This window comes from Pinus tabuliformis, chromosome 3_2, assembly GCF_031772625.1.
Source record: "Pinus tabuliformis cultivar Carrire ecotype Pingquan chromosome 3_2, CPIR1, whole genome shotgun sequence".
Taxonomy (NCBI): domain Eukaryota; kingdom Viridiplantae; phylum Streptophyta; class Pinopsida; order Pinales; family Pinaceae; genus Pinus; species Pinus tabuliformis.
In genome coordinates this window covers 830,584,516-830,656,604 of record NC_142302.1, presented here as the reverse complement: position 1 = coordinate 830,656,604, position 72,089 = coordinate 830,584,516, and positions in this window count along the sequence as shown.

Genomic DNA, 72,089 nt, shown 5'->3' with positions numbered 1-72,089 from the left:
TTGGTACTCTCAATTCGGCCTGGCTCAATGGAAATCTCACAACCGTGTTCATTTTGGTTTCGCTAGCGAATATGTGACACGGAGCGTCGAGGCATGCTGATGTTTTTTGGCATCTCAACAGTATTGGTCAATTAATGAAAATCACTCAAATGATACATCTTATTCTCATTCTTTTTTAACATTTGAGTTTGAATATAAGACTTTCGGGCTCGGGGTTTTCCTTATTGCGGCAGAGTATTTTAGTTCCTATCTCTAGTTTCCTCACATAATCCAAAGAATGCACTCATGGTTGTAAACTATGTACATTTTTGCTTGTTAACATAATCTAAATATGTTTTCTTACCAAGAAAAACATTTATAGAAACAATTGTATATTTGAAATTCAGTACAAACTCTTTAAATGAAAACATGATAAAATATTCATTATTTAAAATTTCAAACATTTTTTCCTAAGTCATAAAACATATTTTTATGTCGATGAATTCATTCAATATGCAATTTTCTAAGTACTAATGATCATATAGTATGTAAAAATTGGCCTATACTCAAAATCTATCTATGAAATTTTAATCTAAGACCAACTAGATACTAGAACTCACACAAACCAATTAGTCTATATTTCAAAAATTACTTTCTTATATTTTATTATATATATTTGGTGGATGAATGGTATTACTATTTAGTTCAATATATTTTTCTTAATCTTAATAGATAAAATTTGATGTTGGTTGAGACTAAAAATACTCGTCTTAATTAACATAGTAATAATCATCAATTTAATAATTATTGATATTTAAAAAGATTTTTTTTCCTCATAAACAAAAATATATTTATATTCATATTTGAAGAACGAAATAAATATATGTTTTATTCAAGCCAGTAAGCTTAAAATAAAATTTATGAGTATTGTCTTCAAATGATTTTTGGAAAAAAAATATTGGAGAATTTAGCAACCTCCCATCGTTCTATAGTCATTAAAAGACTCAAATTATGAAAAAAGTAAAACTTGAAAATCTATAATGAGATGTAACATGGGGCCACAATCATTGAGTAGTACATCACATAGCAAGGTTATACATCATCTAAGATGACATAAATATGGTTGTTGGGCTATTCTTTAATAATAATTTTAGATTAAACATTTCGATGGATGTAGGTGGTTCAGTACCTAGTATTTTTTGTCGCTTATGTTGAAATTCTCTGTTAATAACTTTAAATGGATTCATTGTAAATCTATAAAAGGGCCATTAGTAAACTTGCATGACATAATTTTTTTTGCTAAAATCTTTTATGTCTAGTATATTCTTTTACCAATAAAACCCCTTGCTCTACTCATTCTTGATGAGCAACCTAGGTCAACCATGGTTAGAATGGTCAAACATTGTGAACCAAGGTCTTTATGGTTGAACATTGTTAACCATTGTCAATATGAATAGCCATAATCTATCATAGAAAAGTATGGCCAACCATGGAAAAATATGTCAATCCATGTTCTTCCATGATTAACCAAACATTCAACCAAGACTAACCATGGCAACTTGGTTGACCATAAGCAATCATTGTGAGATGGTTGACCATAGTCAACATTATCAAATAGTTAATATAGTCATACATTGTCATCACATTCAACACAATCAACCATAATCAACATATCCAACATAGAAAGCATGATCAACCATAATGAACCATAGTCAACTTGCTCAAGCTTAGTCAACCATGTTCGACAATTATTGAAACATCTCAACTACAATCAACCATCATTAACATAATCACCATGGCCACCACGATCATCCATGGTCAACCACTTGATCAATAAAAATCAATGTGTTCAACCATAATCATCTATTGTTAAACATTGTCAACCATGGCCATCCATGTTCACACATAATGAGTTATACTCAACCAGATTCAACCATGCTCTTGGAAGCACATCCATTCTCGAATAAGGTAACCATGTTTAAGAATGAACAAGAAATCCAACCATAGTCAAACATCTAAACAATTTTCAACCATGGTTAACATGATCATTAATGGTTAACCATAGTTAACCATCATTAATAATTGTCAATTGTTGTTACCAATGGCCTACCATGATCATCTATGGTCAATCCTCATCAACCCTTTATAGCCATGGTCAAACTGCATTAACCTTCTTAGCCATCATCAACCATCATCAAACATGGTCATCCATAGTCAACAACAACCAACCTTAATCAACCTTACTCAATCATATGTTCACCATAGTCAACCATACTCAACCACAATCAACCTTGATTAGCAATAGTCAACCACTATACACCATAGGAATCTTGGAAAGTAATAGTCACATAAGAATAAATATGGCCATATCTCTTTCAATAGTGATCTCCATGGCTTACATGGTCACCCATATGTAACATGTCGACCATGGGCATTTTGGTCACATAACAATTGATGACAAAATTAATGATAATATTGAATAAATATTAATGATAAAATTAATATTTTGAAACATTATTCTAACATAAAATAGAAATATCGAGATTTTGAATGATACATAGATTGCATGAAAAAAATCCTAATAGTAAACAAAAATTATCCAGCCATGTCTTATTTGGACATCTATATTCATGTTTTCTCTTCTGACTTATTAGTTCAAAAACCTAGAGCAACGCCTACGCATGTATGTGGCTGAGAGAGATTTTGTTTGTGGGCCTCAAACGGCAACTAATTTCTTAATGGATTGAACAGCTTTTGAATCATCAAACCGGCTTCCTCCAACATCTTTGATGATATGATCTGCTGATGCGTTACTTTGCAGTATTCATGGATGTGTAATAATCCCTCATTAACCCTGCCTTGCGATTGACGACTACTTGCTGCTCCTTTTTTGATTCTTGATTGCAACATCCAGGAGTTGGAACATGGCCGTTGCATTGCGGCGATGGAGTGCATGTAGCAAGCTGTCCTGCTGCCGACTTCTGAACGGATGAATGGAAATAAAATGGATGTGAAGGGGTTGGAACATGGCGATTAGGTTGAGGAGCAGCAACCACATGTACGGGGCTGCGATCAAGTCGAGAAGGACCATCTCCTCCAAGTGATTTCCATCTCCCTGTTGCCGTGGTTTTAATGGAAGAAGGAACATTGCTGCTTAAACGAAGTCCTGGCGGAGTTGGAACATTTTGGTGAGGTTGAGGCGCCGGAGAAGCAGTAACCACAAGTACGGGGGTTTCGTTAAACAATAACGTAGTCATGAGTAGGGCGATAGCAGCAACCGCAAGAGCAGACACGGTAGCTTTCATTTTCATGAGCATTGGCATCATCGTCGTTGATCAAGGAAACCTCTTGTATACTTAATCAATTGGAAAGGCGATAAGTATTGGGGATAAATGGAATTTTTGGAAAGGTGATTTGTTGCTGAGTTGTATTAGCAGATGGAATATTTCATGCATACATACAATACAACATTCAGATGGAAGTACCGTCTGTAAATATATGAGGGAGAGGGGACGGAGCGAAGGCAAACCCGGGTTTTTACTTGTAGACAGACCGTGCAATTTTCTGATGAAGGTATCGGCTATAAATATACGAAGGAGAGGGGCGGAGGTGACGCTCAACCGGGTTCTTAAGACAAATTCGGGTTTGTATTGTTGTAATGTATTGAATTCAAATTAATTGTAATATTGACAATAGATTCTTCGTCCGTCGAGCACACGGAAGAGAACAGACACCATTGTAATTGTATTATTGACCCTGAAGGATTCTTCGTCCGTAGAGCACACGGGACTTAAGCTTAAACCGCGTCGTCCTTCGATGGTTCAATCTTTGTGTCTTAACTGTGTGAATCCCGGGAGACCGTTCATCTCCATTTTTGAATTGACTTTAGTTCATGAGATGATAAAGCTATCACATACAGAAACTGCGGGTTCGTAATTGAGGCGTTTATGATCTTAATCCGTCGAGGTAACGAGGATGTATACGATTGCGAAGAAAGGTATTTAACCTTGGACATACTTTTATTCACTAATCTCGGTTCATCTTATTACGCGATTTACTATTTAACAGAGGCCAGAAGAGTTGGCAAACATTTTCGTTTATCTTTAATCCGTCATTTTGTATTTAAGACAAACTCTAGCAACATTTCCCACAGTTGGTCAACATTATCTATACACGCGAGACATCGTGGGCTGGTAAAAGGCAAAAGGAATAGACTCTAGCAACAGTTTTTATATTTTCTTAATAAAGTTTTAAAAAATTAATAATATAAGTAAAAATGAATTATAATAAAATTTTTAGTATTTAAAAATTAATAGTAAAAATAAAAGTGGTTAATCGTATAGATTTTTATTATTATTATGGTGTAAACTAAGTATTGCGGTACTTTTCTTGGGAGTTCATATTTTTTTTTATATTTAGAATGTTCACATATATTGTTAAAAGAACTTTTTTATTATTATAATAATAATATATATACCAAATATGTAAATTTGTATAATCAAGTTTTTTAATTAAAATATTAGATTTATTATCATTTTAACTTTAACATTTACACAAACCATTGCATACATATGTGAAATTCGATATAAATTCCTTAAATTCAAATATTATAAAATCTCCAATATTTAAAATTTCAAATACTTTTGTAATAACTTAAAATCCTTTGATTTCCATTATTGTTGGCCCAGTGTAAAGCATTAATGATTTTCATTATTGTGGCCCGGTCTAAAGCATTGTATCCGCAGCTTGATGTCGCTGCAAGGTGGACATACTTTCTGATCAGAGATTTTGATAAATTGTATTGTGCTTCAATTGGCCAATAAAGTTTGGTACAACAAATAATGATTCAGAGAAGCAGATTTATTTAGAGATTTTTTTTCTTAAGAATGTCTTGTGAGATTTTTTTTTTCTTAAGAATGTCTTTTCAAAAATTTCCGCGGAAATGCCTTCTTAAGTTGGGATCTCAAAGCACTGTTGGCTGGATGCATACATTCTAAGGGATTTTAAACATTCTACATTGTATAATAGTATTATTTCCACCTTAGTAAATAGGGGATTCTCATATATGTCGAGGATTAACTGGATATGCAAGAAGCCATTTGGTAATGAGATTTTTGTTTAAATGTTGATAATCATATAGATTGAAAAAAATTAATCCAAAACATCTTTTGGGAGGATAACATTAATACTAATAATTTTTCTTTTTTTTTTCTTTTATAATTTTCTCTGTCAAAATGACATGTGTGTAACGCAGAATAGTTAAATCTAACACAGAGGTGAATGGTATTAGTGTGGAAGTTGATCTAAGTTCTTGAGATTAGTTAAAATAACCTCTAAGATAAATAAATCTATGATGAAAGTCACTTGTGATGCCGATATAGAAATGTAAATGCAAGATAAATCCTTATCACACTTGAAAACTATTAAAGTAAATTGATTATATATAAATATATAATTTAAAATTAATGAAATAATATTTATAAATTTTATTATATAATAATATTATTTGATATTTTTAAATCTTAAAAAATATTATTAAATATAATAAATGAAAATGTCTTTTCTTATCAACATAAAAAATGGTGAAATTTTGGAAAAACATATGTATTTAACATTTTACCCACTCGAATTGGATTTTTTTGCTCTGCAACAAACCCCAATGGCTAGGCGACCATGAGGTAGACAGTGCGGAGAAACCAAGACGGACAATGGAGAATCAAGCTAGACAAAAAAGGCACGCACTGAACTGAGAGTAACAGTAATGAAGGATGAGGTCAAGAGGGGAGAGATCCCCTCCTACCGATATGCAGCGGCAGCCGAAAGACAGAACAGTCATTTGGTAGCAGGAAAGCAGAATGCAGGCCCTGTTCTTGGGGCGACCTGGCAGGCAAGCCGAAGGGGAAAATGTCTGCCTTGTGCAGAGGAGAAACCATGGTTTGTAATCCCGCCAAACAAACTAGAACGGTACAGAAGCTACATGAAAGATCATGCCCTGATCTGCAAGTTCATTGGAGTCTGGCCATCCAAAAAATACCTCACCATATGGATCCAGCAAAAATGGCAACCCCTAGGTCACATCGAGCTAAAGCTAAGAGCAAAAGGCTTCTTTACAGTAATCTTCTCAAACCTGCAAGACAAAGAACTAGTGTTTGAAAATGGCCCTTATTTCCATTATAATGCTCGTTTATTCATGAGATAGTGGGAAGAATGTTGTAACCTGCTCAAAACTCCGACTACCTATATTCCATTAACCATAACATCTTAGAATAAAATAAAATGTGTCTTCAACCCAAAACAATTCTTGAACAAGTACAAGCTATCTCTCTGCTTCACAAGAAAGCCTTTGATGAATAAAATATGTTCTTCTCAACCTGGAGCTCAACCTGCACAAGTATTTTCTATCCTCTGCCTGAGTGATTGTGTTTGCCCAATACTTAGACAAATTCATATCCTTCCAAGCCCTACTTACTTCCACAATCCTTAACAGAATTAGCCAATATTTAATTGGGAAAATCCCTCACCACAACTGTGCGATCCATCATATGCCATCTACTAATTGTATGCACCATCTCTACAACTTAGGAAATAATAAAATTTATGGTACATTGTCCCTGAACTCTAATCTCAAATGGGTATTCCTTTGAACTGACATACATGAGTTATTTATGAGTGAATCTTCAGTTAACTGGTTGAGCAGTGAAGTTGCACTGAAGGTTTTCCCCACTACCAGACCTCCTACTAGTTCCTCCAACTAGTGGAGCCAGTTGAACTCACTATAACTCCATTAGACTGAGTTAATTTATTACAACTCAAAAGAACACAACCTAGACCCCTAAAATTTTGGAATCACTCTACATGACTCTAGATAGACTTCCAAATCAAATTTACTGATCCAACTAAGTCAACTTAAGTTAGTTAACTGTTACAAGTTGCTATGAGAATAGAATTACAATTTAATTCCTAATTTAATTCAAGGAAAAAATAAATTAGAATTTCTTGATGCTATTTTTAACATTTCTTGTTGTTATTTTGAACATTTAGGATTAATGCACCGTGGCCACTTACTAGACAATGTTCACCTACAGGTTTCTCCACTGTGGCCTATGTTGATCACCTATAGTTTTATCCCCTTTTCACCCATGTTGGTTCTAGAAATTAAGGAAAAAGAGAGAAATTATGGAAGACTCCTTTTCCAAAAGCTTCTATAATTTGTTACATCCATTTACCTCATATCAAACATTTGAGTCCTAGCCTATCCTACTTTAGATTTTCCATATGCTATCGTAAAATCACATCCTCCCATGAAAGGAGGATCCAAAACTATAGATTGGTAATTGGATAAGAACTCCCAAATTACCCCACTCCTCTATATATTTACAGCCTTCCATATGAAAGAGGTTGGATTTTGGAGAGTGATTCAACCCTTATGTTGTGGTTGTAAGAACTTACATTTCATGCATTTAGGGTTATTGGAGGTGCACATTGTGACAACGAAAGGACAAGTCAGTCTGGATGAGCTCTTCTACAGAATCAGCACATATTTATGGTTGTAAACTCCTTCAATTTACGCTAATCCAAAGAATTCTTTATTCTCCTATATGTGATGTTGTTATTTTATATATTTCAATACCATGTTGATCTATTGAATAGAGTATTTAGATGATACTACATAGATCTCGTTGATTCTTGGCTTGTGTCACCTGACTATGCATGTTCTAATTTTTGCAGTCAGAGTTGGAATTCAAGCATTGAAGCTAAAGAAGGACAAAAATCCATGACAAATTCCATGTAGGTTTCATTTTTTCATCTATTTACTTTAAGAAGTGCATTGGGTATCTCGTCTCTCTATTGTTCTATGTTAGCCACCAAACCTAAGGGAGATATTTTTGTCTGCAATAGTAAATCCCGTATAACAGTCTCAATATGAAAATCAACCATGGCCAACCATGTTTATTATAGGGTTTATGGTCATATTGTGACAAAAATTGTCTCTTGGTCCAACGTCGCATTGAGACAACCATGGTCATCCATGGTCAACCATGGTTCAATGTCACATTACGACAAATATTCTCTCAATATGAAAATCAACCATGGTCAACTGTGGCCAAGCATTGTCCAACGTTGCATTGTTCCAAAGATTTTCTCAATATGAAAATCAATTATTGTCAACCATAGTCCAACATTTCATTGTGACAAAGATTGTGTTAATATGAAAATCATCTCTTGTCAACCATGGACAAACATGTTTATTTTAGGGTTTATAATGTTTATCTTCGGGTTTATATACCTCAGATTTATAATAGGATTTTCTCAATATGAAAATCAATCATGGTCAACCATTTTCAGCCATGGTCCAGTGCCGCATTGTGACAAAGATTATTTCAATATAAAAATCAATGATGATCCAATGTTTGATTGTAACAAAGATTGTCTCGACATTACAATTAATCACGGTTAACGATGGTCACATTGTGACAAAGATTTTCTCTTGGTCCAACATCAAATTGTGACAACCATGGTCATCAATGCTCAAGCATTTTGCAATGTCGCATTGTGACAAAGATTGTCTCAATATGAAATTCAATGATGGTCAAGCATGGCCAACCATTGTCCAATGATGCATTATGAAAAAGATTGTGTTAATATGAAAATGACCATGTCAACCATGTTTATTTTAGGGCTTATATACCTTGGGTTTATAATATTTATCCATTCGATTTAATATTATTCCCTTCGGTTTATAATTACTTTGGTTTTTAATATTAATCACTTGGATTTATATATTTAATTTAGGGTTTATATACCTTTGGTTTATAATATTAATCCCTTGGGTTAAATATTATTCCCTTCAGTTTATAATACCTTGGGGGTTTAGCATTAATCCCTTGAATTTATATTATCAATCCCTTTGGTTTACAAATTGAAGTGTTCATATCACTCGGTCAAACATCACATTGTGACAACCATGGTCACCCATGGTTAACAATGGTCCAACGTCATTGTGAGAAAGATTGTCTCAATATGAAAATTAACCATGGTTTACCATGTTTATTATAGGGTTTATAATATTCATTGTTTATTATTAATAAATTATTTATTTCTAATATTATTATTTGCTTTTATTTAAATTATTTATTTTTATTTAAATATTTCAATTAATATTATTATTTAATTAATTTATTAATATTATTTTTTATTTTCATTTTTATTTATTATTATTAATTATTATTAATATTATTAATATTTATTAATTATTATTATTATTAAAAAATAAATATTAATTAACAAATAAATATTTGTTATTCATAAATAATGATTCATAATTATTATTATAGATATTATAAATGATTAACCATTAATAATAATAATAATAATAATTAATCAATAATATTTATGAATAAATAATTAATTGTTAATTTATTATTAATAATTTATTATTTATACTTAATTATTTTTAATAATTATTTAATTATTATAAATACTTCTTATTGATACTTATTATAATTAATTAATCATAATAATTTTTATTTATTATCTAATTAATCATGATTAATAATTTATTAATAATAATAATAATAATAATAATAATAATTAATATTTAAGTATTATTAAATAATAAATATTTATTATTAATAAACAAATAATTTTGTTATTAATAATAAGAAATTATTATTATTTATTTATTATTATTATTATAATATTAATAATATTAATAATAATATGTTTATTGTAATACTTTTTTTGTATTATTATTTTTATTATTATATATTTATGAAGATGGAAGATACAAATGAAATTTTTGGTGTATATCAACCACATTTAATTAATTAAATTTGGTTGTCGTAGTTTTTACTTTTAATTAATTTATATGCAAATCATATCCATTTTATTTTTTCAAATTATAGTGGACATTATTTTTCCTTTTTGACTGTATTTTATTTTTGTTTTAAGAGAGACACATGTCACTTACAACAAACATGTACTTATACATTAGGTCATACTAGATTGTAAAATGACCATGCTAGCTTAATAAGCGGACTGAGCAGAGGTAGACTAAATCTTTTAGAGAGGCCATGCAATATTCAAATGAAGTTATTAGCTATAAATATATGAAGGAGATTAGGGGCGTAGGTGAGGTAGAATTGGTTTTCAAATAGACCCGATTTTGAAGATGTTACATAATCAATCAACCCGGATATTATACTTAACTCAAATTAACTGTAATATTGACCATTAGGAGATTTTTCATCGATAGAGCACACGAGAGAGAACACACATGATTTTTTGGATGAGAACCTGATAAGGGAGTTAAGATTAAAGATCACTATGATATAAGGGACTTAACCTTAAACCGAGTTCTCTTGGGATGGTTCAATCTTTGTGTGTTAAATGTGTGAAAGCGGGAAGTACTAATGTTTGATGAGAGAAAATATGATTCATCTCTGGGGCAAATTTACTTCAATGTATGTGATGACAAAGTTGCCACATACATAAAAATATGTTGTTGGTCATATAGAAATTGTGGGCTCAAAATTGAGACGTTCATAATCTTAATCTGTAGAGGTAATGAGGATTCATACCATTGTGGAGAAAGGCATTTAATCTTGAACATACTTTTATTCACTAAACTCAGTTCATCTTATTCCATGATTTTCTATTTAGCATAGTGCAAAAGAGTTTACAAACATTTTCACTTCATCTTAATCCATCATTTTCGGTCTAAGGAAAACTCTACCAACATTTCCCACACTCAAGTCAACATTATCTATATGCAAGAAACATTATAGCCAGGTAGAAGGAAAAAATTGTAAATGTTTCTATATTTTTTTAATAATAATAGTTGCATTTATTATGATAAAACAATTAATAATATAAATGAAAAATTAAATTAAAATGTTTTTAACATTGCCTTTATCGGATTAGTCTATATTCTAATTGGGTTTGGAGAATTTTAAGTTTTGATTAAATAAATAGTTTTAGTGGGAATATTCTTCCACTAATAAACCAACTGATAGAAATTATCAAAATTTACTAATGGTTTTTCAGTTTCAATAAAAGTGTCTCATACAAATATGCAATTCAAAAGAATATTATATAATTCTCCGCCATCATTTCTATTTATTTCATTCCACTCTCTCCCTCCATCTGTTTCATTCCCCCTCGGCTAAATCCATTCCTTTCATTCCCTATCCACAAGATCTATTCGTTTCATTCTAACCTTGAGCTAAATACTAACGCGAAAGAGTTGTGCGAACTTCAACCTGTTTTTGGGTTTCCCTACAAACAACAACATCAATTACAGTTACAACCTCATATCTACACTTAAGCAATCTATTGATATTTATTACATGAATAAATATATCTATGAATCATGGGATACTCTACCTTCTGTCAAGACCCGTTCCGATTGGTTTCAGTTTTCTAGTTTGGATGTACAATATGCGATCAACCTCTCCTACGACATTATTATATATCTGTGATTGGTTTCTCCTGCTTAGTACAACTCGGTTTTGTATCCTCAATTATTTATTTTAAGCGGAGGTTTATGGTCTGTATATAAATATATTTCCCCCACTTGAATATAATCGTTTGTCTGGTTAGAGCGATGTTTGATCGCTAGATAATTAATTTTCTTTTCATATTTGAATAAAACTGTTTGCATTATTTAGGTCGTGGCGTAGTGTAATTCTTTTGAGTTTTGATATAATTTTAATATATTTTACATTTAATTTTGGAAGATCTGTAGAAATTGGTTAGAATTATAATTTTAATCTATGTAATCTCATAAATAATTATATTAAGCATATTTATTTTTGAAAATACTATATCTATTAATATAATAAAAAATATATTTTAAGAAATTAGAAGCTACAAATATACCATATACCGATATATCAACTACATTTACTAATGTGGTTGTGCTAGTAATAATAATATGAGTAAGTGGTCAAATAATTTTTTTTTATGAGAGCTAAGGATATAAATACTTTTCTAGAAAACTTATATTATTAGAGCTAAGGATATAAATACTTTTCTAGAAAACTTATATTATTTATACTGAGTATATATATATATATATATATTAAATTAATTGACATTTTATTTCAACATTTATAGAAATTGTTCCCCTAGATCCAATTTTCTAAGTACTAATGATCATATAGTATGTAAAAATTGGCCTATACTCAAAATCTATCTATGAAATTTTAATCTAAGACCAACTAGATACTAGAACTCACACAAACCAATTAGTCTATATTTCAAAAATTACTTTCTTATCTTTTATTATATATATTTGGTAGATGAATGGTATTACTATTTAGTTCAATATATTTTTCTTAATCTTAATAGATAAAATTTGATGTTGGTTGAGACTAAAAATACTCGTCTTGATTAACATAGTAATAATCATCAATTTAATAATTATTGATATTTAAAGAGATTTTTTTTTTCCTCATAAACAAAAATATATTTATATTCATATTTGAAGAACGAAATAAATATATGTTTTATTTAAGCCAGTAAGCTTAAAATAAAATTTATGAGTATTGTCTTCAAATGATTTTTGGAAAAAAAATATTGGAGAATTTAGCAACCTCCCATCGTTCTATAGTCATTAAAAGACTCAAATTATGAAAAAAGTAAAACGTTAAAATCTATAATGAGATGTAACATGGGGCCACAATCATTGAGTAGTACATCACATAGCAAGGTTATACATCATCTAAGATGACATAAATATGGTCGTTGGGCTATTCTTTAATAATAATTTTAGATTAAACATTTCGATGGATGTAGGTGGTTCAGTACCTAGTATTTTTTGTCCCTTATGTTGAAATTCTCTGTTAATAACTTTAAATGGATTCATTGTAAATGTATAAAAGAGCCATTAGTAAACTTGCATGACATAATTTTTTTTGCTAAAATCTTTTATGTCTAGTATATTCTTTTACCAATAAAACCCCTTGCTCTACTCATTCTTGATGAGCAACCTAGGTCAACCATGGTTAGAATGGTCAAACATTGTGAACCAAGGTCTTTATGGTTGAACATTGTTAACCATTGTCAATATGAATAGCCATAATCTACCATAGAAAAGTATGGCCAACCATGGAAAAATATGTCAATCCATGTTCTTCCATGATTAACCAAACATTCAACCAAGACTAACCATGGCAACTTGGTTGACCATAAGCAATCATTGTGAGATGGTTGACCATAGTCAACATTATCAAATAGTTAATATAGTCATACATTGTCATCACATTCAACACAATCAACCATAATCAACATATCCAAGATAGAAATCATGATCAACCATAATGAACCATAGTCAACTTGCTCAAGCTTAGTGATGAGCCCCAATTTTTGGTACAATTTGGGCTCATATTGGCCTACTTACCTTGCTCAACCATTCATCTTTTATCACTTATGCATTCATTTCTTAGTATATTCGTGTTGTTTGTAGGAAGAAGGGCAGGCATTATATCTATGTGGCTAATACATGATGATTTCAGGTTTTTGGCATTAAAGAGAGCAAAAGACCACGCAGAAGGAGACAAGGAGACAGAAAAGGTGGCATTGCAAGTTTATAGGGAGGTTGTCTACAGCCTTAAATGACTTCCCTCGTGATTTTCACCTTAACTCCGAGCTCCAACAGCTCTCCCCACTGAGCTTAAAGGTAGCCAACACGTTCTACAGGATCAGCAGTTTTACAGCAGTTTGACTTTCAGTTGGACAGCCAAGCTCCACAAATGGAGGAAGCCAGCTTGATCTTCATTATGTATAAATATGAAGGCCGTAGCCTTTGTTAGGAGCTTTTTGACCTTTTGAATTACTATTGTAATTTCTGAGCACGAGTTACAGCTCGGTGTTTGTTTGTTTTGTAAGCCAGTTTTGGCATGACATTAGACTTTTGATTATGAATAAAGGCAAGCAGATTTGGATCTAATTCTGAGCTTTTAAGGGAGCTATAGCTCTCAGGTTAGGGCCCAACCTGAGAGCAATAGATCTCCTCTTCTTGTAGTGTTATTTGCCTTTCTTTCCAGCACTTTGTTTCTTTGTTTGATATGCATTTCAAGAACACAGTCTGCTGATTTGATTTCGTTAATGAGATTGAGTAGGATTAGCTTATGGTTAAATCCATTTCAGTTGCTTAGATCAGAATAGGAGGTTTGTAATTCACTGGAGCTCCAAGAAAAAGGTTGATAGTGCCTTCACTGCCATCTTTGTTTAGAGATTGGGGTGCAGTCTATCCCAGCCACCAAAAAACACAGTCTTTTACTTTCATGCAAGCTGCAACACTGTCATTTTAATCGTAGATCCATCCATGCACTTTCATCTTGAACCATACTTCTTCATTTCAACTCCATGCACGACTTCTTTTCACACTTTACATTGCTGTTTATAGGTTTAATAGCACAGGTAGCACAGGTTAATGGATTCTCGTTTTTGGTGCAAGACATAAGCAATTTGTTTTATTTACACTGCTCAGTATCACTCCACTTCCTTCTTCTTCTTCTCAACCACGCCTAAAGCCACCTATTCGACCTCTGTTCAGCTCGTTTACCTTCCAACTCTTCCATTGTCCACGTAGCTCCATTTTCTTGACCTTTCGTTGCTTCCATCCTTCTATCCACCAACCAACTTCATGCACTCTTTCTCCATCTTATTTCTTTGTCCCTGAGCCATCACAGCTCCATCTCCACCTTACCTATCCACCCATACCGCTCCATCACTTCACCATCACCCAAAACTCCCACGGTAGAGCATCCTGTAGAAGTTAGCAGACTTCCTGTAGAATTCCTGAGTTTCCTGTAGGATCCCCTGCAGACATCCTGTAGGAGCCTGCAAACTTGGTTGCCGAGCATCTGAATGTTGTGGACTTCTGTGGACTGATGCTAGGGATCCCCTGGGACCTCTCCTAGCCCTCTTGACCTTTCCCAAGCTTTCTCTCCCTTCGCACCACCTCTGCACAGCCAAACCCTAATAAGAGACAAAATCATAATCACTCCAACCACTTAAGCAAAAATACAAAAACAATGTTCTTTTCAATAGAAGTAGTTTAAGTTCATGCATTTCATATCACTAGAGGTAATGGCATCATTCTTAGACATTTGCACTCCCACCATGGCATCATAGAGATTAAGCTAGTCAAATTAGGGTTTACTAGGGTTTCCATGTTTTGGTTGGTTTTCAGTTCATTTTTGCAAAGTGGATTAATTTCCTTTGAGATAGCCTTCGTCCATCATTTAGAGAGCTTCTTCTGAGAACATATAGAAGTTGGCTTGAGCCCTAGCGGACTTGTGCCAGCTGACCAAGTGACAGCTGCGACAAGAACTAGTACTTGTGCATACAGCACCATCGCTTCCAAGTTTGTTACAAACTACCGGGTTGATAAAATTAGAGATAGGAAGCTCCAGGAGTTGTAGCATTATTGCTACAATACTGGATCCCACCATATTTTTGGCGCCGTTGCCGGGGAAGCGTCAGAGTATTAGTAATTGTTGCTTTTCTTCCATTTTCTTACTCTTACCTTCTGCTCAGTAGTTTACTTCATTTCCATTCTGCAAAAGTAGTATAGACATTTCCTGCTTTCCTAGATTAGCATTTCCTGCTTTCATAGATTAGCATTTCCTGCTTTCATAGATTAGCCTTTCAATTCCGCAATTTCAATTCTGCAAGTGTAGATTAGCATTTCCATTCCTGCAATTTCATTTGAGCAAAGTAGACTAGTTCTTTCCTGCTTTCAATTCAATTCCGCATCTTTAGTCCAGTAAGATAGTTAGTTGTAGATCAATTTGTTTCAGTTTTGCAGGTACCAAGAAAAAAGCAAAAGCAATCAAAAAGAAGTTTTCTCCATTTCATGCCTCGTAGGAACCGAGATAAATCAGGCAAATTCCTACCCAACACCCCCACCACATCACTGAGTCACCCTTCTCTCTTCTTTGGTGACAGTGACCCAGAAGAACCTATAGGTGAACATCCTGAGATAGACAAAGATCCTATAGAAGAAGAAGAGTTAGAGACCACTCCATCTGAAGCTATGGCTGACAATAGAAGAGAAGATGAGAGAATAGAAGGTGCCTTCCCCATCCGAGAGACCAATGGAGAGATGAAAATGAAGAACATTAGCCCCTCCGCCTTACCTCACTTCCATGGACTGACTACTGAAGATCCTGATACCTTCCTGTTTGAGTTTGTTGTCCTCTGTAGAACCTATGACTATACTGAAGATGAGCAAAAGCTGAAACTCTTCCCTTCAACTCTTAAGGATGCAGCATTACGCTGGTTCATGGGCTTACCTGGGAATAGTATCACCACTTGGGCTCAGATGCAGCAAGCTTTCAATACCAAGTACAGGGATTACTGTAGGTCCAAGGAAACCAAGGGAGAAATCTTTCGGATGACCATGGGGAATGATGAGTCCTTAGAAGATTATGAGGAGAGGTTCCAACTTAGCTATAAGCGGGCCAGGTGCACACTTGACCCTGAATCCCTCAAGTTGGTCCTGCTCCGAGGAGTCCCTGAAGACCTCTTAGATACCCTTCACATGTTAGCTGGGGGGGACATTTACCAACTGCCTTATGAGGACATCAAGACTGTGTTTAGAAACCACTCCAGGGCAGCTCGGAAACGAGGTAGAGGAAACCTCCTCTCAACTAGTGTCCCTTTCTCCAAACATGAGCTTGCAAATCAATTAGAAGATCTCAAGAGTGAGGTGAGACAGACCATTGCCATGCAGCTGGACACATTCAGGATCCAGCAGAAGAAAGAAGAAGCTGAGAGAGCCTTGGCTGTCTTCTGCCCTAGGTGCACAAGGAGACACCCTAAGAACGAATGCCCATTGCATTCGGTCGAAGTGTGTTTCGTTTGTGAGGAGGACCATCCCACAAATCAGTGTCCAACCTTACCTAGGTTTAAAGCCATGTACCAAGGGACAGAAGCCCCCACCGAACCTCTCTATTTCATCAACCAAAGGAGGCCACAAGGATCTAGACCTTATCAGCAGGGAATGCAAGGGGCACCTCAATCTTATTACAGCCCCAACCAATCGACTCCTATGCCTTCCTGGGGTCCCCCTGCTCATCCTTCCTGGTCCATGCCTCCTCCATGGTCTTATCCACCTCAGTACCCTACTCAACCTACTTCTCATTCATATCATTCACATGCCCAGCCACAGCCTCAGTGGAATGCACCTCAGTCGGGGTGGAGGCCCCAATACAACACTCCTCCTGCCATTTTGCCTCCACCACCAGTTCAACCTCAGCCTTTGCCTCCTGCTCCTCCAAGGCAACCTCAAATGCCTGCTCAACCGAACCCAAACCCCAACAATAGACAGGCTCAGCAGGTATACATTGGGGAAACCTCATGCCCTACCTATGCTGTGGAGATCCAGGAGATCAATCTTCGATCTGGAAAGACTCTTCCAGATCGCCAACCTCCTCCCCCAGAGGATGAGGAAGATAAACAGGAAAGTGAACCAAAGGCTATTCCACCCTTTCCTGAGAGACTAACAGCCACCACACAACCCAACCCAGAGGAGGATGAGCTTCTGGGTGAGCTCAAGCAGTTGTGTGTGAAAATACCACTTCTCCAAGCCATCAAGGATGTGCCAATATACAACAAACTGGTTAAGGAAAAGTGCTTCAAACACCCAGGCAGGCGGAAGAAAGATGCTTCAACCATTAATGTCATAGGACAACTGTCTGACCTTATGCTAGGACAAGTCATCTGCCCAAAGTACTTAGATCCTGGAAGTCCTGTAGTAGATGTCCACATCAATGGCACCATCATACCTCACACCTTGATTGATCTGGGGGCTGCCATTAATGTGATGACCAGGGATACCATGCTCAAACTCAATCTTCAGGGTTCCTTGAGGAAGACCTCGACAGTACTGCAACTAGCAGATCGCTCCACCGTGACTCCCGAAGGGATTGTGGAGGATGTCTTGGTCTCTATTGACTCTTGGGAATACCCTGCAGACTTCCTGGTTCTGCAACCAAAGGCAAAGCTTACTGGATATCCTCTCATTTTGGGAAGGCCTTGGTTAGCTACTGCAGATGCTTACATAAGTTGTCGTGCAGGAAACATGACCATCAAAAATGGTCCCATGTCCAAGCAACTAGTCCTATACCCTCCTGCCCAACCCTCCTTAGAGCATGACTTACCACTCTAGTTGGAAGAAGGAGAGGAAGACGAGGTGTACTCAGCACCTCTGTGCACCATAGATACCACTAGAAGAGACCCCCCAACCGAGGATGACTTGATCGAGACCTTGATCCAGAATCCGCCTTCCAGTGCACTACCCTTAGAGAAATTGGTGGAGGATGCCCAAGCTAGCACCTTAGTGGATCTTTGTACAACCAACCCGGTTACTCCCAGAGTCAAGAATGTGGAGTTCGGCCCTGAGAGAGCATTGAAGATCAGCTCCTCCCTATCTCCTTCCCAGGAAAAGGAGCTGTGTAGCCTGTTGGCCAGCCACCTAGATGCTTTTGCTTGGAGCTATAAGGAGATGAAAGGAGTCCATCCTTCGGTCTGTACCCATCATATATACATCAAAGAGGATTGTAAACCGGTTAGGCAGCCTCAGAGGAGAATGAATCCAGCCCTTAAGGACATCGTCAAGGAAGAATTGCAAAAACTGTTGGATGCCGGATTCATCTACCCCATCTCAGATAGTGAATGGGTGTCCCCTCTGGTGTTGGTTCCCAAGAAAAATGGGAAATGGAGAATCTGTGTGGACTACCGAGAACTGAACAAAGCTACCAAGAAAGACCATTTCCCTCTACCTTTCATAGATCAAGTGTTGGATGGACTGGCAGGAAAGAAGTTCTTCTCTTTCCTGGATGGGTTTAGCGGGTACAACCAAATCCAAATCAGCCCGGAAGACCAAGATAAGACCACCTTCACTTGTCCTTGGGGTACCTTTGCCTACCGAGTTCTTCCCTTTGGGCTATGCAATGCCCTTGCTACCTTCCAGAGAGCTGTCTTGAGCATCTTCTCGGAGCTGGTCCATGATGCAGTGGAAATCTATATGGATGACTTTACTCCTTATGGGGCCAACTTCCAGGAAGCATTGTCCAATCTGGGAAAAGTCCTAACCAAATGCATTGAGATGAACTTGTCCCTTAGTCCTGAAAAATGTGAATTCCTAATGACTGAAGGGACCGTGCTAGGCCATACCATTTCTTGCCAAGGGTTACAGGTGGATCCTAACAAAATTGCTCTCATCAAGAAGGTTCCACCTCCTCAAAAGGTAAGGGATGTTCGGAGTTTCTTGGGATTAGCAGGATATTACCGGAGATTCATTAAAGACTTCAGCAAGCTAGCCTCGCCATTGTTTGGCCTGTTGGCAAAAGATGTGGAGTTTAAATGGACTGACGATTGTCAGAAGAGTTTGAATGAATTAAAGGACAAGTTGGTGTCAGCCCCAATCCTGAGAGGTCCAAACTGGGCCCTACCTTTCCACATCCACACTGATGCCTCGAACAAAGCCATAGGTGCAGCTTTAGGACAAGTTGAGCAAAAACTTCCATATGCCATTTACTTTGTTAGCAAAAACTTGTCCAAAGCTGAGCTGAATTACACTGTAACCGAGAAAGAATTCTTGGCTGTGGTCCATGCACTGAACAAGTTCCGACATTATATCACTGGCTATCAAACATTTGTACATACTGACCATGCTGCAATTAGATATTTAATGAATAAACCAGATGTGAATGCTCGTATTATTAGATGGTTACTTTTATTGCAGCAGTTTGATTTGACCATTGTTGACAAACCAGGTAGAGAAAATGTTGTTGCTGACTTTTTATCTAGATTGGATTTGTCTGCAGATGAGGATGGAACAGTGGATGACCAGATGCCCGATGAACATCTGTTTGCTATTTCAGTACTCTCTCCATGGTTTGCTGATATAGCAAACTACCTTGTTTCAGCACAGTTCCCTCCGCACCTATCTTCAAGAGAGAAGAGCAGAATCATCAGAAAAAGTGCCTCATTTACTTGGATCGGGGGCAATCTGTTCAAGCTTGGCCCGATCAGATCTTAAGGCATTGTGTAAGGGAGGAGGAAGTCTTTGATATCCTCCTCACTTGTCATGATGGGCCTTGTGGAGGACATTTTGCAGCAAAGAGAACTGCTTTCAAAATCCTGCAGGCAGGCTACTATTGGCCCACACTTCATCAAGATGTCAGAAGATATGTCAGCCAGTGTGACCAATGCCAAAGAATGGGGAAACCGACCCAAAGGGATGAGATGCCTCTCCAACCTCAAGTGACTCTTGAGCCATTTGAGAAGTGGGGTATGGACTTTGTGGGCCCAATCAACCCTCCTTCGAGGCAAAGGTCTTACATCATTGTGTGTACTGACTACTTGACAAAGTGGGCAGAGACTAAAGCAATCAAAGCAGCAACAGAAGAAAAGGTGGCCGAGTTCCTAAGAGAAAACATCTTCTATAAGTTTGGCTATCCAAGAGAGCTGGTCATCGATCAAGGGAGCCAGTTCACATCCAACCTGGTTGAAGATCTACTAGCTCATCACAAGATCAAGCATAGGACTTCCACCCCCTATCACCCTCAAGCAAATGGGCAGGTGGAAGTCACCAATCGAGCATTAGAAGGGATCTTGACTAAGGTGGTGAGCAGCAGCAGAAAGGACTGGGCAGATCGCCTGGTTGAAGCCACATGGGCTTACAACACCACTTGGAAGACCACCACCGGCTTCACACCTTATGAGCTGGTCTATGGGAAGAAAGCTTTGCTGTCCATTGAATTTGAATACAACACTTTGAGAATGGCAGCTCAGCTGGACCTAGATCTCAGCCATGCACAACAAGAGAGGTTATTGCAGCTGAATGGACTGGATGAGCACCGAATGCAGGCCCTCCTTCACTCAGAAGTGGTTCAACTTCAGAGAAAGGTGTGGCATGACCAACATCTCCATGACAAGCAATTTCAGCCGGGAGATTGGGCTTTGTTGTATGACTCCAGATACAAAGATTTCAAGGGGAAGCTGAGAACCAGATGGCTAGGGCCATATTCAGTGGAAAAATGTCATGACAATGGATCTGTTCTTATTCGGACCATTGATGAGGAAGCCATCCCCATGCTTGTCAATGGGCATCGATTGAAGATCTACAGGAAGCCCCTCTCAAGACAAGAGTTCATCAAGACTATGGAGAAGGCAGTGTTGGTCATAGAGAAGGGTTCTGCCCCTGCTTTGGGCATACCCTGAAAAATCTAAAAAAAAAGAAAAAAGAAAAAAGAAAATAAAAAATAAAGAAATAATAAAGATCCTTGGGTGAAAACCTTTCTGAGGCGCCCAAGGCAGGTGGTAGGGGTGAAAACCTCATTGAGGCGCCCCTATTGTCTTTTCAAAAAAGGGAGATTGGAAAAAGATCCTTGAGTGAAAACCTCTTTGAGGCGCTTAAGGCAGATGGCAAGGGTGAAAACCTCAATGAGGCGCCCCTGTTATCTTTTTAAAAAAAAAAGAAAAGAAAAAAACACAAAAAAAAACAAGGTCAGCAGATTCATTATGTAAAATTGCATGCAGGTGTTCTATGGAGGAGAGGAAGCCTCTCAACTCAAAGCCAAGGGTCCTCATCATGCAGTCAGGACACCTCACCAGCACCCCCTCCAAGAATACTCATTTTTTCCAAGGTATGTGCAATTTTATTACAGCTTGAGTCTTCTACAGGAAGACGCAGATTTTCTACAGGAAGATGCAGATTTTCTACAGGAAGCTCTGTATTTCTACAGGAAACTTCCTGTAGAAGCCCAGAACGGCCCAGAATTCATTTCATGAAGAGATCTAACGGCTAGGGATCGGTTTGGACGCATGCAAGCCACTGTTGTCACCCTTGCACATTGCTGTTATCTTGTTCCACCATCCTTGTCGACATGCAACAAAGTTACCTGCACCAGCAAAGCAGATCGATGAGTTCTCAAGAAAAAGCAAATTGTAAATAAAAAAACGCTAGAGATCTCACACCATATTCATCACAGTCATCCAGAAGCTCCGGGAGCGTGATCGTGAGGCCATCCATCGTCGTGCAGCATGCACCCAAGGAGGAAGAACTGTTCCAAGACATCCCGCGGGAGTCCTGTAACAGTTAAGCCTGCTAGAGTGGATACCATTCACAGCGCAGGCCATATGCAATGAAACGTGGGCGCATGCAACTAAAGCATCCCATCCATCGTCGGCAGCTTGTGAACATGGACCTCCGGGCCTGTGTAAGTTCGCCAGCAGTAGGTAAATCGACTCATCAGCGTCCAAAGAACCGAAACATCGTGTGCAGCCGCGCAGGTAAGTGTCTCGACCCTTCCTTCCATCAGATTGCATGAATGTTACTTTGATTGATTGCTAAGTGTAAAGGTGAATGGGTTGAGCGGCCGTATGGCCATTTGGCCGGCCACGTCGGCCAGTTAATGGTCTAGTTGGATGTGTGGGTGGCGGCCATGACAAAAAGAATGGGCAGCACGCACGTGAGGGAAATCTCGTCGAAAAAACGAGTTTAACCGAAGAGGCGGCGGCAGATCTGCGGGAATTGATGCGGCAGCAAGTGAACGCGCAGTTGAATGATGGGATGACGTCACCCAACGGTCCGGCGGGGACAGCTCACCCCCGCGCCACGGATTCCGCCGAATTCAAAATCTAATCGGCTAGATTGCACTCATGCATTTATCAACCACTAGTTTGAACTCGAGCGGCTATCCTGATCTTTCTGCAGTTCGATACGCCGAGCCTTTGGCTATCAGAACGGTGGTGAAGCACACCCAAGGCGCAGACCGACTGCAGTCATCCCGGAAATCGCGCGCTGCATTCTACAGGAACGCTGTCATTCTACAGGAACGCTGTCATTCTACAGGAACGCTGTCATCCTACAGGAACGCAGTTTCTACAGGAAAGCGGGTGCCTCACGTAAAAAGGTGGCAAATTAAAAAGGTAACCCTGAACTCTTCATGCAACTGGTTATTAAAGGTGGCAGAATTGTCGTCCACAGTCTGGTTATAGAAAAATGGTGAAATTGTTGTCTGCTGTGCCTATACTGTCATTCTACAGGATGTCAGGGTAATTAAACTGTGTTAAGTTCCTCAGGGATAAACTTTGTGGATTATGTGCATGACAGTAGCGTAATTCTACGCTCTACCTCAGTAGACCAAATTCCTCCCACAATCACCACCTCTGGTTAAGGAAACTGTTTTATCATGCCGGGTGGGTTTATTAGACGAGAACCCACTGATTCAACCAAGTTAAGGGAAAATCAGGAGGTGGTGGAGCTCTTCACACGAGCACAATGGATATCCTTTTGTGATAAGCTGCAGGGTTACGACGATGAAGTAGCCGAAGAATTCTTGCAGGCTCTGAGGCCGAAATCCAAGACACTGGCCACAGTAAATTTCAGGGGCCTAAGCCTCAAGCTCACCCCGCAATATATCAGCCGAATCACTGAACTTCCAATGGGTCTGCCGTGGGATAAGGAAGAACGGAAGTTGAGCCAGCAGGCCAAGAAAGAATTCTTTCCACCTGAGGAGGAATTCTCGGAGGACAAAAATGGGGTGCGAAGAACAAGTTTGTTGCCACCGTGGAATGAAGTTAGCCTGCAAATCATGAAGTATATAACCTGTGAAGGTCGTTATAGCATCGTGTACGGGTATCACTTTCGGTTGCTCACTGAATTGAGGCACCGGATTGATCTTCCTGTAGAAAAGAAACTGAGCATTCCTTATTTCCTGCTACAGTCTTTGATTGAGTGTGCTACAAAGCTAAAAGAAGGCATACCAGATCAGGTAGCCCACCATGGGTTGATCAAAATTCTTGTGGAGGATGCACTTCATTCATATAAGGTTCCCCTCTCATGGGAATCATTCAGGAATTTAACAAGAGACGGAGACATAAGGATGCTGACTGAAGAAAGTGGTTCCTCCAGTAGTGAGGAAAAAGGATCAGTGGCCGAGGGAAAGAGAGAAACAGGCTAGAAGACCCCGACCACAGTGCAGAAGAAAGAACAAAAGAAGAAGCATGAGAAAAAGGATGACAAAGAAGAAGGTGACACACCCATCTTGTCAGCAAGAGAAAAGAGGTTGAAGAGCAGAACGGACAAAGCTGAGGTGGTCCACATCAGCCCAAGTACCTCATCAGCACCCCCAACCAAACCAAAAAGCAAAACCCAGGCAGCAAAGCAAGCCAAGGTGGAGACACCTGTGTCTACAGGAAAGCAGAAACTGGCTTCTACAGGAAGCCCGAAAACAGAGAAAGGGTCTTCTACAGGAAGCCTGAAATTGGTCAAAACAGGGTCTTCTACAGGAAGCCCGAAAATTGCTAAAACAGGGTCTTCTACAGGAAGCCCTGACAAAGTGAAACCCAAGGAGAAGAAGGCTGATATTCGTGAGAGGGAGGCAGCAGCTGTGCTGGCCGCGCTCAGCACGCCACCTAAGCCCAAAGAGAAAAGGAAGAGGGAGGCCCCTCTATACTTTAAAGCTCGAAGAAGTGTCCGAATAAAGACAGGCAAACCACAGCCTCTGTCCAGCAGCCCGATTATTATTGAAGATACCCCTACTTCACCCAAGGAAAAGTCTCCCTCAAGGATCACAGTCACCTATGAGAAGGGGATCCCAAAGAAGACTAAGTGGCAAGAAAGGTTAGACCTATTGACTGAAAAAGCTCGGCTACAAGAAGCTGAAAATGTTCTACAGGAAACTCTGACCCGGCTACAGGAAACAGAAAGGAGGGAAGAAGAAGGACCCTCATCACCACCAAGGGAGGGTGAGGTAGAGCCACCTGAAGAGGTAGAAAAAGAACATATACCAGAGCCTAGCCCTTCGCCTAGCCTGAGTTCATACTACACCTTTTTAGAGGCGGGCAAAATCATACCGCAGAAATTTACTGTGCCTCTATTTTTTTGCATTAGAGGAAGAAAGAGTCCGTACCCACACATGGATGCAGATCGCCAAGTCAAAGGGTGTGGCGGACATAGGTCCCTTACAAGAGCAACTCAAAGAGGTCAGGAGTGAATTCGCCATGGCTAAGCATGTGGCTAATTGCCAACGTGTGCTTCTACAGGAAGAAAACCAGAAGCTGAGACTGCAGCTACAGGAGCTAAGGGCAGGGGCAGGTACATCCTCCAAAGACACCACAGAAGAACAAAAGGGCAAAAAGGAGCTGACCACCGGTCTTGAAGAGCCAATGACACTTCTACAGGAAGCAAGACAGCAGGCACAAATTGAAGTGCAAGCTCTAAAAGAACAGCTGCAGCAAAAGGAAGCACAATTGGCCTGCATGGCCAGCTGGGGCATGGAGGCAATACAGTGCAGACAACCTGCAAAATCCTATGGATTGTACTTAAAAGATCAATGGCTGCAGTTCCAAATAAATACCTTGGCACAAAGAGGTATTTCTCAGATCCAAAACCCACAACAATTTTCTGAATTGTGCAGTACTAGTTCGTCAGAAGACAAAGCCAAATTAGCAGAGTTCTACCTCCACAATTTGGCTTTGCCTAATGAAGTCTCCTGGGATCCCAATATTGCCTTGGGTGATATGCAATTGATGGCGTTCGCTTCATGGTTGAACCATGAGGATCAAAGAGCAGCTGAAGCAAAATCGGTCATGAACCGAGAATTGAGCGAGCCATTGTTCATTCGAGCAGAACCAGAGGATCCGGTTGCACTCATCTCAGCACACCAACAGTTGTCTACTGATCCCACAGCTTCCTTGAGATTTATGGACCAAAAGGCCCAAGCCATAGCTCATTTTGAAGACATGGAAAGATTGTTAGGAGAAAGTGCTGCCCAAGCATGTACACGCAGATGGAATACCTTGGAACACAGTTTGAAAATCAGAGAGTACCACACCCTAATTCGGATGGGGGAGCTTTGGCAAGGGTAGACCTTTACAAGAAATCGATGCAAAGCCTCCAGGCCAGCTGGATTGGACTTAAACTCAGCCCACCACTACTGCTAGGGTTGACTGAAGGCAATACAGAGGAGGATGACAGTGAACAATGGGAAGAGGTGAACAGGAAAGCAGGGTTTCATACCAGCAAGGAGGACACTACCACAGAGGCTTGGGATGTAAGGGAAGCAGTAAAAGCAATGAAGGATGAAGATTTGGACTAAGTTGCTCAAGGATGAGCAAATATTTTAGCTGGGGGGTGATGATGAGCCCCAATTTTTGGTACAATTTGGGCTCATATTGGCCTACTTACCTTGCTCAACCATTCATCTTTTATCACTTATGCATTCATTTCTTAGTATATTCGTGTTGTTTGTAGGAAGAAGGGCAGGCATTATATCTATGTGGCTAATACATGATGATTTCAGGTTTTTGGCATTAAAGAGAGCAAAAGACCACGCAGAAGGAGACAAGGAGACAGCAAAGGTGGCATTGCAAGTTTATAGGGAGGTTGTCTACAGCCTTAAATGACTTCCCTCGTGATTTTCACCTTAACTCCGAGCTCCAACAGCTCTCCCCACCGAGCTTAAAGGCAGCCAACACGTTCTACAGGATCAGCAGTTTTACAGCAGTTTGACTTTCAGTTGGACAGCCAAGCTCCACAAATGGAGGAAGCCAACTTGATCTTCATTATGTATAAATATGAAGGCCGTAGCTTTTGTTAGGAGCTTTTTGACCTTTTGAATTACTATTGTAATTTCTGAGCACGAGTTACAGCTCGGTGTTTGTTTGTTTTGTAAGCCAGTTTTGACATGACATTAGACTTTTGATTATGAATAAAGGCAAGCAGATTTGGATCTAATTCTGAGCTTTTAAGGGAGCTATAGCTCTCAGATTAGGGCCCAACCTGAGAGCAATAGATCTCCTCTTCTTGTAGTGTTATTTGCCTTTCTTTCCAGCACTTTGTTTCTTTGTTTGATATGCATTTCAAGAACACAGTCTGCTGATTTGATTTCGTTAATGAGATTGAGTAGGATTAGCTTATGGTTAAATCCCTTTCAGTTGCTTAGATCAGAATAGGAGGTTTGTAATTCACTGGAGCTCCAAGAAAAAGGTTGATAGTGCCTTCACTGCCATCTCTGTTTAGAGATTGGGGTGCAGTCTATCCCAACCACCAAAAAACGCAGTCTTTTACTTTCATGCAAGCTGCAACACAGTCATTTTAATCGTAGATCCATCCATGCACTTTGATCTTGAACCATACTTCTTCATTTCAACTCCATGCACAACTTCTTTTCACGGTTTACATTGTTGTTTATAGGTTTAATAGCACAGGTAGCACAGGTTAATGGATTCTCGTTTTTGGTGCAAGACATAAGCAATTTGTTTTATTTACACTGCTCAGTATCACTCCACTTCCTTCTTCTTCTTCTCAACCACGCCTAAAGCCACCTATTCGACCTCTGTTCAGCTCGTTTACCTTCCAACTCTTCCATTGTCCACGTAGCTCCATTTTCTTGACCTTTCGTTGCTTCCATCCTTCTATCCACCAACCAACTTCATGCACTCTTTCTCCATCTTATTTCTCTGTCCCTGAGCCATCACAGCTCCATCTCCACCTTACCTATCCACCCATACCGCTCCATCACTTCACCATCACCCAAAAATCCCACGGTAGAGCATCCTGTAGAAGTTAGCAGACTTCCTGTAGAATTCCTGAGTTTCCTGTAGGATCCCCTGCAGACATCCTGTAGGAGCCTGCAAACTTGGTTGCCGAGCATCTGAATGTTGTGGACTTCTGTGGACTGATGCTAGGGATCCCCTGGGACCTCTCCTAGCCCTCTTGACCTTTCCCAAGCTTTCTCTCCCTTCGCACCACCTCTGCACAGCCAAACCCTAATAAGAGACAAAATCATAATCACTCCAACCACTTAAGCAAAAATACAAAAATAATGTTATTTTCAATATAAGTAGTTTAAGTTCATGCATTTCATATCACTAGAGGTAATGGCATCATTCTTAGACATTTGCACTCCCACCATGGCATCATAGAGATTAAGCTAGTCAGATTAGGGTTTACTAGGGTTTCCATGTTTTGGTTGGTTTTCAGTTCATTTTTGCAAAGTAGATTAATTTCCTTTGAGATAGGCTTCGTCCATCATTTAGAGAGCTTCTTCTGAGAACATATAGAAATTGGCTTGAGCCCTAGCGGACTTGTGCCAGCTGACCAAGTGACAGCTGCGACAAGAGCTAGTACTTGTGCATACAGCACCGTTGCTTCCAAGTTTGTTACGAACTACTGGGTTGATAAAATTAGAGATAGGAAGCTCCAAGAGTTGTAGCATTATTGCTACAATACTGGAGCCCACCACTTCGTCAACCATGTTCGACAATTATTGAAACATCTCAACTACAATCAACCATCATTAACATAATCACCATGGCCACCACGATCATCCATGGACATCCATGGTCAACCACTTGATCAATAAAAATCAATGTGTTCAACCATAATCATCTATTGTTAAACATTGTCAACCATGGCCATCCATGTTCACACATAATGAGTTATAATCAACCAGATTCAACCATGCTCTTGGAAGCACATCCATTCTCGAATAAGGTAACCATGTTTAAGAATGAACAAGAAATCCAACCATAGTCAAACATCTAAACAATTTTCAACCATGGTTAACATGATCATTAATGGTTAACCATAGTTAACCATCATTAATAATTGTCAATTGTTGTTACCAATGGCCTACCATGATCATCTATGGTCAATCCTCATCAACCCTTTATAGCCATGGTCAAACTGCATTAACCTTCTTAGCCATCATCAACCATCATCAAACATGGTCATCCATAGTCAACAACAACCAACCTTAATCAACCTTACTCAATCATATGTTCACCATAGTCAACCATACTCAACCACAATCAACCTTGATTAGCAATAGTCAACCACTATACACCATAGGAATCTTGGAAAGTAATAGTCACATAAGAATAAATATGGCCATATCTCTTTCAATAGTGATCTCCATGGCTTACATGGTCACCCATATGTAACATGTCGACCATGGGCATTTTGGTCACATAACAATTGATGACAAAATTAATGATAATATTGAATAAATATTAATGATAAAATTAATATTTTGAAACATTATTCTAACATAAAATAGAAATATCGAGATTTTGAATGATACATAGATTGCATGAAAAAAATCCTAATAGTAAACAAAAATTATCCAGCCATGTCTTATTTGGACATCTATATTCATGTTTTCTCTTCTAACTTATTAGTTCAAAAACCTAGAGCAATGCCTACGCATGTATGTGGCTGAGAGAGATTTTGTTTGTGGGCCTCAAACGGCAACTAATTTCTTAATGGATTGAACAGCTTTTGAATCATCAAACCGGCTTCCTCCAACATCTTTGATGATATGATCTGCTGATGCGTTACTTTGCAGTATTCATGGATGTGTAATAATCCCTCATTAACCCTGCCTTGCGATTGACGACTACTTGTTGCTCCTTTTTTTATTCTTGATTGCAACATCCAGGAGTTGGAACATGGCCATTGCATTGTGGCGATGAAGTGCATGTAGCAAGCTGTCCTGCTGCCGACTTCTGAACGGATGAATGGAAATAAAATGGATGTGAAGGGGTTGGAACATGGCAATTAGGTTTGTTGAAATATAATTTCAACTGCAACATTTTCTTTTTTTACCTTTGCGATGCAATGAGAACGCAGATCGCATATCGCATGTGTACTTGGATCCTCCGCTTTGTTCACTTGATTTCCCCGATTGCGATGGTGCGATGCGATTCGATCGCATATCGCAGATCGCACCATATGTGTGTGCCCCAATTTTGTGTTCCAACCAAATGGGATTCTGCGATGCGATTTAAATGAAGTCAATGGTTGAAGTATAGGCCAGCATTAAATGAAATTTTACGTGAAGTAAAAGTTTTTACTTACCGCCAGTAAATGTCAGTAAAACAGTAAATGCTCTTTATTGTGGGTTGGTAAGTTTTGATGAAATTTTTAATTTTGTTTCAGCGGGAGTATGGGCACAAGTAAAGGCTAGTAAAAACATTTAATTCTTATTATTTCTTTTACGGAAGCATGGGAAGTGAAAACGTGAAGTAAGTTCCTTTTGTTGTCATATATATATATATATATATATATATATATATATATATATATGTAATGTTTTTTTTTGGTGTGTTAATGAGAGTGAAGAGGGAAGAATGCAGCAGCGCGTAAGAGTATTGTAATGCACAGCAGTGCGCATGTATAGTTCTGGATATGCAAAAAATAAAAAGGAACACACAGCAGCGTGAGAAAAATCAATGTATGTAATTCTTCACAGCAGTGTGTTAATTTAAAAAACTGAGACAGAGTATTTCTCAGGAGAGACAGAGTAGTTTTTGTGTGGAACTCAAATGTTCCTGGTGAATCCCTCTGAGAGAGAGGAAGAAATTTGTAACAGCAGTTGCTTTTATTAATGAATAGAAATGTGTGGTGTGTGAAAACTCTGTCTGCTGCAAGTAATTTTTTTTTAAAGTTTCCGTTGTGTTAAAGATCCTGTGTTTGAAACAGAGCATTGTCTCTGTGTTCTGTGATTTTGTTTTTGGGATTTTGACAGAAAAATCCCCAACAGTGGTATCAGAGCGTTGTTCTCTGGTCTTTTGAGTTTGAAATCACCTGAAATAACCAACAACTGGTATCAGAGCTAGTCTAGGCTCTTTGAAGGGTTCAAAGAAGCTGAAGAAAGGATTCTTATTGCAGCAACTTCTCCAGCAGTGTGAAGACTCCGGCAAAAGAATCCAAGGTATTTCTCAAGTTTTTTTTGTGTGTTGCTATTGAAGACAGTCTGTTATTTTAAATACAAAGTGAAGTATTTGAAGCATAGTTAAGAGTGCAAAAATGGCTGGCACCAGCACCAGCAATAGCATGGGTATGCAGCTCCCATTATTTGATGGTAAAAATTACGACTATTGGGCAATAACAATGAAAGCCTTGTTTGCTTCCCAAGATTTATGGGAAATAGTTGAAGATGGTTTTGAACAACCAGCAGATGAAAATGAGTTTAATGCATTAACTCAGGGAGAGAAGGATCTGTTAAAGAGCCACAAGAAGAAGGACTCAAAAGCCCTCTTCTTCTTGTATCAGGCAGTGCATGGAAGCGTGTTTCCAACGTTAGCAGCAGCTAAGACATCCAAAGAAGCATGGAAAACTCTTAAAGCAGCCTATCAAGGCATGGAGAGAGTGAAGACAACAAAACTACAGTTGTTGAGGAAAGATTTTGAGAATCTGTGCATGAAGGAGTCAGACAATATTGACTCATTCTTCACTCAAGTAATTGGCCTGGTCACACAAATAAGATCTCATGGAGAGATACTTGAAGAAAGGAGGATTGTGGAGAAACTATTGAGGTGCCTACCCTCAAGGTTTCATGTGATTGTCACCACCATAGAAGAGACAAAGGATCTCTCAAACTTTTCAGTTGATGAACTTCATGCATCACTGATTACACATGAACAGAGGTTGAGTAGAAATGAAAACTCATCTCTAGAGCAAGCCTTCAAGACCCAGATGTCCTTTGGAAGAGGAAGAGGTCAAGGCAGAGGAAACAAGAGAGGAAGAGGCAGAAGCCAAAACAGAGGTGGAAGGAACAGTCCAGCAAATGCTCAAGGAAGAAGCAGCGATCCAAATCAGAACCAAGGTCAAGGCAGTAGCCAACAAAGAGGACAACATCATGCTCAAGGACAAAGGTATGAAAAATCCAATGTCCAATGTTATTATTGTAAAAAATATGGGCATTATGCCAGTGAATGTAGAAAGAAGCAGCATGATGTGAGTAATAGCTCTAGTGCAAATATTACTAGAGAAAATGTCAGCCAAGATAATGTGTTGTTAGCTTGTAACATGGCTGAAACAAATAATGAAGATATATGGTTTCTAGACTCCGGTTGCAGCAACCATATGACAGGAAACATAGCTTTGTTTTATGCTTTAGATCAAAATGTGAAGTCACAAGTCACACTTGGGACTGATAGCAAAATTTCTGTTATGGGTAAAGGAGAAGTTAAAATATTTACAAAGCAAGGTGAAAAGAAGACCATAGCAGATGTCTATTATGTTCCTGGAATGAGATGTAACCTTTTGAGTATTGGACAGCTTGTTCAAAAGGGTTACAATGTTTTCTTTGTAAATGATGTATGCACCATCATGGATATTGCACAGAAAAGGAATGGTAAGAGGATTACCATTGATAGAGAAACCGAACAGCCTTTGTGAAGGTTGCATATTGGGAAAACAACACAGAGAAAGTTTTCCGAGCGGGAAAAGCATAAGGGCAAAAGCACCCTTAGAGATTGTCCACTCAAATTTATGTGGACCGATGAAAAATCAATATTTAGCAGGCAGCCAATATTTTCTAACATTTATTGATGATTTTACAAGAAAAACCTGGGTTTATTTCTTGAAGAATAAAAGTGAAGTGTTTGAAAAATTCCGAAATTTCAAAGCACTCGTGGAAAATCAAAGTGGGCTGCGCATCAAAGTTTTGAGAACAGACAGAGGAGGTGAGTATATCTCCAAAGAATTTTTATGTTTTTGCAGAGAAAATGGAATACATAAGCAGTTTACAGCAAGGTACACCCCACAGCAAAATGGAGTTGCTGAAAGGAAGAACAGAACCATTATGGATATGGCGAGGAGCATGTTGAAGGCAAAGCATTTGCCAAATGATTATTGGGCTGAAGCCGTAAACTGTGCTGTATATATCTTGAATAGGTGTCCTACAAAAGCTGTAATGAATAAAGTGCCAAAAGAAGAATGGAGTGGGAGAAAGCAAGGAGTCACCCACATGAAAATTTTTGGATGTGTGGCCTATGCACACATTCCTGATCAGCTAAGGAGGAAGTTGGACAACAAAGGGGAGAAATGTATCTTCATCGGATACAGTGAGGAATCCAAGGCTTACAGGTTGTATATCCCATCCACCAAGAAATTCTTTGTGAGCAGAGATGTTCAGTTCATTGAGGAGAAAGCTTGGGATGGAAGCATAGAGAAAACAGTTAATGTTAAAAACTGTTTGTCTCATGATGAAGATGATGAGGAGATGGTAGAAATACATCCCCAAACAGTAGCGCCAACACAAGGACAACAAGGAACACCTTTGAGGAGAAATGAAAGTGCTTCTCCAAGCACACCACAAGGAGGAGATTCAAGTGCATCTTCAAGCACTTGCACACCGAATGAAAGAGGTAAGAAATTTAGAAATCTAAGTGACATTTATAATGAAGGAATGAATTCCTTATTTGCCTTGTATTGTCATGTTGATGACCCTATTCATTTCGAAGATGCTATTAAAGATAAGAAATGGATAGAAGCTATGGATGAGGAGATGAATGCCATAGAAAGAAACAAGACATGGGATTTGGTTGAGCTACCAAAAGGTAAAGAAGTTATTGGAGTTAAATGGGTCTATAAGACCAAGTGCAATGCTGAAGGCAAAATTGAAAGACACAAGGCAAGGTTGGTTGTCAAGGGATACAAGCAGCAGTATGGGAGAGATTATGAGGAGACTTTCGCACTGGTTGCAAGAATGGAAACCGTGAGAGCAGTGCTGTCCATAGCAGCACAAAACAAATGGAAAGTCTACCAAATGGATGTGAAGTCGACATTCCTAATTGGAGTGTTAAAGGAGGAGGTTTACATTGAACAACCTCTAGGCTATGAGAAGGAAGGCCAAGAGCGCAAAGTTTGCAGATTGAAGAAAGCTCTTTATGGGCTGAAGCAAGCGCCAAGAGCGTGGTACAGTAGGATAGATTCCTATCCTCTGGAAAATGAATTTGACAAATGTGAAGGAGAACCCACCGTCTACATCAAAGAAAAGGATGGTAAGATTTTAATTGTTGTCTTGTATGTTGATGATGTAATTTTTACAGGTAATGATGACTACCTCATTGAAAACTTCAAATCAGTGATGAAAGAAGAATTTGAGATGACTGACATGGGTTTGCTGAGATACTTCTTAGGAATAGAAGTAGATCAAAATGAAAATGGAATTTTTATCTCTCAAGCAAGATATGTAAATGAAGTGTTGAGCAGATTTAATATGCAAGAATGCAAAGTAGCAAACACTCCCACGGTAATGGGATTAAAACTCAGCAAAGAGGACAGCAGCAAGGATTTTGATCCTGGCTTGTATAACAGCATAGTTGGCAACCTTATGTATTTAACTGCAACTAGGCCTGACATAATGTTTGCTGTTAGTTTAATTTCCAGATTCATGGAGAGCCCAAAAGAGGCACATTGGTAGGCAGCAAGAAGAATTCTGAGGTATGTCAAAGGTACAAAAAGATTTTGCATTTTCTATACTTTTTCAGAAAATTCAGATTTGGTTGGCTACACTGATAGCGATTGGGCTGGAAGTGGAGATGATCGGAAAAGCACATCCGGTTATGTCTTTCACATGGGTTCAGGAGCAATTTCATGGGCTTCCAAGAAACAACCCATTGTGGCATTGTCTACAGCAGAAGCAGAGTACGTGGCAGCTACAACAGCAGCATGTCAAGCTATTTGGATGAGGAGAATGTTAAGGAGCTTATGCCAAGAGCAGGCAATAGCAACGGTGATTTTTTGTGACAATAGCTCAGCTATTGCATTGTCCAATAATTCTGTGTTTCACAAGCGAACGAAACACATTGACATAAGGTTTCATTACATCAGGGAATTGGTAAGCAATGGAGAAATTGTTTTACAGCATTGCAAGACTCAGGAACAGGTTGCAGACATTCTGACAAAGCCATTGGACTAGAAAAGCTTTGAATTTTTTAGGAAACGTCTGGGTATGATTGATAACCCAGCAGTTGAAATTAAAGGGGAGTGTTGAAATATAATTTCAACTGCAACAATTTTTTTTTTTACCTTTGCGATGCGATGAGATCGCAGATCGCATATCGCATGTGTACTTGGATCCTCCGCTTTGTTCACTTGATTTCCCCGATTGTGATGGTGCGATGCGATCCGATCGCATATCGCAGATCGCACCATATGTGTGTGCCCCAATTTTGTGTTCCGACCAAATGGGATTCTGCGATGCGATTTAAATGAAGTCAATGGTTGAAGTATAGGCCAGCATTAAATGAAATTTTACATGAAGTAAAAGTTTTTACTTACCGCCAGTAAATGTCAGTAAAACAGTAAATGCTATTTACTGTGGGTTGGTAAGTTTTGATGAAATTTTTAATTTTGTTTCAGCGGGAGTATGGGCACAAGTAAAGGCTGGTAAAAACATTTAATTCTTATTATTTCTTTTACGGAAGCATGGGAAGTGAAAACGTGAAGTAAGTTCCTTTTGTTGTCATATATATATATATATATATATGTAATGTTTTTTTTTGGTGTGTTAATGAGAGTGAAGAGGGAAGAACGCAGCAGTGCATAAGAGTATTGTAATGGACAGCAGTGCGCATGTATAGTTCTGGATATGCAAAAAAAAAAAGGAACACGCAGGAGCGTGAAAAAAATCAATGTATGTAATTCTTCACAGCAGTGTGTTAATTTAAAAAACTGAGACAGAGTATTTCTCAGGAGAGACAGAGTAGTTTTTGTGTGGAACTCAAATGTTCCTCGATAATCCCTCTGAGAGAGAGGAAGAAATTTGTAACAACAGTTGCTTTTATTAATGAATAGAAATGTGTGGTGTGTGAAAACTCTGTCTGCTGCAAGTAATTTTTTTTTTAAGTTTCCGCTGTGTTAAAGATCCTGTGTTTGAAACAGAGCATTGTCTCTGTGTTCTGTGATTTTGTTTTTGGGATTTTGACAGAAAAATCCCCAATAGTGGTATCAGAGCATTGTTCTCTGGTCCTTTTGAGTTTGAAATAACCTGAAATAACCAACAAGGTTGAGGAGCAGCAACCACATGTACGGGGCTGCGATCAAGTCGAGAAGGACCATCTCCTCCAAGTGATTGCCATCTCCCTGTTGCCGTGGTTTTAATGGAAGAAGGAACATTGTTGCTTAAACGAAGTCCTGGCGGAGTTGGAACATTTTGGTGAGGTTGAGGCGCCGAAGAAGCCGTAACCACAAGTACGGGGGTTTCGTTAAACAATAACGTAGTCATGAGTAGGGCGGTAGTAGCAACAGCAAGAGCAGACACGGTAGCTTTCATTTTCATGAGCATTGGCATCATCATCGTTGATCAAGGAAGCCTCTTATATACTTAATCAATGTTTGGAAAGGTGATAAGTATTGGGGATAAATGGAGTTTTTGGAAAGGTGATTTGTTGCTGAGTTGTATTAGCAGATGGAATATTTCATGCATACATACAATACAACATTCAGATGGAAGTACCGTCTGTAAATATATGAGGGAGAGGGGACGGAGCGAAGGCAAACTCGGGTTTTTACTTGTAGACAGACCGTGCAATTTTCTGATGAAGGTATCGGATATAAATATACAAAGGAGAGGGGCGGATGTGACGCTCAACCGGGTTCTTAAGACAAATTCGGGTTTGTATTGTTGTAATGTATTGAATTCAAATTAATTGTAATATTGACAATAGATTCTTCGTCCGTCGAGCACACGGAAGAGAACAGACACCATTGTAATTGTATTATTGACCCTGAAGGATTCTTCGTCCGTAGAGCACACGAGACTTAAGCTTAAACCGCGTCGTCCTTTGATGGTTCAATCTTTGTGTCTTAACTGTGTGAATCCCGGGAGACCGTTCATCTCCATTGTTGAATTGACTTTAGTTCATGAGATGATAAAGCTATCACATACAGAAACTGTGGGTTCGTAATTGAGGCGTTTATGATCTTAATCCGTCGAGGTAACGAGGATGTATACGATTGCGAAGAAAGGTATTTAACCTTGGACATATTTTTATTCACTAATCTCGGTTCATCTTATTACGCGATTTACTATTTAACAGAGGCCAGAAGAGTTGGCAAACATTTTCGTTTATCTTTAATCCGTCATTTTGTATTTAAGACAAACTCTAGCAACATTTCCCACAGTGGGTCAACATTATCTATACACGCGAGACATCGTGGGCTGGTAAAAGGCAAAAGGAATAGACTCTAGCAACAGTTTTTATATTTTCTTAATAAAGTTTTAAAAAATTAATAATATAAGTAAAAAGGAATAATAATAATAATAATAATAATAATAAAATAATTATTATTATTATAAATAAAATAACTAAATTATATAAAAGAATTTTTAGTATTTAAAAATTAATAATAAAAATAAAAGTGGTTAATCGTATAGATTTTTATTATTATTATGGTGTAAACTAAGTATTGCTGTACTTTTATTTTCTTGGGAGTTCATATTTTTTTATATTTAGAATGTTCACATATATTGTTAAAAGAACTTTTTTATTATTATAATAATAATATATATACCAAATATGTAAACTTGTATAATCAAGTTTTTTTATTAAAATACTAGATTTATTATCATTTTAACTTTAACATTTACACAAACCATTGCATACATATGTGAAATTCTATATAAATTCCTTAAATTCAAATATTATAAAATCTCCAATATTTAAAATTTCAAATACTTTTGTACTAACTTAAAATCCTTTGATTTCCATTATTGTTGGCCCAGTGTAAAGCATTAAGGATTTTCATTATTGTGGCCCGGTCTAAAGCATTGTATCCGCAGCTTGATGTCGCTGCAAGGTGGACATACTTTCTGATCAGAGATTTTGATAAATTGTATTGTGCTTCAATTGGCCAATAAAGTTTGGTACAACAAATAATGATTCAGAGAAGCAGATTTATTTAGAGATTTTTTTCTTAAGAATGTCTTGTGAGATTTTTTTTTTCTTAAGAATGTCTTTTCAAAAATTTCCGCGGAAATGCCCTCTTAAGTTGGGATCTCAAAGCACTGTTGGCTGGATGCATACATTCTAAGGGATTTTAAACATTCTACATTGTATAATAGTATTATCTCCACCTTAGTAAATAGGGGATTCTCATATATGTCGAGGATTAACTGGATATGCAAGAAGCCATTTGGTAATGAGATTTTTGTTTAAATGTTGATAATCATATAGATTGAAAAAAATTAATCCAAAACATCTTTTGGGAGGATAACATTAATACTAATAATTTTTCTTTTTTTTTTCTTTTATAATTTTCTCTGTCAAAATGACATGTGTGTAACGCAGAAAAGTTAAATCTAACACAGAGGTGAATGGTATTGGTGTGGAAGTTGATCTAAGTTCTTGAGATTAGTTAAAATAACCTCTAAGATAAATAAATCTATGATGAAAGTCACTTGTGATGCCGATATAGAAATGTAAATGCAAGATAAATCCTTATCACACTTGAGAACTATTAAAGTAAATTGATTATATATAAATATATAATTTAAAATTAATGAAATAATATTTATAAATTTTATTATATAATAATATTATTTGATATTTTTAAATCTTAAAAAATATTATTAAATATAATAAATGAAAATGTCTTTTCTTATCAATATAAAAAATGGTGAAATTTTCGAAAAACATATGTATTTAACATTTTACCCACTCGAATTGGAATTTTTTGCTCTGCAACAAACCACAATGGCTAGGCAACCATGAGGTAAACAGTGCGGAGAAACCAAGACGGACAATGGAGAATCAAGCTAGACAAAAAAGGCAGGCACTGAACTGAGAGTAACAGTAATGAAGGATGAGGTCAAGAGGGGAGAGATCCCCTTCTACCGATATGCAACGGCAGCCGAAAGACAGGACAGTCATTTGGTAGCAGGAAAGCAGAATGCAGGCCCTGTTCTTGGGGCGACCTGGCAGGCAAGCAGAAGGGGAAAATGTCTGCCTTGTGCAGAGGAGAAACCATGGTTTTTAATCCCGCCAAACAAACTAGAATGGTACACAAGCTACATGAAAGATCATGCCCTGATCTGCAAGTTCATTGGAGTCTGGCCGTCCGAGAAATACCTCACCATATGGATCCAGCAAAAATGGCAATCCCTAGGTCACATCGAGCTGAAGCTAAGAGCAAAAGGCTTCTTTACGGTAATCTTCTCAAACCTGCAAGACAAAGAACTAGTGTTTGCAAATGGCCCTTATTTCCATTATAATGCTCGTTTATTCATGAGATAGTGGGAAGAATGTTGTAACCTGCTCAAAACTCCGACTACCTATATTCCATTAACCATAAGATCTTAGAATAAAATAAAATGTGTCTTCGACCCAAAACAATTCTTGAACAAGTACAAGCTATCTCTCTGCTTCACAAGAAAGCCTTTGATGAATAAAATATGTTCTTCTCAACCTGGAGCTTAACCTGCACAAGTATTTTCTATCCTCTGCCTGAGTGATTGTGTTTTCCCAATACTTAGACAAATTCATATCCTTCCAAGCCCTACTTACTTCCACAATCCTTAACAGAATTAGCCAATATTTAATTGGGAAAATCCCTCACCACAATTGTGCGATCCATCATATGCCATCTACTAATTGTATGCACCATCTCTACAACTTAGGAAATAATAAAATTTATGGTACATTGTCCCTGAACTCTAATCTCAAATGGGTATTCCTTTGAACTGACATACATGAGTTATTTACGAGTGAATCTTCAGTTAACTGGTTGAGCAGTGAAGTTGCACTAAAGGTTTTCCCCACTACCAGACCTCCTACTAGTTCCTCCAACTAGTGGAGCCAGTTGAACTCACTATAACTCCATTAGACTGAGTTAATTTATTACAACTCAAAAGAACACAACCTAGACCCCTAAAATTTTGGAATCACTCTACATGACTCTAGATAGACTTCCAAATCAAATCTACTGATCCAACTAAGTCAACTTAAGTTAGTTAACTATTACAAGTTGCTATGAGAATAGAATTACAATTTAATTCCTAATTTAATTCAAGGAAAAAATAAATTAGAATTTCTTGATGCTATTTTTAACATTTCTTGTTGTTATTTTGAACATTTAGGATTAATGCACCATGGCCACTTACTAGACAATGTTCACCTACAGGTTTCTCCACTGTGGCCTATGTTGATCACCTATAGTTTTATCCCCTTTTCACCCACGTTGGTTCTAGAAATTAAGGAAAAAGAGAGAAATTATGGAAGACTCCTTTTCCAAAAGCTTCTATAATTTGTTACATCCATTTACCTCATATCAAACATTTTAGTCCTAGCCTATCCTACTTTAGATTTTCCATATGCTATCGTTAAATCACATCCTCCCATGAAAGGAGGATCCAAAACTATAGATTGGTAATTGGATAAGAACTCCCAACTTACCCCGCTCCTCTATATATTTACAACCTTCCATATGCAAGAGGTTGGATTTTGGAGAGTGATTCAACCCTTATGTTGTGGTTGTAAGAACTTACATTTCATGCATTTAGGGTGATTGGAGGTGCACATTGTGACAAGGAAAGGACAAGTCAGTCTGGACGAGCTCTTCTATAGAATCAACACATATTTATGGTTGTAAACTCCTTCAATTTATGCTAATGCAAAGAATTCTTTGTTCTCCTATATGTGATGTTGTTATTTTATATATTTCAATACCATGTTGATCTATTGAATAGAGTATTTAGATGATACTACATAGATCTCGTTGATTCTTGGCTTGTGTCACCTGACTATGCATGTTCTAATTTTTGCAGTCAAAGTTGGAATTCAAGCATTGAAGCTAAAGAAGGAGAAAAATCCATGACAAATTCCATGTAGGTTTCTGTTAGGATATTCCGACACATAGGAAATAGTTAAGTTCAACTTGGTCTAGTATAGAGTTAGGTAAAGTGTGTTTCTCTACCGTTGTACATTTTGTAACTTACAATCCGACGATCACGATATGTAGTGATCCGACGGTTCATTCTCTCCTCGGTATTACCGACACTTGATCCGTGGCTTGACACCCGATTGGTCCATGAGTTCTATTTAAAGCGCATGGAGGGTCATTGTTCGGGTAATCCGTGCATGAGAGAAGCTTATGTAAATTTTCATTCTTTGATTAATAAATTGCCTGTAGTACCCACGTTGGGACAGGCCGTGGACTGTTTCCCTCTTTGAGGGTTTTAACCACGTCAAAAATACTGGTGTATTGATCTGTGATCTGGTTGTGAGCGGTGTCCTTTTGGTATTCTTTCTGAGGAAATTACCCTGTAAATTCCTACATGGTATCAGAGCTATTTGAGGGCCGCGTCCATTGGTGATCCAAATCTGAAGCCGGTAGAACTGCATGCGGTTGTCGTTTCCTAGATCTGCTATTTCTGACTGCTTTCGGGCCGAGAGGACTGCTCTGTTGCATTCGGAGCATCTGTTCCAGTGAGGAACCCCTTTCGTTTCACGCGAAAAGGTTTCCGGTAGCCCTAGCTGCGTCATTTTTCAGATCGGGAGGTATACAGTGTTTTTTGCAGTTTACTGTTATTTTCTCTCTGCTTATTTCGGTTTCGGTTTATTTAGCCTCTTTTTTTTAACTGGATCTATACCTTTCATTTCTGCGTATGCTCTTTTCCCTGCGACTCTGTGCGATCTGGGCAAATCAGAAACAGAAAGGAAGGATTTTTCTCATGCGTATGCTCTTTTCCCTGCACCTTAGTGTGATCTCGGAAAATCAGAAACATTGAGAAAAATATTTAGTTTTTCGGCTAAAGCTAACTTTGAGATTTTTTTAAAATTTCTAGTTTTTTGGCTAAAGCTAACTTCGAGCCGCAAGGTTCGTTTTTCTTTGCATATTCGTGTTGGGTTTTGTGTTTTGTGTTTTGTAGGGAAAAAGAGCTTTCTCAAGGCAAGCACGCAAACCAAGGCCCCCCCTCTCTCTCTCTCTCTCTCTCTCTCTCAAATTTTTTGTATAGATCAATTGGTTCAAAGCTATTTTAAGAGAGTAGAGGTCTTGGGTTCAAGTCTCCATTTTGTGGGGGCGGATTTTTTCATTCGCGCACTTTGCCGGCAACATCAACAATTTTTTTTTTCAAAAAGCCATAACTTCTTCATCCGGAAGCCTTTTTCAGAGCCGTTTTTTTTAAAACCGCCTATTTTTTCGAGATCTATCCATTGGAACACTTACTTTCAGCATCTTCAGCTTCAGTTTTTTTAAAAAAATGGAAAGTCCATGCCAAGTCATTCTTGACAGCACTAACTACTTCCAATGGGTAGCCTACATGGAAGATTTACTTAGAAGTAAAGGTCTCTTCAGAATAGCCACAGACCAAGAGAAGAAACCAAAAGATGAAGACAAGGCTGCAAAATGGGAAAATAGACAAGATCAAGCACGTGGTTTGATAGGGATGTCTATTTCTCCTGATCTTAGATTCCACATTGCAGAACTTGAGACTCCTCATGAAGCATTAGAAAAACTCGCTAAAGTTTTTGGGATTAAAAATGAAATTAGAGCCCATCAACTTGAAAATGAGTTGCTTACTTTGGATCCTAATAATTTTTCTTGCATTGAAGATTTCTTGTCCAAATTCAAGACCCTTAGATATCTCTTGGAAGGTGTTAAAGTTAAGAAAGAAGATGGTAACCTTATTTATTCCATCCTTACTAAGTTGGGACCAGCCTACTCTGTATTTGTTTCCACTTTCCATTCTACAAGGGAAGCTTTCATTTGTCAAGGAAAAGACTACAAGGCCCCTTCCTTTGACTCCTTTTGTGATTCCTTAATAAGAGAACAAGAAAAACTCTTACACCTTGGTCTTCTTAATCTTGGAAACTCTTCCACGAAAGCGTTAGCCGCCCAGCAGCAACCAAATTCAAAGAATCCTAAGAAGTCATATCCTCAAAAGAATGGTCCTAAACCAACTCAGCCTCAAAATGAAAGATCATTTCAGCAAAATGATAAGACCAATAAAAACAAATGGAAGAAGACTGATAGACATTGTAACTTTTGTAATCGAGATGGCCACTTAGAATCTAAATGCTTTAAGAAGATGGAAGCCTTGGAAGCCGCAATGAAGAAACATAACATCCATGTGGAGCCTACTTCAACTTCAACTTCTAGAATGGCACTTTCTGCATGTCGTTGTCAATCATCTCAGTCTGGTTATGCATTAAATGTATCTTCTTCTTCTTCTCATTCTCATGAGTGGCTCATTGATTCTGGAGCCTCTTATCACATGGCCAAAAACCAAGCCATGTTTTCTTCTTTAAATGATTGTAACACCAAAAATATATATGTTGGTGATGATAGATCTCTTAATGTTGTAGGGACTGGAACTGTTCATCTAGACAATGGTCAGTTTAATGATGTATTATGTGTTCCAACCTTATCCTGCAACCTTCTATCTGTCTATCAGATAACTCATTCAGGTGAAGGTAAAATTGTTGAATTTTCACCTCATGATGTTGTAATCAAGGATCTAAAAGATCCTAAACAGATTCTAGCTACTGGTCTTGCTGATGATTCCACAAGGTTGTATAAGTTTCACAACTTTGGGTCATTCAATCTTCCCTCAGTATTTGTTGCTCATAATGATGAAGTGAGCAAACTTTGGCATGAGCGATTTGGTCACTTAAACTATCGCTCCCTTCAGCATCTATGTAAAGAAAATATGGTGACAGGTCTTCCTATGGTATCTTGCAGAGATGGTGTTTGTTCCGGATGTGTACTCGGAAAACATCATCGGGACAGTTTTGACAAACGTGCCTCTTGGCACGCCTCAGCCCCTTTACAGCTTGTGCACAGTGATTTATGTGGTCCTCTTCCTGTTGCTTCATTCTCTGGCTGCAAGTACTTCTTAACTTTCATTGATGATTTCTCCAGACGCACTTGGGTATACTTCTTAAAACTCAAGAGCGAAGTATTTAACACATTTTTGGCCTTCAAAGCCTTTGTTGAAAAACAATCTGGACATCAAATTCTTAAGCTAAGAACTGATAATGGTGGAGAATATGTTAAAAACACATTCATCAACTTTTGCACCGAAAATGGAATTCAAATGCAACATACTGTTCCATACACTCCACAACAAAATGGTGTAGCTGAAAGGAAAAATCGCACCTTAAAGGAAATGGCTAATTGTATGCTGCAATCTAAAGGACTCAGTCTTAGTTTTTGGGCCGAAGCAATTAATTGTGCAAATTATATAATCAATCGCACTCCTACTAAGGTTCTAGAGAATATCACTCCAGAAGAAGCTTGGAGTTCCATTAAACCAGATGTAAGTCACTTTCGTGTGTTTGGAAGTGAAGCATGGGCCCATATTCCAGATGAAAAGCATAAAGCTTTAGAACCTAAGAGTGAGAAATGTACTTTTGTTGGATATTCTGAAGATGTAAAAGGTTATAGACTTATTCCATTTAAGTCCAAAAATGTTATCATTAGAAGAGATGTAAAATTTGATGAAAATAAATCGGCCTGCGAGCCTAGTCCGGCGGATGTGCCACCTCTTCCTATCTCTTCTACTTTTGAAAACATTTCTTCTTCAGATGATGAAAGCGAGGATGATAATCCTCCCCCACCTTCTCAGGATCCTCAACTTCCAAGATGGGTCCGTGCTACTCGGGATGCAGCAGGTGATCTTGCCGGTGATCCTACAGATCAGCGACGTACACGTTCTCAGTTTGAAAGAGCCTCTTCTTTACTGGCTCAAGCTCCAGTAAATCATGATCCTGACACTTTTGCAGAAGCTTCAGGCCATCCACATTGGGAAGCAGCTATGAATGAAGAATATCATTCATTGATGACAAATGATACATGGGATCTTGTTCCTCTACCAAAGGGACGCAAACTTGTTAGATGTAAATGGGTTTACAGAACCAAGTATGGACCAGATGGGAAAGTTGATAAACATAAAGCTCGTCTTGTTGCTAAGGGCTTTTCACAGGTTGAAGGCATTGACTACACTGAAACCTTCTCCCCTGTTGCCAAAATGAACTCTATCCGCCTTGTTCTTTCCCTTGCTGCCTCTTTAAAATGGGAAGTCCATCAGATGGATGTTAAATCTGCCTTCTTGCATGGGGACTTGCAGGAAGAAATCTATATGGAACAACCCATTGGCTTCATACAAACAGACTCCAGCCTTGTTTGTCGACTTAAGAAATCCCTTTATGGCCTCAAGCAAGCTCCTCGAGCTTGGTATGCCAAAATGGATAGCTTTCTTTTAGAATCTGGCTTTTCTAGGTGTCATTCTGACAATACTGTCTACACCAAGAAAGTGGGCAACTCTCTTATCATCCTTGTTCTTTATGTTGATGATCTTATTCTTACTGGTAGTGATCCCAACCTTATAAACCATGTGAAGTCCAGCCTTAAAAAGAAATTTGAAATGACAGACTTAGGACACTTACACTATTTTCTCGGTCTTCAAGTCTTGCAATCCAAGGAGGGTATTTTCCTTTCCCAGTCCAAGTATGCTTGTGATATTCTTCGTCATTTTCACATGGAAGACTGTAAGCCAGCCCCTTCTCCCTTTCAGTCTGGAGTCAAACTTTCAGTCTCTTGTACTTCTCCTGAAGTTGATGCTACCTTATACCGTCAACTTGTAGGAAAACTCTTGTATTTAACCCATACTCGTCCTGATCTTTCCTTTGTTGTTGGCCTTGTTGCTCGTTTTATGCAAAACCCCCGTGAAAGTCATTGGAAAGCAGCTAAAAGAATACTTCGTTATGTTCGAGGTACAGTACAGTTTGGGATTCATTACAGTGCCAAAGCAGCTCCTCTGTTAGTTGGTTTCACTGATTCTGATTGGGCTGGTGACCCTGATGATCGGAAGTCTACTGCCGGTTATGTCTTCACTCTTGGTTCAGGACCTATTACATGGGCTTGTAAGAAACAGGCTGCCATTTCTCTTTCGTCAGCAGAAGCAGAGTATCGTGGTGCCGTGGAAGCTAGTAAGGAAGCCTTGTGGCTTCGTCAGATCCTATCAGAGTTTGGCTTTGAGCAGCAGCATCCAACCACACTTTGGTGTGATAATCAAAGTGCCATTCAGCTATGCAAAGATCCAGTCCAGCATCAGCGCAGCAAACACATTGAACTACACATGCACTTCATCAGAAAGCTCATTCATGACCATGTTCTTGAAGTGCAATATTGTCCAACAGATGATCAGGTTGCAGACATCTTCACAAAGGCTCTCACAGAGGCGAAGTTCACTAAACTTCGATATATGCTTGGAGTTCAGGAAGTTGTCACTAAGGGGGGATAGGCTCTAGTGCCTCCTTCCTTCTCCTATTGTGTCATATTTGTAAATCCTTCAATCCTATCCCAAGTTGTTCTTAAGGGGGGATGTTAGGATATTCCGACACATAGGAAATAGTTAAGTTCAACTTGGTCTAGTATAGAGTTAGGTATAGAGTTAGGTAAAGTGTGTTTCTTTACCGTTGTACATTTTGTAACTTACAATCCGACGGTCACGATATGTAGTGATCCGACGGTTCATTCTCTCCTCGGTATTACCGACACTTGATCCGTGGCTTGACACCCGATTGGTCCATGAGTTCTATTTAAAGCGCATGGAGGGTCATTGTTCGGGTAATCCGTGCATGAGAGAAGCTTATGTAAATTTTCATTCTTTGATTAATAAATTGCCTGTAGTACCCACGTTGGGACAGGCCGTGGACTGTTTCCCTCTTTGAGGGTTTTAACCACGTCAAAAATACTGGTGTATTGATCTGTGATCTGGTTGTGAGCGGTGTCCTTTTGGTATTCTTTCTGAGGAACTTACCCTCTAAATTCCTACAGTTTCATTTTTTCATCTATTTACTTTAAGAAGTGCATTGGGTATCTCGTCTCTCTATTGTTCTATGTTAGCCACCAAACCTAAGGGAGATATTTTTGTCTGCAATAGTAAATCCCATATAACAGTCTCAATATGAAAATCAACCATGGCCAACCATGTTTATTATAGGGTTTATGGTCATATTGTGACAAAAATTGTCTCTTGGTCCAACGTCGCATTGAGACAACCATGGTCATCCATGGCCAACCATGGTTCAATGTCACATTATGACAAATATTCTCTCAATATGAAAATCAACCATGGTCAACTGTGGCCAAGCATTGTCCAACGTTGCATTGTTCCAAGGATTTTCTCAATATGGAAATCAATCATGGTCAACCATTTTCAGCCATGGTCCAGTGCCGCATTGTGACAAAGATTATCTCAATATAAAAATCAATGATGATCCAATGTTTGATTGTAACAAAGATTGTCTCGACATTACAATTAATCACGGTCAACCATGGTCACATTGTGACAAAGATTGTCTCTTGGTCCAACATCAAATTGTGACAACCATGGTCATCCATGCTCAAGCATTTTGCAATGTTGCATTGTGACAAAGATTGTCTCAATATGAAATTCAATGATGGTCAAGCATGACCAACCATTGTCCAATGATGCATTTTGAAAAAGATTGTGTTAATATGAAAATGACCATGTCAACCATGTTTATTTTAGGGCTTATATACCTTGGGTTTATAATATTTATCCATTCGATTTAATATTATTCCCTTCGGTTTATAATTACTTTGGTTTTTAATATTAATCCCTTGGATTTATATATTTAATTTAGGGTTTATATACCTTGGGTTTATAATATTAATCCCTTGGGTTAAATATTATTCCCTTCAGTTTATAATACCTTGGGGGTTTAGCATTAATCCCTTGAATTTATATTATCAATCCCTTTGGTTTACAAATTGAAGTGTTCATATCACTCGGTCAAACATCACATTGTGACAACCATGGTCACCCATGGTTAACAATGGTCCAACGTCATTGTGAGAAAGATTGTCTCAATATGAAAATTAACCATGGTTTACCATGTTTATTATAGGGTTTATAATATTCATTGTTTATTATTAATAAATTATTTATTTCTAATATTATTATTTGCTTTTATTTAAATTATTTATTTTTATTTAAATATTTCAATTAATATTATTATTTAATTAATTTATTAATATTATTTTTTATTTTCATTTTTATTTATTATTATTAATTATTATTAATATTCTTAATATATATTAATTATTATTATTATTAAAAAATAAATATTAATTAACAAATAAATATTTGTTATTCATAAATAATAATTCATAATTATTATTATAGATATTATAAATGATTAACAATTAATAATAATAATAATAATAATTAATATTTAAGTATTATTAAATAATAAATATTTATTATTAATAAACAAATAATTTTATTATTAATAATAAGAAATTATTATTATTTATTTATTATTATTATTATTATATTAATAATAGTAATAATAATATGTTTATTGTAATAGTTTTTTTGTATTATTATTTTTATTATTATATATTTATGAAGATGGTAGATACAAATGAAATTTTTGGTGTATATCAACCACATTTAATTAATTAAATTTGGTTTTCGTAGTTTTTACTTTTAATTAATTTATATGCAAATCATATCCATTTTATTTTTTCAAATTATAGTGGACATTATTTTTCCTTTTTGACTGTATTTTATTTTTGTTTTAAGAGAGACACATGTCACTTACAACAAACATGTACTTATACATTAGGTCATACTAGATTGTAAAATGACCATGCTAGCTTAATAAGCGGACTGAGGAGAGGTAGACCAAATCTTTTAGACAGGCCATGCAATATTCAAATGAAGTTATTAGCTATAAATATATGAAGGAGATGAGGGGCGTAGGTGAGGTAGAATTGGTTTTCAAATAGACCCGAGTTTGTAGATGTTACATAATCAATCAACCCGGATATTATACTTAATTCAAATTAACTGTAATATTGACCATTAGGAGATTTTTCATCGATAGAGCACACGAGAGAGAACACATATGATTTTTTGGATGAGAACCTGATAAGGGAGTTAAGATTAAAGATCACTATGATATAAGGGACTTAACCTTAAACCGAGTTCTCTTGGGATGGTTCAATCTTTGTGTGTTAAATGTGTGAAAGCGGGAAGTACTAATGTTTGATGAGAGACAATATGATTCATCTCTGGGGGAAATTTACTTCAATGTATGTGATGACAAAGTTGCCACATACATAAAAATATGTTGTTGGTCATATAGAAATTGTGGGCTCAAAATTGAGACGTTCATGATCTTAATCTGTAGAGGTAATGAGGATTCATACCATTGTGGAGAAAGGCATTTAATCTTGAACATACTTTTATTCACTAAACTCAGTTCATCTTATTCCATGATTTTCTATTTAGCATAGTGCAAAAGAGTTTACAAACATTTTCACTTCATCTTAATCCATCATTTTCGGTTTAAGGAAAACTCTACCAACATTTCCCACACTCAAGTCAACATTATCTATACGCAAGAAACATTATAGCCAGGTAGAAGGAAAAAATTGTAAATGTTTCTATATTTTTTTAATAATAATAGTTGCATTTATTATGATAAAACAATTAATAATATAAATGAAAAATTAAATTAAAATGTTTTTAACATTGCCTTTATCGGATTAGTCTATATTCTAACTGGGTTTGGAGAATTTTAAGTTTGGATTAAATAAATAGTTTTAGTGGGAATATTCTTCCACTAATAAACCAACCGATAGAAATTATCAAAATTTACTAATGGTTTTTCAGTTTCAATAAAAGTGTCTCATACAAATATGCAATTCAAAAGAATATTATATAATTCTCTGCCATCATTTCTATTTATTTCATTCCACTCTCTCCCTCCATCTGTTTCATTCCCCCTCGGCTAAATCCATTCCTTTCATTCCCTATCCGCAAGATCTATTCATTTCATTCTAACCTTGAGCTAAATACTAACGCGAAAGAGTTGTGGGAACTTCAACCTGTTTTTGGGTTTCCCTACAAACCACAACATCAATTACAGTTACAACCTCATATCTACACTTAAGCAATCTATTGATATTTATTACATGAATAAATTTATGTATGAATCGTGGGATACTCTACCTTCTGTCAAGATCCGATCCGATTGGTTTCAGTTTTCTAGTTTGGATGTACAATATGCGATCAACCTCTCCTACGACATTATTATATATCTATGATTGGTTTCTCCTGCTTAGTACAACTCGGTTTTGTATCCTCAATTATTTATTTAAAGAGGAGGTTTATGGTCTGTATATAAATATATTTCCCCCACTTGAATATAATCGTTTGTCTGGTTAGAGCGATGTTTGATCGCTAGATAATTAATTTTCTTTTCATATTTGAAGAAAACTGTTTGCATTATTTAGGTCGTGGCGTAGTGTAATTCTTTTGAGTTTTGATATAATTTTAATATATTTTACATTTAATTTTGGAAGATCTGTAGAAATTGGTTAGAATTATAATTTTAATCTGTGTAATCTCGTAAATAATTATATTAAGCATATTTATTTTTGAAAATACTATATCTATTAATATAATAAAAAATATATTTTAAGAAATTAGAAGCTACAAATATACCATATACCGATATATCAACTACATTTACTAATGTGGTTGTGCTAGTAATAATAATATGAGTAAGTGGTCAAATAATTTTTTTTTATGAGAGCTAAGGATATAAATACTTTTCTAGAAAACTTATATTATTTATACTGAGTATATATATATATATATATATATATATATATATATATATTAAATTAATTGACATTTTATTTCAACATTTATAGAAATTGTTCCCCTAGATCCGAGTGCTTGCGAGACAACCAACGCAACTCCCCGGGCTCACTGTCAGCAGCCACCACCTAGCACGTCTCCTTAACCATGTGTTATTCATGACTTTTAATTCACCTCGCTCGCACTTGGAGTCTCTATACTAAACTCCCCTTCTTTCTCGCTTATGTTATAAGGCAATAAAGGCCACGAAAATTCTCTTCTCCAACCATCATTCTCCCTTGGTTATTCTCTCCTGCACTCCCTTCGTCTCCTCTGGCACCAGCTCTGCAAATGCTACCTTGCTACCATCCAATGATGAATCATGAGAGGGGAAGAAGTCAACGTCCTGACAGAGGTAGAGGTCATGGACATCACCTCACAACCTTTGACGAAGCCATTGTTGTACTTATGTTTGATTATAACAACCAATTATCAGTAAGGAGAGAAGTTCCTTCCTTGGAGGAGGCAAAGACTTGTAGAGGTTGTCTGACACTCTAGGCTCTCCAGAACCGCCTCGCCTAGTATCTTAAGGAGAGAGCCCATGTGAAGATGAAAGTGTATGGCTCCATAAATTAGCTCTTTTCACACCAAAGCCATTCCTTCTCCTCACTCAAATTCTTGGCTATAGACCCCCTATCAAATTTCCACCGAACATACCATCCCCCACTTCATCTGCTCCCTCTCCCTCATACTACACTCCTATCGGCTCCTCATCTCTGCCTATCATTAGCGCTCTCGTGGCCCATCCCTTACCCTCCCACCCTTTCATCCCTCCAATTGATAACACCCATTCCCCGTCCCCTCCTTGCCCAAGTTTCTATGGCTATTGCATCTTGGATGGGTTCCCGATAGATGTTGGAAATGTGTAAGCCAAAGGTAGCACATAGGTTCAGCGTGGTTGTAGCATGGCAACCAGGCAGTTCTAATGTGACAAAATCTAGTGCTATAGTGTCATGATGATTCTTAGGTTGGTACTCTCAATTCGGCCTGGCTCAATGGAAATCTCACAACCGTGTTCATTTTGTTTTCGCTAGCGAATATGTGACACGGAGCGTCGAGGCATGCTGATGATTTTTGGCATCTCAACAGTATTGGTCAATTAATGAAAATCACTCAAATGATACATCTTATTCTCATTCTTTTTTAACATTTGAGTTTGAATATAAGACTTTCGGGCTCGGGGTTTTCCTTATTGCGGCAAAGTATTTTAGTTCCTATCTCTAGTTTCCTCAGATAATCCAAAGAATGCACTCATGGTTGTCAACTATGTACATTTTTGCTTGTTAACATAATCTAAATATGTTTTCTTACCAAGAAAAACATTTATAGAAACAATTGTATATTTGAAATTCAGTACAAACTCTTTAAATGAAAACATGATAAAATATTCATTATTTAAAATTTCAAACATTTTTTCCTAAGTCATAAAACATATTTTTATGTCGATGAATTCATTCAATATGCAATTTTCTAAGTACTAATGATCATATAGTATGTAAAAATTGGCCTATACTCAAAATCTATCTATGAAACTTTAATCTAAGACCAACTAGATACTAGAACTCACACAAACCAATTAGTCTATATTTCAAAAATTACTTTCTTATATTTTATTATATATATTTGGTAGATGAATGGTATTACTATTTAGTTCAATATATTTTTCTTAATCTTAATAGATAAAATTTGATGTTGGTTGAGACTAAAAATACTCGTCTTAATTAACATAGTAATAATCATCAATTTAATAATTATTGATATTTAAAAAGATTTTTTTTTTCCTCATAAACAAAAATATATTTATATTCATATTTGAAGAACGAAATAAATATATGTTTTATTCAAGCCAGTAAGCTTAAAATAAAATTTATGAGTATTGTCTTCAAATGATTTTTGGAAAGAAAATATTGGAGAATTTAGCAACCTCCCATCGTTCTATAGTCATTAAAAGACTCAAATTATGAAAAAAGTAAAACGTGAAAATCTATAATGAGATGTAACATGGGGCCACAATCATTGAGTAGTACATCACATAGCAAGGTTATACATCATCTAAGATGACATAAATATGGTTGTTGGGCTATTCTTTAATAATAATTTTAGATTAAACATTTCGATGGATGTAGGTGGTTCAGTACCTACTATTTTTTGTCCCTTATGTTGAAATTCTCTGTTAATAACTTTAAATGGATTCATTGTAAATCTATAAAAGGGCCATTAGTAAACTTGCATGACATAATTTTTTTTGCTAAAATCTTTTATGTCTAGTATATTCTTTTACCAATAAAACCCCTTGCTCTACTCATTCTTGATGAGCAACCTAGGTCAACCATGGTTAGAATGGTCAAACATTGTGAACCAAGGTCTTTATGGTTGAACATTGTTAACCATTGTCAATATGAATAGCCATAATCTATCATAGAAAAGTATGGCCAACCATGGAAAAATATGTCAATCCATGTTCTTCCATGATTAACCAAACATTCAACCAAGACTAACCATGGCAACTTGGTTGACCATAAGCAATCATAGTGAGATGGTTGACCATAGTCAACATTATCAAATAGTTAATATAGTCATACATTGTCATCACATTCAACACAATCAACCATAATCAACATATCCAACATAGAAAGCATGATCAACCATAATGAACCATAGTCAACTTGCTCAAGCTTAGTCAACCATGTTCGACAATTATTGAAACATCTCAACTACAATCAACCATCATTAACATAATCACCATGGCCACCACGATCATCCATGGACATCCATGGTCAACCACTTGATCAATAAAAATCAATGTGTTCAACCATAATCATCTATTGTTAAACATTGTCAACCATGGCCATCCATGTTCACACATAATGAGTTATAATCAACCAGATTCAACCATGCTCTTGGAAGCACATCCATTCTCGAATAAGGTAACCATGTTTAAGAATGAACAAGAAATCCAACCATAGTCAAACATCTAAACAATTTTCAACCATGGTTAACATGATCATTAATGGTTAACCATAGTTAACCATCATTAATAATTGTCAATTGTTGTTACCAATGGCCTACCATGATCATCTATGGTCAATCCTCATCAACCCTTTATAGCCATGGTCAAACTGCATTAACCTTCTTAGCCATCATCAACCATCATCAAACATGGTCATCCATAGTCAACAACAACCAACCTTAATCAACCTTACTCAATCATATGTTCACCATAGTCAACCATACTCAACCACAATCAACCTTGATTAGCAATAGTCAACCACTATACACCATAAGAATCTTGGAAAGTAATAGTTACATAAGAATAAATATGGCCATATCTCTTTCAATAGTGATCTCCATGGCTTACATGGTCACCCATATGTAACATGTCAACCATGGGCATTTTGGTCACATAACAATTGATGACAAAATTAATGATAATATTGAATAAATATTAATAATAAAATTAATATTTTGAAACATTATTCTAACATAAAATAGAAATATCGAGATTTTGAATGATACATAGATTGCATGAAAAAAATCCTAATAGTAAACAAAAATTATCCAGCCATGTCTTATTTGGACATCTATATTCATGTCTTCTCTTCTGACTTATTAGTTCAAAAACCTAGAGCAACGCCTACGCATGTATGTGGCTGAGAGAGATTTTGTTTGTGGGCCTCAAACGGCAACTAATTTCTTAATGGATTGAACAGCTTTTGAATCATCAAACCGGCTTCCTCCAACATCTTTGATGATATGATCTGCTGATGCGTTACTTTGCAGTATTCATGGATGTGTAATAATCCCTCATTAACCCTGCCTTGCGATTGACGACTACTTGCTGCTCCTTTTTTGATTCTTGATTGCAACATCCAGGAGTTGGAACATGGCCGTTGCATTGCGGCGATGGAGTGCATGTAGCAAGCTGTCCTGCTGCCGACTTCTGAACGGATGAATGGAAATAAAATGGATGTGAAGGGGTTGGAACATGGCAATTAGGTTGAGGAGCAGCAACCACATGTACGGGGCTGCGATCAAGTCGAGAAGGACCATCTCTTCCAAGTGATTTCCATCTCCCTGTTGCCGTGGTTTTAATGGAAGAAGGAACATTGCTGCTTAAACGAAGTCCTGGAGGAGTTGGAATATTTTGGTGAGGTTGAGGCGCCGGAGAAGCAGTAACCACAAGTACGGGGATTTCGTTAAACAATAACGTAGTCGTGAGTAGGGCGATAGCAGCAACCGCAAGAGCAGACACGGTAGCTTTCATTTTCATGAGCATTGGCATCATCGTCGTTGATCAAGGAAGCCTCTTGTATACTTAATCAATGTTTGGAAAGGCGATAAGTATTGGGGATAAATGGAATTTTTGGAAAGGTGATTTGTTGCTGAGTTGTATTAGCAGATGGAATATTTCATTCATACATACAATACAACATTCAGATGGAAGTACCGTCTGTAAATATACGAGGGAGAGGGGACGGAGCGAAGGCAAACCCGGGTTTTTACTTGTAGACAGACCGTGCAATTTTCTGATGAAGGTATCGGCTATAAATATACGAAGGAGAGGGGCGGAGGGTTCTTAAGACAAATTAGGGTTTGTATTGTTGTATTGTATTGAATTCAAATTAATTGTAATATTGACAATGGATTGTTCGTCCGTCGAGCACACGGAAGAGAACAGACACCATTGTAATTGTATTATTGACCCTGAAGGATTCTTCGTCCGTAGAGCACACAGGACTTAAGCTTAAACCGCGTCGTCCTTCGATGGTTCAATCTTTGTGTCTTAACTGTGTGAATCCCGGGAGACCGTTCATCTCCATTGTTGAATTGACTTTAGTTCATGAGATGATAAAGCTATCACATACAGAAACTGCGGGTTCGTAATTGAGGCGTTTATGACATACTTTGATTCACTAATCTCGGTTCATCTTATTACGCGATTTACTATTTAACAGAGGCCAGAAGAGTTGGCAAACATTTTCGTTTATCTTTAATCCGTCATTTTGTATTTAAGACAAACTCTAGCAACATTTCCCACAGTTGGTCAACATTATCTATACACGCGAGACATCGTGGGCTCGTAAAAGGCAAAAGGAATAGACTCTAGCAACAGTTTTTATATTTTCTTAATAAAGTTTTAAAAAATTAATAATATAAGTAAAAATGAATTATAATAATAATAAAATAATTATTATTATTATAAATAAAATAACTAAATTATATAAAAGAATTTTTAGTATTTAAAAATTAATAATAAAAATAAAAGTGGTTAATCGTATAGATTTTTATTATTACTATGGTGTAAACTAAGATTTTTATTATTACTATGGTGTAAACTAAGTATTGCGGTACTTTTCTTCGGAGTTCATATTTTTTATATTTAGAATGTTCACATATATTGTTAAAAGAACTTTTTTTATTATTATAATAATAATATATATACCGTAAACTTGTATAATCAAGTTTTTTTATTAAAATATTAGATTTATTATCATTTTAACTTTAACATTTACACAAACCATTGCATACATATGTGAAATTCTATATAAATTCCTTAAATTCAAATATTATAAAATCTTCAATATTTAAAATTTCAAATACTTTTGTAATAACTTAAAATCCTTTGATTTCCATTATTGTTGGCCCAGTGTAAAGCATTAAGGATTTTCATTATTGTGGCCCGGTCTAAAGCATTGTATCCGCAGCTTGATGTCGTTGCAAGGTGGACATACTTTCTGATCAGAGATTTTGATAAATTGTATTGTGCTTCAATTGGCCAATAAAGTTTGGTACAACAAATAATGATTCAGAGAAGCAGATTTATTTAGAGATTTTTTTTCTTAAGAATGTCTTGTGAGATTTTTTTTCTTGAGAATGCCTTTTCAAAAATTTCCACGCAAATGCCTTCTTAAGTTGGGATCTCAAAGCATTGTTGGCTGGATGCATACATTCTAAGGGATTTTAAACATTCTACATTGTATAATAGTATTATTTCCACCTTAGTAAATAGGGGATTCTCATATATGTCGAGGATTAACTGGATATGCAAGAAGCCATTTGGTAATGAGATTTTTGTTTAAATGTTGATAATCATATAGATTGAAAAAAATTAATCCAAAACATCGTTTGGGAGGATAACATTAATACTAATAATTTTTCTTTTTTTTTTCTTTTATAATTTTCTCTGTCAAAATGACATGTGTGTAACGCAGAATAGTTAAATCTAACACAGAGGTGAATGGTATTGGTGTGGAAGTTGATCTATGTTCTTGAGATTAGTTAAAATAACATCTAAGATAAATAAATCTATGATGAAAGTCACTTGTGATGCCGATATAGAAATGTAAATGCAAGATAAATCCTTATCACACTTGAAAACTATTAAAGTAAATTGATTATATATAAATATATAATTTAAAATTAATGAAATAATATTTATAAATTTTATTATATAATAATATTATTTGATATTTTTAAATCTTAAAAAATATTATTAAATATAATAAATGAAAATGTCTTTTCTTATCAATATAAAAAATGGTGAAATTTTGAAAAACATATGTATTTAACATTTTACCCACTCGAATTGGATTTTTTTGCTCTGCAACAAACCCCAATGGCTAGGCGACCATGAGGTAGACAATGCGGAGAAACCAAGACGGACAATGGAGACTCAAGCTAGACAAAAAAGGCAGGCACTGAACTGAGAGTAACAGTAATGAAGGATGAGGTCAAGAGGGGAGAGATCCCCTCCTACCGATATGCAGCGGTAGCCGAAAGACAGAACAGTCATTTGGTAGCAGGAAAGCAGAATGCAAGCCCTGTTCTTGGGGCGACCTGGCAGGCAAGCAGAAGGGGAAAATGTCTGCCTTGTGCAGAGGAGAAACCATGGTTTGTAATCCCGCCAAACAAACTAGAGCAATACAGAAGCTACATGAAATATCATGCCCTGATCTGCATGTTCATTGGAGTCTGGCCGTCCGAAAAATACCTCACCATATGGATCCAGCAAAAATGGCAACCCCTAGGTCACATCGAGCTGAAGTTAAGAGCAAAAGGCTTCTTTACGGTAATCTTCTCAAACCTACAAGACAAAGAACTAGTGTTTGAAAATGGCCCTTATTTCCATTATAATGCTCGTTTATCCATAAGATAGTGGGAAGAATGTTGTAACCTGCTCAAAACTCCGACTACCTATATTCCATTAACGATAAGATCTTAGAATAAAATAAAATGTGTCTTCAACCCAAAACAATTCTTGAACAAGTACAAGCTATCTCTCTGCTTCACAAGAAAGCCTTTGATGAATAAAATATGTTCTTCTCAACCTGGAGCTCAACCTGCACAAGTATTTTCTATCCTCTGCCTGAGTGATTGTGTTTGCCCAATACTTAGACAAATTCATATCCTTCCAAGCCCTACTTACTTCCACAATCCTTAATAGATTTAGCCAATATTTAATTGGGAAAATCCCTCACCACAACTGTGCGATCCATCATATGCCATCTACTAATTGTATGCACCATCTCTACAACTTAGGAAATAATAAAATTTATGGTACATTGTCTCTGAACTCTAATCTCAAATGGGTATTCCTTTGAACTGACGTACATGAGTTATTTACGAGTGAATCTTCAGTTAACTGGTTGAGCAGTGAAGTTGCACTGAAGGTTTTCCCCACTATCAGACCTCCTACTAGTTCCTCCAACTAATGGAGCCAGTTGAACTCACTATAACTCCCTTAGACCGAGTTAATTTATTACCACTCAAAAGAACACAACCTAGACCCCTAAAATTTTGGAATCACTCTACATGACTCTAGATAGACTTCCAAATCAAATTTACTTATCCAACTAAGTCAACTTAAGTTAGTTAACTGTTACAAGTTGCTATGAGAATAGAATTACAATTTAATTCCTAATTTAATTCAAGGAAAAAATAAATTAGAATTTCTTGATGCTATTTTTAACATTTCTTGTTGTTATTTTGAACATTTAGGATTAATGCACCGTGGCCACTTACCAGACAATGTTCACCTATAGGTTTCTGCACTGTGGCCTATGTTGATCACCTATAGTTTTATCCCCTTTTCACCCACGTTGGTTCTAGAAATTAAGGAAAAAGAGAGAAATTATGGAAGACTCCTTTTCCAAAAGCTTCTATAATTTGTTACATCCATTTACCTCATATCAAACATTTGAGTCCTAGCCTATCCTACTTTAGATTTTCCATATGCTATCGTTAAATCACATCCTTCCATGAAAGGAGGATCCAAAACTATAGATTGTTAATTGGATAAGAACTCCCAACTTACCCCACTCCTCTATATATTTACAACCTTCCATATGCAAGAGGTTGGATTTTGGAGAGTGATTCAATCCTTATGTTGTGGTTGTAAGAACTTACATTTCATGCATTTAGGGTGATTGGAGGTGCACATTGTGACAAGGAAATGACAAGTTAGTCTGGACGAGCTCTTCTACAGAATCAACACATATTTATGGTTGTAAACTCCTTCAATTTACGCTAATGCAAAGAATTCTTTGTTCTCCTATATGTGATGTTGTTATTTTATATATTTCAATACCATGTTGATCTATTGAATAGAGTATTTAGATGATACTACATATATCTCGTTGATTCTTGGCTTGTGTCACCTGACTATGCATGTTCTAATTTTTGCAGTCAGAGTTGGAATTCAAGCATTGAAGATAAAGAAGGAGAAAAATCCATGACAAATTCCATGTAGGTTTCATTTTTTCATCTATTTACTTTAAGAAGTGCATTGGGTATCTCATCTCTCTATTGTTCTATGTTAGCCACCAAACCTAAGGGAGATATTTTTGTCTGCAATAGTAAATCCCATATAACAGTCTCAATATGAAAATCAACCATGGCCAACCATGTTTATTATAGGGTTTATGGTCATATTGTGACAAAAATTGTCTCTTGGTCCAACGTCGCATTGAGACAACCATGGTCATCCATTGTCAACCATGGTTCAATGTCACATTACGACAAATATTCTCTCAATATGAATAGGGGATATCCTAGCGGAGGGATAGCGATTAGGGATTAGAGCCACTATCTCTTATCTTATGCCCCTAGAATAATGATATCCCCTATTGGGACTATATAATAATACCAATATTATCCCTCAAGAATAGTAGGGATTATACCACACTAGTAGTATAATACCTAGAGAATCAAAATGGAAGTATTATGGATAATATGAAGGAATATAAGATGATGTTAACAGATACATAACTTCAGGAATTTTGTGATTTTAAAGAGGATTATTTTTATGAATCTGTAAACCATGAAGAAGCTTTAGAAAACCAAAATTATTTTATGATGTAGGAGAATATGAAATAAAATCATTTTGTGGCAATAGTATAAGTATAGAGGATGAAAATATACTTCATAATTATATGCTCCAATAAATCCTAGCTATTGAATTGTTGAATGATAATCTTGTGTTAGAACAAGGAACATTGTATAATGGAGAGGAATGTATGGAAATGGAAATTGATGACAATTTCATAACTTATGGAGAAGGACAGTATAAAGAGTTGATGGCAGAATTTCCTATGAAGATTGAAAGCCATAGTTATTTTGGACTTGACAATTGTGATGGAAATTTTGTTTTATATAGGAAGGAGGAGTCATATGCGAATGACATGCTTATTGACTATGAAGAAATTTGTATTTTTCTAGGAAGTTATTAGATGAACCTGATAACATAGAGGAAAGGATTATCTTTGATGATAGTGATAGAGAAGCTGGAGAGTACAAACAAGAGTTTGTAAATGGCAGAGGTGAAGAAGAATTGGACAGAAATTTCATAATTTCAATGGTGGAAAAAAATGTACGGTAGGCAGATATTAGTGGAGTTTAGTTAAAGAGAAATTGTAAAGAGGAAGTTGAGAAATTGTGGAAGATGAAATCAGATGAGAAGAGGAACAACAAGGAAGAGAAATTAACAAGAGGAATTTGTATTAGAAAGGAAAGAGGACAACAAAAAAATAAGATTTGGAAATCTGCAAGAACAGAAGTGATAGTGGTAGAACAATTGAATTAATAGCATGATGAAAGTAATCACCAGTTACAAAGTAAATTTTGGGATACTGGATAGATAGCAGAAGAAACAGATGACCAGGATGTCATGAAATCTTTCAACTTTGGGAGTCTGATATAGAAGCATTTTGACCTAGTCAGCAATGTGATAGCATGATCACATCTTGTGACTAACAAGGGGTTGGAAGATAAGAGACTAGTTAATATTATTTATTTAAATGTGTGAGAGAGTTTATTTATTGTCAAATATGAGAAAAGGGCATAGTGGTTGATTGATCCTCCCTGTGTGGAGATCAGGCCAAACAGTTAGATTTATTTGGTTTGAATAGAATATGAGGAATTTGAAAGCTTGATTTAGCGTTTGTTTAGAAAAGAGTGGAAGTGAAGAGACCTTTTAGGAGAGAGTGAGAGATTTCTAGTTCTGAACCAGAATTGGTTCATGAATCCAATTTTGTATAAATTGTGATCCTTTTGTATAATTCGGAGTTTGGATAGGTTAGCGAGGGAGAGGCTAGAGATGATAGATAGGTTAGCTAGAGGTTGAGAGAAACCTGAGCAAAGAGATCGAGGATTTCAAGATTGAAACATGGCCTTTTTATTGATGTAATGTAGCGAGAGGGCTGAAACTCTATAAATTTGGTATATTGAATAAATGATTTTGGGTATGTGAGAATGGCCATTTCTATTGAATTCCCTCGCTTGTCTCTATATTGTTTGGTTGTAGATTAACTGAAGCATTCTTCTATGTTTTTATGCCTGATGTTGTGAATAACAGTGTTCAAAGCATAATGGGAATCCTTAGTGTTAATAGCAGTGTTTGAGCGCTTTAATAACCAGTCATTTATCCAAAGATATCAAGGACAAGTTATATAAGAAATCATGATTGAAAATAGAGTATGGCAGAGAATCATTTTTAATGCAAAGTCCATTGAAAAACAAGTGAAATCAAATAAGAAGGAATATAGGTGAGAAGATATCGTGGTCATTGGGTCTGTAAGATCAACAAACCAGATCTAATCAGGGAAAGTAGAGCACTTTATCGCATCGGCAAAGATTGTTATAAGCGGGACAGACTTAGGCCTTAAGGAGTTGATATTGTGATCACACTGATATATCGCATCAGTGGAAGTCTATGTGAATGGACAGGGCATAAACACTTGCCAAACGCCGATTGCGACATTGAGATATAATGTGGACCATTGGATCACATAGTTGATCAACAACGGGTATCAAATCATTGATCGTACTTCGGAAAGACGTTAAATATTGAAGGCCGATTTTCAGAGGTGGTAAGCAGATTATCGGGTGGCCTTAAAAGCCGTAAGTGGTTTCCAGAAGCCAGACCCGATGAGGTAATGAACTGTGGTTTAATTAAATTGAAATCCGGGCTGATCAGGACCGTCCATCGAATGGACGATTAGACGGATATCGGGTGCAAGCATGCGCAAAGGTTAATTTCCAATCCAGACCCGATGGGGTTTATACAGTGGATTTAACTCAATTTAGATTTCGGCCTTTAAGTTTTTGAACGTTTCTCTATGCCTTTCTGTGTAAAGCAAAGATTAGAGGAAAGGCGATAAGACAAATGGAAGAGGCGGACTCAAAAGATTTATAGAAGCGGGTTTATGAATTTTGAGTTCTGGTTACGAGTTCGAAGTGGCTTTTCCCGTGTAATCCATTATATTTGATAAAGATTGTATAACCGAGTTTTTAATGTAAAATTGCATCTATAACACTTCCGATAGAGTTGTGTGGATATAACCACTAAGTCCATGCCCGATAGTTGTATATGGAGGAATTTTCCTTATGAGTGGGTTTCCTGCATGAAATTATATTAGAAACCTATGTAGAGAAGTTAGCCAGCAGAAGAAGCATTGAGACCTATGCATTTAAGAGAGATGGCTTGATGGATCGTAGTGTGGTCACTGTGTTGAAGCATGGTGTCTTTATTTGTTGATGAGTATTGGAACCATCTAGTGCATAAAGACATTTGATGTCGGCTCTATGACAACACCAGAAGCTCAGCAAAGAGCGTGTACCTGTATTGAGTGAGCTTAGCGAATGAATCCATTTCTGACAATAGATAAATCTTTGAACAAAGCTTAGAGGAAGCATGGTGGATCAGGTATTCATGGAACTCTTATATGGATGCATCATTCCCTCCTCCGTCGCAGAAATTCGGTTCTCTCATATCCGCTCAGATTCGTTCACAAAAAGGAAAGGCCTTCAAGAATCTAGATACTCACTATTGATTAGAGGTTGTTGATAGATTTTCGGCCTATCTCTTCTAGCATTTCTGAAGGGTCGTTGTCAAGGATTTTCATTGAGAAGCAAAGTAGGAAAGTTTTGGTTGAAGATATGAGGCAAAATTATCACCAATCTCTTGAGACTGATCCAGTCTTTCTAAGGAAATAGAATTGGTATCCTTCTGAGGCTGTGCGCATTCATCCTAGGGCAAAATGGTGGCAAATATCCTAATACAGGCCAGGACTTCCCAAGGAAAGGCAACAGTGATCATTCTGACTTAGTGTGGATTTGTTCTGAGGCAAAAATTGTAACAATTCTAAATGGAAATTTCAGTGCTCCTAGGATCGAGTTGGAGGTGTTCTTGAGACAGGTCGGAAACAGAATTAGGGCATGATATACACAAAACCTTGGTCAATTTTCAAATCAGTTTAGTCTCTCTTGAGGTCACTCAGTCCTCTTTCTGGACTCATAATCCAATGGGCTTTTGGTCAATCCCCTAGTAGAAGTGCTTGGGAATTGCCCTGAGGCTATTCGATCAACCCTGAACCAGAACCTGCTCTAGTGTATCTACTTTTTCCAAACCGTAGCCAAGCTTACTCTTCAAATTTCTTCCTCTTTCCTCCATAAATTCGACCAATGGCTTTTCCCAAGGGGCCACCAAATCTAAAGTCTCTCCAATAAGGTGTGTGTTATTTTTTTCAAGAAGGGAGTGTGCACAAAATTTTGATTTTTGAATTCATTTCACTTTTATAAATTAAAATCATAAACATTAATTCACTTTTTAAGTTACATCATAAAGTGATTTTTTTATAAAGTGACATCAATCTTTTGAGTAATAAGGACATATTTTAATATTTCTGAGAGATAAGGAGTGTTTATTATTCTTTATGTAATGGAGGAAAAGGATTAGTGCGTCAGGTGCGTTAATTTTTATTTTGGAGAGGTACAACATTTTTTAAATTTGGAGTGACAAGTGAGGATTTTTAAAAGGAAGCTCATTGTTGTATTTTGAAGAAAGTTTTTAGCAGAGTGTACTTTAATTTTTGAAGACACGTTTATTCAATCATTTGTAAGCTTGGCATTCTCATTGTTTGAAGAATTTCATTCACGATGTTGTGAAGGTGAAGCTTGATGTAATTCATAGTCAATAAAAACATATATTTTTGTGGTTATTGTGTCCTAGATCTGCCCGAAATTGAATAAGGGGATCATAGGTACACTCTGTGTCGTGAGCGTGCTTGCATGATTTGAAGTCGAGTTTGTAAAAGACTCTCTTTATTATGTTAAAAAAAAACAAGTCATCGATCAAGCTCCTGAAATCAAAGATCCCATAATCAATTAAGTTCATAAGCACAAAGCGTCACATCATCGACTTGATAAAAGTAATCTTCTGCAACAAAATTTCACAATAGCTAATTCACGCCATCATGTTAAGGATGCTACACACTGAATCATTTCAAAGTAAAATCACAATCAACATCATCAACACTTTTTGTATCACTTGCTGATAAATATTTTTTAACTCAATTGTAAGGGTGCACTTTCGGTTGTAACCGACACCCTCATTTGATTTGTTAAAGTGCATCATTAAGTCAAGTCAATTGTTACTTGAACATTGAACTTCTCATTTATCATTTGGGTGCATTTTCGGCAGTGTTTGAAGCCCTTACTTTTTTAAAAATAAGAACATTCAGTGAGCACATTGAAGAAAGCACGAAGTGTCAGTAGTCAATCAGTAGTTCAAGCAAGTTTTTAAAAGCATTAACAAACAACAACCAGTACAATCGAGCGTGTCATTTCAGTGATCAACTGAAGCGAGCAATTTTCAAGCATGACTTCTACGATAAGCGAGCCTGACTTAAAAGTAAGTAAGGTGACATTGCGACACACATTCAACTGTCCCAAATTCTTCACAATTTAATGTTATCATCAGTTGACGACATGGTGAACATCAACAAAACCACTCTTGCTGACATTCAAGTGCATCTTCAACATGCACATGAAATGATTGAGTTCCTTCAACTAGAATCGCAACTGTAGGGAATTGAGTTGCAATTGAAGCGTGTTGCTTCCAAGTCTTTTCCAAATACAGAGCTGATCATTCGAACTCATACATCCAACCAGCTTCAAGTGTTGAAGTTGTCCCAGTTCAACTTTCTTCCAAACGCATCATCAATACATGGGAAGAAATTCAATGTAATCGAAATCGACGCGGCTTAGGATATGTTGAAGATGATGAAAACTTACATATCCCTGATTATTCAAATCCCATTCAGTTTGTCAATGATGGATTACTTGAACACATCGCCTCAACAAGTTCTCTGCAAGTTGCACACAGACATCAATGCACACAATATGAAAGTGCAGATAAACAGAAATGCATGCAAACTCAAGTTGCAGACAAACCAAAATGTTCTCGTTGTCAAAGAACCGGTCATCTGGAAGATCAGTGTTTTGATCTCCATCCTTGTCACCATTGTGGCAAACAGAATCATTCATCAGAGAAATGATGTAAACAAGACCAACCTACCAGATTAAAAATCGATTATTCATGGATTGATCCATGGGAATGGTCATCCACAGCCAGAAGATTGTACAAGTTTTACAATTAGATTCACTCACACATATTGGAGAGAACAATCAAATGATGATGGTACTCTCATGCCGTTGAATGGTGGAGTACAATAGTGAAACTCTCCTACACCTATAGGGGGGAGTTCAGATATCAAATGCAGATGATTGTCTCTCCTTTCAGCTGATAAAGGTGGGGCAATGTCAATAAAATTGACAGTGGTTGTCAAACTGAAAGTCTCGACAACATCAGCGAAGTACCCAGTGGGCATATTCAAATCAGCTAGTGGGCATCAACAAAAAAAATTGTAGGGAGCAGCTTTCATCACAGCAAAAGCAACATTGAGTTGTTTTTCGACATCTTCAGCCAGTGGGCAATCAACATCAACAAATACGCCAATGAGCATTCATTAAATTGTGTCAGTGGACACCGAATGTTGTTTTCAAGCAAACGAAAGTTGGATCCTTTTTCGGCTTGGCACGTGATGGAGTTGTCAAGCAACATTCTGAGATGAATCAGACATTCATTTGATTCATGTTCTCTTCAAATTTGAGTTTTTTAGAGCATCCCTCTTTGGTGGTTCTTCAGGCAGTGTTTTTTGAGGATCAACTTGAGAACTTGGAAGATGCTTCCTTGTTCGTTTTGGACTTATCATTGAGGGGGTGAATGTTAGCCTCATTCTCTCATTTAAAACAATTCTAAGTCCAAATAATTAAATTAATTAAAGTCAAGAAATTTTTATTTAATCCTACCTTTCTAGATTGAGTTAGTTCCTCATGGTTAGGAGTCAGTTTAGGCTTAGTTGGTTGAGAGATTCTCTCCAACTAATTAGGCTCCTAGATTAGTGTGTGGTTGAGATATTTGCTCAACCTAAGTGTCCAAGATAGACGTACTATCTTGAGACCAATTTCCTCATGTATTTATATGTATCATAAACATTATTTTAATAATGAGAATGTGAGGAATGTTGAAGGTTCTCTTCCTTTTCTGCCATGTCAGTTTCCTATATGTTTGGTATTTATTTTATGTGTGTGAGTATTTTATTTTAGTGTGATATGGCTGTGTGATGTTTCTTCAATTACTATTTGTACACAGTTGTTATTATTAATTCCAATTAGACTCAATTAAGTATCATTATTTACCTAAGTTGTCGAATCCCAACCCTCATGAGGGCTACTATGAGGACTCCACCCAGCTAAAGAAAGCAACGCCTTTTGAAAATAAAGTTTTATCCTATTACACAACCATTTTGAAAATAAGTTCTATCCCATTATATCGCTTTCCAAATTGCAACTAGTGAAACTATTAACATAGATATACGATTACAAGTGATTCATACATCATTAACTTGTAGAAAAAACTAGTCCAATGAAATCAACCCTAAAATGTTGGTCTAAGGAAAAATTGATTAAATCACATTTTAAACTTCCACCCAAAAAAGTTGATACAAGGCAAAGCTGATTAAATTACATTACAATTTTATAGATTCTCTAATCCTTTATGTCCTTATTTCCCACATATGTAATAGTAAATCTATAGTCAGTAAATACTATATCCTCTTCCTCGTATTTTAAATTATCCTTACCGTTTACCTTAGGAATGGCTATCATGTCACCCTCATGTAATTTCAGTCATCTCATGGTGCACATATTATAATTTTCATGTGAAATTATAAGGTTTTCCTCTACCCCACTCCTAATGTCTCATCCTCAAACTAACTCCCATCTTTTCTTCGTTTTGTGTGCTAATTTCTCATCATTTTAAACTAACTCCCTGTCTTTCTTTGTTTTATTTGTCAATTTTCATCATTTTAGAGCACATATTGATAATATTCCTCTAAAATGTAACTTATGTAAATTTATCTCAATTTACATCGTAAATTTTTAACATATTTGGGATGTTGGAATTCTTTTTTCATCGTAGTTTTCATGTCAAATTATATCTCATAAAATCCCATAATATACACTTTATACTCTATTTCTCAAACACTTTTTCACTCCTTTTCCTTCTCTCACATTTGAATAACACTTTCAACTCCTTTCTTTCATTTAGTTCTTTCTCAGTCATAATTACAACTCATATCAAATTGAGACTAAATTTAATTGAGAATTTCTTGGCAAAGGAATATTAATTAAAACTAAAATTATTTTTATTTTTTTCCTAAATTTTTTATGAAATGTTAAGTATATTTTAAATTAAATAATTAAAATAAAAATAAAAACCAAAGGCTAGTGAAATTTATCACCTCAATTGGGATTTAATCACAACATTATAATAAATTAGGCAAAGTTAATCATCTCCTCATAGTTGGCACTTTAGTATAATATTATAATAAATCATACTTCAGTTCAACACAATTAAAAAGATGTTAAAAATTTTAATGGCTAAAAATATAATTTAGGAGGAAGAATGAAAAAAACAAAATAAATAAATAGATTTCGTTGTGGTATTAAAAAATGAAATAATTGGTAAATATGTGGTGAATAAACACCATAATTAAAGGTAACTTATGAATTTTTTTTTTTAATAATAAAAATAGATAATAATTTGCAAAATTTATAATAAAAATACACATCACCAAAAGTAAAAATACATAAAATATTTCCACCCAAAAAAACACAAAAATCTACTAAAAATACACAGTAGCAAGAGTAAAAATACACAAGATGTTGATAGCCCAAAAAACACAAAAAATTATGTAAAGTTATAACTCTCCCTTTATAAAATTTCCTAACCTAAGCACAACCCAAAGGTCACCCTTTATAAAACTTCTTAACCTAAACACAACCCATCTTTGCGAGTTTCCTTGTTTTGATTTTTTTAGTTCGCTCGTTTTGATTTAGTTTTCATTGCTACCAAATTTCAATATTTTTATTGGTTAATCTTTTTAGTTAAATGACCAATCAATAATTGTTTGAGTAGTTGAGATTTCGTAATGAATGCACATATAATAACCTAAAGAATAGTTAGACTCTTGAAATCCAATATCTCAAATGCTATGATGGCATCACTCGCATGTCTAATTAATTCATTAGATACAACACTACATAGTTACTCACTTCGATCGGTACTGATTTTTGAATGTTGTAGTCTAACTAGGTGGAGGAGTTGCTCTGAAAGTTATGGAAATTCCGGTCATATTTAGATTAAATCTAGCAAGGAATTTTGTAAATCCAAGATATAGTTGTTAAACTTCAAAATTTTAGGTATCCTATATGTTTTTGATGGTGCTGAATCCATTTCCACTATCAAAGTCATGATTCAAACACTGTCTCTACAAGATTTTTTGAATTTTTTTAGCCTGGATTCCAACCAATTTTAGCTGCCCGGGAAATTCCTTTACCTTGGTGGATGACTCCCTGCTGAATGGTGGAATTGAATGTAAATTGGTGGATCTCATTAATTACATCAAAGAGTTCGACCCTGCTAGAGTGTCAGAGGACAGCTGTGGGAAAATATGGGTAAATAGGTGACTAGGGATAAAGATGTTTTTGAAAACAATTAAATCGTCAAAGAAATGTTCTGGAAGTTTCAAAACACATCATGTGAAATAGCCATGTAAAATTATTAAATGTATTTTACAGTCAAAAGGCCTTTTGATAGGCATTTTTCCCATCAAATTCCAACCCTGACCATCATCAACAATGGTTAATGAAGGTCAACCATAATCTTTCCTCTTAATCCCTTGTCAATCCTAGTAATCATTATCAATCGTGGTCAATTGAGGTAAAGCATGGTCTCTCTAGGTTAACAATGGTTGACATTCTTCAATGATAGTCCACCCTGTTGACTCACTTCAACCATTAATGCAACAATTTTTGTAACATTAATGTAAAATTAACATTAATAACAAAGTAACATCAACCAATGTCAACCATGGTTGATAATTGTCAAGCATGGTCAATATTAAAGTAACACTAATGTAACGATGTATAAATAGACAAAATTAATGTTAAATTATTAGATCAATGTAATATTTGTATAATATTATATTAAAGACTGACCACAACCAACCTTGGTCAACCATTTTCAAACCCGTCAAGCTCAAAAACCCTTTTCAACCATGACAAACCATGCTCAATTATTCCACCCCACAAATGTTGGTTGTCAACTAGCACAACCACATTATTAAATGTGGTTTATATGCGTGGATGCAGTGGTGCTATTTGTATGTAAATTTGATAGTATTATTATTAGCTTAAAAAATTATTAAAATAAATGAAATATTGTGGGGGTTAACTTTAAATTATTTTTTATTTTAAATAATAGGTAATTTCTATATTTTATACTCATGAATTGTATATGGATTTAAATTAATAAATTTAAAGTAATGTATTTATTCAAAATAAATGAATAATCAACTTATATAGGTGCCAAATCATGATTGGCATCAAAACACTTACATTATCAGACATTTCACATTATCATTAGCTATATATATATATATATATATATATATATATATATATATATATATATATGTATATATATATCAAACACACACACATATATAAAGTAATTTTAAATTATAATATTATTTTAAATATATTATTATGGTTATTAATTATAAAAATATATATATAAATATATATATATATATATATATATATATATATATATATATATATATATATATATATATATATATATATATAAAAGTAATAAGAATGAAAAATGTTTGCTCATTCAGCCTAAATTCAAGTTAAGATTCTTTGACATATGTAACTTTTATATTATTAAAAGAAATACAAATAACCTCAATAAATTATGGTTATATTTTAAATCAAATTTTAAATTTAAATAATAAAGTCTTCTAAAATATATTTAATTAAATGTACTTTATTTTTTATAATTATATAGCTATTAATAAAAATCAATCCAAAAAAAACTTAAACACAATTAATTAATAATACATTTCATAGTATAAAAATTTTAAAAATTAACTAAAATATAACTTTATTTTATATCACATTATTATTAATATGAATAATCATTTCTTAAAAACCTAAGGGACAGTTATCTGGTCTATAAAGCCGAACTCTGTAAACTTTTTAGTCATTATTGTTGTTAAAATATATTTTTTAGAGATGCTGAATAAAAATTCGTGATAAAATCAATGATAACATTGAATAAATAGGCCCTCTACTCCCATAGGTCCTCCACGGACAATTTTCAGAGATTCAACTGTACTATGCAAACAATATGCCCTTTTCTTCCACCCGAGGCTTTCCAAGACAAACCCAGAGAATCGCCTCCGCACTCGAAACTGGAAACACGAAATCAAACGATTACTTGGATTGGATCGAGACACAGACAGACAATTTGTGCTTTACATTTCTTTTGGCAGTGAGAATTCTATTTCGAATGCTTAGACTAAGGATTTGGCCATGGGTTTAGAGGCTAGGATTGTGAAGTTCCTATGTGTTCTCTGAACATTGTCTTACTCCATATCGAAGGTGTTCTTGTCGGCCTTGGATTTCCTCCCCAGCAACTTCCATGGTCATATGGTGGACAAGAAATAGGGGTTTATTATTGTTGGATGGGCGCTACAATTGAGCATTCTGGCACATCCCGCTACTACTGGATTTGTCTCCAACTATGGATGAAACATCATGCTGGAAACGATCGCTACAAGTGTTGCATGATTTCGTGGTTGTTATTCGTAGAGTAGCACTTCAACTCTAAATTTGTGGGGGACGAGATCCATATTGTGCTAGAGGCACCGCAAAGAGTTGAACATAATTGGTTGGTCACCAATGATGATGTGGAAAGAGTCATGAAAATGTTGATTGTGGAAGAAGATGGCAAGGAATTAAGAAGCAGAGTGAGGGAACTGAAAGTGGCCACCCGATAAGTTGTGGCAATGGGAGGGTCGTCCTACAATAATTTTGACTTCCTTGCCTCTGAAATCATGTCTTTGCCACAGTTAAGTGTCTGGTAACTATTATAAGGAATTTAGTTCTTTATATATACTTTAACAAGGATTAGATCTTATGAACTATTTCCCTGGTCTATTTCATTTATCTCATTTCAATTCCAACATGCTTCTTTTCCCATCCTTTTAGCCTCCTCTTGATTGAGAGAAAGACTATTGTTTTTTTCAATCGAGATAGGTCTAGGATAAAGGCATCTTAGGTTAAATATGTAATTTTAATTTTAGTTTCTACATATTAGAAGTCCTCTCATCAAAGAGGTAGTCTTTAGAGTAGTTTGGCTTAGCCACAAAGTCATCTTAATGATCATTTTGTTGCCAAATAAATAAGGAGAATCTATGTGACGTCTCTTCTCTATTGGTAGATGAAGGTCATACTTTAAGCCAGTAGATATAGAGCGAGGTTACCTGGACCTAATCTAACCAGTTGGAGCAACTACTTCAATAGAAAATGAGCTGCTCTAAGTTCTCGACTGGGTTGTCCCCCTTATAATGTTGTAGGCACAAAAATTATAGCCTTCAACATTTTTTATGCTAGAAGGAGGGCCTGAAGACTTGTTGTATTTCATAAATTTTTTATCTTGAAGTTTTATTGTAACATAAATGCATCCTGTCAAACTTCCAATTTGGAGTTGTATCTCTGAACGTGCACCTTATAATACTCCACCATAAATAGTAAGACACTTTTCAAAGGTAAAGTCTAATGGTAAGAGGAATACTTCTGCATTTGATCATGCCTTACAATTTATTCAAAAAATTTCAAATTCTACGTATC